This window comes from Cynara cardunculus (assembly GCF_001531365.2).
Source record: "Cynara cardunculus var. scolymus isolate 2C chromosome LG 2, CcrdV1, whole genome shotgun sequence".
In the NCBI taxonomy this organism is placed as follows: Eukaryota; Viridiplantae; Streptophyta; class Magnoliopsida; order Asterales; family Asteraceae; genus Cynara; species Cynara cardunculus.
The window spans coordinates 14,131,695-14,194,657 of record NC_037529.1 but is presented as its reverse complement, the minus strand read 5'-3'; the positions used below and the strand labels follow the sequence as shown (position 1 = coordinate 14,194,657).

The 62,963-nt window shown below is 33.6% G+C and overlaps 1 protein-coding gene across 1 annotated transcript; it reads right to left on the bottom strand.

Annotated features, from left to right (window-relative positions):
* Window positions 1-14,022: 14,022 nt before the first annotated feature.
* LOC112506538 (auxin-responsive protein IAA27-like) lies at window positions 14,023-17,350 on the bottom strand. The gene is made up of 5 exons (XM_025110657.1): window positions 16,777-17,350; window positions 15,902-16,131; window positions 15,145-15,286; window positions 14,805-14,866; window positions 14,023-14,365 (listed from the first exon to the last, which is right to left on the bottom strand). The coding sequence occupies exons 1-5, from the start codon at window positions 17,232-17,234 to the stop codon at window positions 14,328-14,330; spliced, it is 930 nt and encodes a 309-aa protein (XP_024966425.1). The 5' UTR covers window positions 17,235-17,350; the 3' UTR covers window positions 14,023-14,327.
* Window positions 17,351-62,963: the final 45,613 nt, after the last annotated feature.

Here is a 62,963-nt window from a genome sequence, read left to right as displayed (position 1 = left end):
GTCTTTTAAGACTACAATAGATTTGAGTCCTTACTTCTTTGTGATTTGAGAACTCAAAGATATTGTTCTTATTAGAAATAATGGTATTGATGTTATTGAGAAGGGGAAAACTTGGCTTATGGCCATTGGTATTGGTTAAAAGTGTTTTGAAACAGAATGGTTATTTCCGTGAGAAATCAGAGGGGCTCTGGTTGTTCCTTGTAAGGAACTAGAGGGGCTCTGGTTGGTCCTCATCGTTGGACCAGAGGATTCTGGTTGTTGATATACAGGATGAGCAAGTTTGTACTAAAGGTTTTATTTGGATTAAAGGTTTTGTATCTTTTGATAAGAGTTTCTATGTCAAAATCATGCTTTTGAAGTTTTAAGAAAAAGAGTTTTATACTTAGTCTTTTTATGAAAAACAGACCAGAGAGGCTCTGGTTAAGCGTTGAACCAGAGGGGCTCTGGTTGGTCATGTCTTTGGAACCAGAAGCTCTGGTTAGTACAACCAGAGGCTCTGGTCGAACATGAACTTTTTATAATTGCTCGTATTGGTTGAAGGTTTATCTAAAGATCATTTATATGAGTCAGAGGTGCTGGTTAGTACAACCAGAGGCTTTGGTCATGAAGACCATAAGCTCTGGTAGAGAGACCAGAGGGGCTCTGGTCCTATGTTGAAGTATATTCTAAGTATGATTGAAACCAGAGGCTCTAGTGATGAAGACCAGAAGCTCTGGAAGAGAGACCAGAGGGGCTCTGGTCCTGAATGTTGAATTATATTCCAAGTCTGGTTAGTGAAACCAGCGGCTCTGGTTGTGAAGAGCAGAAGCTCTGGTAGAGAGACCAAAGGGGCTCTGGTCCTGTGTCGAAATATTTTCTAAGCGTGGTTTGGAACCAGAGGCCCGATGGACCAAAGCTGTATGTTTTCAGTTTTTCTTCATGCAATGAATGATTTGAAATAAATGTCTTGGTGATCTTCACCCTGCATTTCATAGAAGGGAACCTCACTAGACCCATATGGTCTAACCCTCATTTTCTGTTTTAAATTATGCAATGCAGGAATAGCTGGGTCCGGGGATGTAAAAGGGAAAATGTGATTATTTTCCTAAAGCTATTGTCTGCTTTTGAAGATGCATGTTATATTACATGTAGTAGTACAAGATTTGTTTTGAAAATTTTTATATGTCAATTTTGTACATATAGTAATCCTTGTACTAGTAGGACTTTTGATGTAATCCATGTTTCTATGTAATGAAATATGTGTTGTATGCAAATGTGGTATTTGGGGCGTTACAGGGAACAATGTAGTTTGCATACAGATTCCTTGAGGTCGGATTCAATCTTCTCAACCGTGCTAAATTTCCTTTAATAACAAATAAAAATGTGCAACCAAAATAAAGTAAAACTTCCATATGCAAGAGCTATAATGAAAAAATGGCTCATAACATATATAGACAACCTACTCTACATATTGAATCACCAGAATGTCGATGAAGAATTTTCAGTTGAGGAAACAAAGTTTCATTTAACATATATACATTCTTAGAAATGATGTTCTATTGGCACTTATTGGTAAAACATGAGTGATTGCTTAGTCTGGTATCCCATTTTGTTTTCAGTAGCATACTCTAGTAAATATACCATAAAGATGGTGTCTTATTGCAATTAATCCAAATAGGTCCAAATAAAACAAACTCTAAATAAATAATGCAACTTCATTTGGAGGATTGTAACACCCGGATTTTTAATATCCATAATTTCGAGTCTTGTATGTATTTTAACCCTAAAATTAGTCTTTTGGAAGTATTGTGAGTGTTGGTCGGGTTGGATATCATATTTGGCAAAAAAAAAATCAATTTTTGGTCGAAAATTACACTATTCGCGTCTGCGCAGCTATTTTGCTCGCACCCGCAGGCAAACTCCGAAAACTGGGCAGAAAATTATTTATATCCACTGCTCGTGCCGACGCAGCTATTTTGCTCACGCCCGCAAGCAAACTACAAAAATTGGGTAGAAAATTATTTATATACATTGTTCTTGCCAGTGCAGCTATTTTGCTCGCGCCTGCGAGCATCTAAGTTTTTGGCCCTGCAACCCCTTTAAAACCTAATTTTCTTTCCTTGTTTTTCTTTATTTCTTCTTCACCAACTCACTTCTCTCTTACTCTCATTTTTGGTCCAAGAACACTCTAACCTCCAAATCGATTTCTTCAAGAGCATCTAAGAGCTTGGCAACAAGAGATTTAAGTCTTGTGGTTGAAATCCAAGACTTTCATCTTCTTCATCATCCTTCCACCATTATTGACCAAATTTTGGGGTTTCCTTAAACGCTCATCTGTAAGTTATTCTAACATTTCTAAGTCTTTATACTCGTCAAAATACTTCATTTTAGTCTCCTAGAATATATCTCTTGGTATATTTTACACATCCATGGATTTTGACCTAATTTGGATATTTAGGGAGATTTGGGGATTTTTACCCCTTTTACTAGTAACTGTTGGATCTTCAAGAATATTTTATAAAAACGAGTTTTAAGTAAACAAATGCTACTTTGGGACTTGAATCATAGGATTTAAGTATTTTTTATTGTATTCATCTTTGGGATAGTTTAATGTAAAATGGTCACATTTTGGAAAGAGATGTTACATGTACTTGGGGGGATGAAATGTTTTGAAGATCTTTGTAGATCTAAAGTTTATGCTCGTTTAGTGGTTCATTTCTAGACTTAAGGGAAATGTTGGTTTGGGAACTATAAACTTTCATACTTTTAACATTCATAATATTGAGACTCAAAATCAGGAAAAGATTAACAACTAGATTCATATTCTAAACAGATTTTCATAACAGAAAATACACAAATAACTAATTGTTACTTAAATCTAAAGAACTTTTACAGGAATCACTAACTCAGAAATATGCGCCGAAGATCTGAGACTGATCTTGAAGAACATTAACGACGAACTAGAGAGAGAAATAGCTCTTGAAAGATTCAAAATGAGAGAAAAATGAGTTATGAATGTCTAAACCTAGCTCCTTCTTCTTTTATATATGAATATGACTTTGACATGAATAGTCCTTGAGAATTTAGCAATTAGCTCCGCTACCCTTCATCTTCTGTGTAAAGTGAGGCGCAGTCCTCTTGATTGAAACCCATCAATTACTTCCATTATATTACATTTTCTACCCTTATCTGTTAAGAACATAACAAACAAAGGACATTCAAAGTGAAATTAGTTACCGAGTCAAGATTGGAACTATAGATACTTTTAACACCCGCCCTCAATCTTGACGTTTAAACAAATCTATCATTTTCAACTTTGAACACATGTAATTACGAAGATTAATACTGAGAGCTTTTGTCAAAATATCTGCCGTTTGTTCAGAAGAGTGAATTTTCACAATTTTCAAAATGCCTCTACTAATTTTTTCACGAATAAAATGAACATCAATTTCAATATGTTTTGTTCTTTCATGAAAAACTGGATTATTTGCAATTTGAATGGCAGATTTGTTATCACAGAATAAACTTACAGGAAGAAGATTATTTATATCTAAATCTGACATGATTTTTAATACCCAGCTAATTTCACAGGTTATTGATGCCATGGCCCTGTATTCAGACTCAGCTGAAGAGCGTGAAACAGTGTTCTGCTTCTTACTCTTCCAAGAAATAAGAGAGTTCCCAAGAAATAAACAATAACCTGTTACGGAGCGTCTAGACGATAAACACTTACCCCAGTCAGCGTCTACAAAACCAGTAAGAGTAAAAGTATCTGACCTTGTAATACTGACCCCTTTTCCAGGAGATGATTTAAGATACCTGAGAATTCTTAATGCCATATTTAAATGTGACTGTCTTGTTGCATGCATGAACTGACTCAAACAATGCACTGCAAATGCTATATCAGGGCGAGTTGCTAGAAGATAAATCAGTCTTCCTATTAGTCTTTGATAACTAGAAAAATCAGCAAGCAGAGGATCCTTTTCATTAACAGAACCAGAAATGACCAAATTAACATCCATTGGAGTACTTGAAGGTTTACATCCCAAATAACCAAAATCATTTAAAAGTTCCAAGCAATACTTCCTTTGGGACATACAAACACCATCAAAACAATCTAGAATTTCAATTTCCAAAAAGAATTTTAATTTTCCTAGATCTTTGATTAAAAATGTACTTTTCAAGTAATCTTTAAAAATGTTAATTTCATTTACACTATTTCCTGTGATCACAATATCATCAACATAAACAAGAAGAACAAGAAACACAAAAATTAACATGTTTTGTAAACAAAGAATAGTCGCTAACACTTTGAACAAAACCGTTCTCTGGGAGACAGGAAGATAGCTTTGCATACCACTAACGGGGTGCTTGTTTTAAGCCATACAGAGACTTGACTAACTTACACACCCTTTTATCACTAGGACTATAGTAACCTTCAGGAAGAGTCATATAAACATCTTCCAACAAATCACCATAAAGAAAAGCATTATTAATATCTAACTGAAATAAAGGCCACTTAAATTGAACAACAAGGGCTATAATACACCTAACAGTAACCATTTTGACAACAGGCGCAAAAGTCTCTTCATAATCAAGACCTTCACGTTGACTACACCCCTTAGCTACTAACCTAGCTTTATACCTTTTAATTTCACCATTAGACTTGTATTTGATTTTATAGACCCATTTACAGCCTATAGCTTTTCTATTATTAGGCAAACTAGTGATAAACCATGTTCCATTCCTATGTAACGCCTCCATTTCTTCATTCATAGCATTTAACCAATTTTGATCACAACATGCTTCTTTAAAAGACTTAGGCTCAACCGACTTGTTTAAATTTGACACAAAACAAAGATTCTCAGAGGAAAGACAGGAATAATTAACAACCCTTTCAATACCATATTTAACCTTTCCCTCTATAACAAAATCATCATATTTACGAGGAAAATTACTAGCCCTAGTAAACCTTCTAAGAGATTGAGTTTGGGACTGTGTATCCTCAGAACCATGACCAGTGTCATCACTAGTATTATCAGTAGAAACGATAGCATCATGAGGAGAACTGGCAACCAGTCTAGGGCTGCCCAAGGGCTGCCAACTGGTAACTCTCCCAAGATCCCCTTCTTGAGAAAGATCCTGCCCGCCCTCAATATTAGAGCTGCCTAGCGACTGATTATTATCAGTCCTAGAAGGGCCACCTAGTTCCCTACAGTTGCTACTGCTGTAATTGTCAAGCTCATTAGGGTCACGAGAAGGTCCACTGTTTTCATCATTGGATCCCATAACATCAAACTCATTAGAAGCACCAGGAACAATATCAAAGAAATTCAAATTATCAATGTTCACATCAACAAAATCAGTCTTGTCATTACTCATTTTGAAAGGAAAAATATTTTCATAAAATTTCACGTCTCTAGAAAAAATAATTTTCTTGGTTTCTATACTATACAGTCTATAACCTTTCTTTGAGTTTGCATATCCCAACATAATACATTTTTCAGATTTTTGGGAAAACTTATCAGTAATGTTGGGAATAAGAGCAAAACAGAGACAACCAAAAGTGCGTAAGTGAGTAAGGACAGGCTGAAATCCATAAACGTACTCATAAGGAGTCTTACCATTTAAAAGAGAAGTGGGAGTTCAGTTTATCAAATATGTAGCAGTTAAAATACACTCACTCCACAGACTAAGGGGAACTCCGGCCTGAAACATGAGAGCCCGAGCAACATTAAGTAAGTGTCTATGCTTTCGCTCAACCACCCCATTTTGTTGGGGTGTATAGACACAAGATGTTTGATGGATAATACCCTTAGACTTAAAGAACTCAGATAATTTGTTATTTGTAAATTCGGTTCCATTGTCACTTTTGAAAACCTTAATAATTTTCCCAAATTGAGTAAGTAACAGATATTCACTCACCTCATATTTGACTTTTAAAAGGTAAACCCAAACAACTCGGGTATAATCATCAACAATGGTCAAGAAGAATTTGTATCCTTCTCTACTTTGGATATGGTAAGGTCCCCAAACGTCAAGGTGAACAAGTTCACCAAGACAGTTGGCCTTATGAATACTAGTAACAAACTTCTCACGAGTTTGTTTAGCCTTATGGCATATTTCACAAGGCCCCCTACTATCGTTTCCAATATTCAATATGTCTTTTAAGACGTGAAGAACTTGGTCGGCAGGGTGTCCGAGTCTATTATGCCATAGTTGAGAAGAAACAGAACAAGTCATACCACAGTCATTAGAAGAGAAAGTAACATTTTTGCTAGAGGTTTGATCAAAATAGTATAGCCCTCCATCCTGACTACCAATCCCCACAATGTTCTTGTGCAGACAGTCCTGAACATAACATTTTGTTTCATCAAATTTTATACAAACCTTATTATCTCGGGTAAGTTTATGGACAGACAAAAGGTTGACATTAAATTGAGGAATAAACAGGACATCAAATAGAGTCACATTATTGGATAACTTTAGGTTACCAATTTTATTTATTTTAGCCTTAGTCCCATTTGGGTGGCTAACAGTGAGGTTTAAATCTGTGACATCTATAGCATTTTCTAACTCTAGAGGACTGGAAGTCATGTGTTGATTGGCTCCGGAATCAATTATCTAGCCAGGACAAGAATTTTGGAACGTACCTTCCATATTGGCAGAAGCTCCTTCCGAAGGAATTTTAGGATTGATAAGACTCAAAATTTGAGCAACCTGTTCTTCAGAAAAAACAAAAGATGATTTTGGAGAGGTGGTATCCGAGATAGAAGCATTTCTAGAGGGAGTTTTAAAATTTTGGCTTTGTGGTTTAAAATTTTGGGATTGTAATTGAGGTCGGGGTCGGTTATGAAAATCTTTTGGGAAACCTATAAGCTTAAAGCAACGTTCAATAGTATGCCTAGTGTTACCACAATGTTTACAAGTCAAGCTAGAGGGATTCCTTCCTGTTTTTCTTTTATTTTCAAAAGCTCTACTTACAAAAGCAGAATTTTGCGGTTTGGTACGATTTTGTCCAGAAGTAACTCCCCTGTGAGATTCTTCCCTAGAGACAAGCGAAAAAGCCGTTTTAACAGAGGGAAGAGGGTCTCTAGTTAAGATATTGCTCCTAATAGGCTGGTAGATATCATCAAGTCTCATAAGGAACTGCATCAGTTTAATAAGTTGACTATGCTGTAAAAAATCATGTGATGCGTTGCAAGTACAAGAGGGAAGTTTTACCAGTGCATCAAATTGTTTCCAAAAAGAGTTCAGTTTATGGTAGTATTCGGAAACAGTCATGTTATTCTGGTTTAAAGAATTAATTCTTTGATAAAGATTGAACGTTACAGACCCATCGACCTTATCGTAAGTTTCCTTTAACTCCTCCCAAACTTGAGAGGCAATTTTTGAGAAAACTTGGCCAAGAAACAAGTTCTCTGTCATTGAGGTTAAAATCCAGGAAAGGATAATGGAATTACAACGATCCCACTGTTTTCCAAGAGCAATATCATTTTCAGGACGAGGACAAGAGCCGTCAATAAAACCTATTTTATTTTTAGTCTCTAGAGCTAAGATCATAGCACACGACCACACACGATAATTCTCTGTTCCACTTAGCTTAAACGATAGAATAGAGCCTCCACTAGCATCGCTAGGGTGCAAGTACAGTGGGTCTCCAAAGTCTAATTTTATGACTCTGGATTCCACTGGACTTGGAGAGCTAGCAATGACGAGAGGAGATTCCATAAGCAAAGAGGAACACACACACGAAAACAGAAACTGAAATGCTTAAAGGCAGGATTCCTAAAACATTTAAATGTGCTAGGTCAAGCCAACAAGACAGTTTCTTATACAAAAAAAAAAACAAAAGCACACACAAAAAAAACACGCAGGAACAACCTTACCACATCAAAACCTTTAACAGAATTAAAGGATAACAAAAAGACATATAACAACCACCAGAAGCAGAAATTAAGGTCTTATAAGGAAGGCAGTAAGGCAACTTATCATAGAGAATTCCAGGATACACCTGAACAAAGGAGAAAAGTTAGTGTAACGATTAATGCCAGATCTGAGATGGACCAGATCTTGACTTATAAAGCATACCAAAGTCATAACAGATCTAAAAAAAACACTATGCAATATTATGAAACAATCTGGAAAAATAGACACAGATCATCAATAAAATGGAAATATGAGCATGTATTATAGTTGGATCTGGAAATATGGACACAGATCCTTAACAGATTTAACCAGATCTGGAAAAATGGACTCAGATCCGTAACAATGTCAATATAACAGTAAACATGCATTTATTGAATCTCAAAAAAGGAACACACATTCTCAAGCAACCACATAAAATGGACCAGATCTTGAAAGGGGACCAAGAAAAATGGTACGCACACTATCAATCATCTCTGGAGCAGATCTATAGCAAGAGAAAGAAAGAGACAGATCGCAATTGAATACGTCGAGAAATATCATACACCACAAATACACAGATTCTTAAACTTATGCATAAACCGAGCCAAATCTTGAAAAAAAGACCAGATGTACAGATCTGTAAGCTAATGCATAAACCAATCCAGATTTACAAAGGGGAAACCAGATGAGCAGATCGATAAGCGTAAGCATAAAACTGATCCAAATCTTGAAGATAAATCGACAAGAACCAGATCTGATGATGATAAAACGCAAAAAAAAAAAAACGAACCGACAACAGATCGTAAGAGATCTGTTGAAGGACCAGATCTTGAATAAGGGACCAAAAGCTGGTGCACACCTTATCAATCACCTCTGGAACAAGAAAGGAAAAAAAACTTGAAGATAAGGAAGAACAGAGGTCGTAGATAAATTTGACAGCAATGGCATAAACACGCCAAGCATTACAGACTCATACCAGTCATATATCGAACAAAGTTAAAGCAACAGAAGAGCACAGAGACGAGCGCAAGGCTCTGATACCATGTAAACTTTCATACTTTTAACATTCATAATATTGAGACTCAAAATCAGGAAAAGATTAACAACTAGATTCATATTCTAAACAGATTTTCATAACAGAAAATATACAAAGAACTAATTGTTACTTAAATCTAAAGAACTTTTACAAGAATCACTAACTCAGAAAGATGCGCCGAAGATCTGAGACTGATCTTGAAGAACAGTAACGACGAACTAGAGAGAGAAATAGCTCTTGAGAGATTCAAAATGAGAGAAAAATGAGTTATGAATGTCTAAACCCAGCTCCTTCTTCTTTTATATATGAATATAACTTTGACAGGAATAGTCCTTGAGAATTTAGCATTTAGCTCCGCTACCCTTCATCTTCTGTGTAAAGTGAGGCGCAGTCCTCTTGATTGAAACCCAGCAATTACTTCCATTATATTACATTTTCTACCCTTATATGTTAAGAACATAACAAACAAACGACATTCAAAGTGAAATTAGTTACCGAGTCAAGATTGGAACTATTGATACTTTTAATAGAAACCTTAGGTACTTGTTGAAGATGACTTGAAGATGGTGAAATCTTTATCATTGGAAGCTAAAGTTTGGGCTTTCGAAGCTAGGTTTAACTTAACTTGGCAAAGTGAGTTCAAGTTGTTTTGTGAAAATTATGTACATGCCAAAATGAGTATTTTGAAGTATTAAGGTGTTTTACTTGATGTTTATCAAATGTGTGAGTAATTGATGAAGTTTGCATATTTGGTAAATTTGGATTAGTAGATCTTGTGAAATACCATTATTTGGGTTTTTGGATATTTTGATAAATAAATTTCAAGAATGTGAACCTTTGGTGATTTATTGTATAACTGGAGATTTTTTGATTTAAATGCACTTTGGTGTATTTGGTTTTATAAACCGTTTGAAAAATGTATGTTATTGTGTTATAGGACATTTTGGGAATATAAATGGTATGATTTGATTGAAAAATGATTTGTCCCAACTAATGATGTGTTTTTGAGTTATTCATGCCTTTGAAGCATGCATTTGCATAAACGTTAGTTAAATACGTTTTATTGTTTTTGATGACTTTTATTGAATAGCTAATCGTGTTGTTGAGCCTTTGGCCCTAGTTTAACTCAGATGAGTCTTGAGGACATTTGTCTTGTTTGTTTTGCTCTATGTTGAGCTTTTGGATTTTATATGCGGTTATGGCATATTTATTGAGAATTACATGTTTCGAGTGTGTTGATCATTCAGTTGATGTCATGTAATTTAGATTGTAATGCAATAGATCCATAGGCATAGGAGTCGGTTGGAATGTGATAGTATTCCCCGTATTGTAGCTAGAGACTCGGATCAGAAGAGGACTCGAGGTAAAGACTTTGATAGAGTTGAATTGAATGACCACGTGATCCGTATTGGCGGTGTCAAGGTAAAGACTTGGATAGAGTTGACTTTGATGACAGTGTAGTTCTACTATCATTTCTAATGAATAAGTTTAACTTGGATTTTTGAGATCCCAAGGTAAAGAGTTGGATGGAATGAAACTTGATGACTCCCTAAGCAAAAGACTTGAATAAGGTTGAGCTTGTTAACCCATTTGACTAAAGATCCGAATGCGGTCGATGTCAATGTTTGTTTATCTACAGTGATGCTGATATAACATTGAATTATGCCTTACTTATGTGTTCCGTCACAATAAATGGCAAATCGGGTATCCCCCGTCATCTTATGATGTCTTACACCCTTCCAAGGGTAGATATGATGTAATTATACAAAGTGACTTGATTATAGCTATGTTTTCTGTTTTAACAATTTATGACTTTATTCTTAGTTGTGTACATTTTGGATTTTGGTTGCATTTAAATAGGCATTTGGTTATTGGGTTTTCATCAGGAAATGGTGGGTTTCATAAAGATGTTGCTTTTACGATAAATACATTTCATTTACGAAATTACAACTTAAATCAACAGTCTTTTGGTCTTACCTTTTTATGATTATGACAAAAACTGCTTGAGCTCATTAGACGTTAAGCCTAACCTTTTCTTTGCCAGCATGTGCATCAGGTCAATGGGAAATGGTACTAGCGACCCCGTGATGAGATGAGTGCTAGATAGATGCACGAAAAGGACTTAGCTATTTGTTGATGTCTTCCGCAATTAGAGATAGCTACAGTTATCGGGTTATAGTAACACCCGACCTTAACTTAGTCTTCATCTAAGACTTGATCTATCATTTATTGATGTTGATTTTAGATTTGATATTCGAGGTAATTTAAGTATTGACTAATAGAAAAGGGATTTACCCCTTTTACTTGTTGTCTTAATGGAATTTCTAAATTAGTCGTTCTATCCAGATTTTATGGTGTTACGAGTTGGTATCAAAGCATAAGTTTGAGAGATTTATGTATTAATTAAGATGCCTAGACTCAAACTAGTGTTTTTCTAAGCAAATGAAAATGAGAATATACAATTAGGCACTTTAAGATAGGATATTTTAAGGTCAATAGAGACACTAACATCGAGAGTCATGATGATGGTAGCAAGGATCCTCATGTAAGGTACATTCATATTTCCACTTGGGAGTGTTATTATGAATTTACAGTTACATGTGCATGTTTGAATTATTTTTTCCGTGATGATAGATGGAGGTAGTGAGTGAATTCTCAGCAAATCATCGTTAGAAGATTTGATGTTGTAGCGTTGTCACTTGAGTGACAGTTAAGTTTGGTGATTACGTTAAGCCGACCATTGTGGGTCAGAAATATGGGTTAAGTTTGAACAACATGCTTATTGAATCATCATAAATTTTGGGAAAAAGTTTGTAAGGTTAATTGACTTAGTTGTGGATTATCGCCTTTAGATACTTGAGTTTTCCAATGTCGGTTTTTTAACTAGTAGACTTGGCGAGTGTGTTTTTAAAGCTTCGAGTCACGACCAAATGCATGCACAATATTCATTTTGAAAATGAATTGCAAGGATTATTCCTTATATGTTAAAACTTTGTACCTATCAGGTTAATAATTCTAGGAAATGTTTTGGCACACACCAGAACATAGCCCATGTTTTGAAAATTCCTAAACTGTTTTGGTTGCATAAGAATTACACACATATTTTTACTGAGAATTTTCTTCATACTGCTTTGCTAACATTGCAAAATTATTGAGATGCATATTCTAAGAAGAATTGAAATTGAAACTGACGGGAATTGTTTCATTTATTACCTAAGGGATGTGCAAATACTTTGTTACGAGTTTTGAGAAATTTTAGGAAACACGATTGTTGTACAACATTCGCTTTGAGTCTTGCACGGGCATAAGGTATTGCATGTTTTGGTTTATAATTTGACGCATACGGGAATTTGGGGTCGAGTTTGAAATGCATGAAACTATTGTACCTCCTACGGTTATTTGCAAGTTTTATTGGGATTTTGTTTTTAATGTTTTATAACTCAAGGATGAATTTTTGGAATTTAATGAACTTGCTTGATTAGGTGTGTTGCGTATGAGAATTTTTTATTTCATGCTATGTTCTTAGAGGCGGAGATTTTGATAATGATTCATTTGCACAATTTTTCTTTGGATTTAGTGTGACTGTGTTTTGTAGCACACGGTTAATGCATGAAACAATTTATACTGATGGTGTGTAAGTGTATGATGGGACTAAGATGGTTCGTTCAATATTTCGTTTTATACATTTTTGTTTGTTGTCACCATTATTATTGATCAACAAGCATGCATTGTATTGAGTTGTTTTAGATGTGTGGCATTAATGGCTACTTTGCACGACTACTTAGTAGTGTAGTAATTTTGTGCGTGCCTAAGAATTTTTATAAAGAATTTATGCTCCCTAAATCTTTTGAAGTTATAAATTGGCATAATTGTTAAGCTTTGTACTTGAAAAATCTTGAACTCGAACCACAAGGGTGGTGCCTGATTGGTTTGAGCTTGGCTTCAAAGGTCAAAAGTACCAGGAGGTCACAGGTTCAAATTCAAGGAGAAATAAAAATCCCCTTGTGGCCACGGAGGTTCAAATACGATGACTCCGGGCTATCTGCAAAGCAGGTGGTCGCCCTGGGATTAGTCGGCTCGCATAGCGGGTTGGATATCCAGGTTAATAAAAATAAAATCTTCAACTCGTTAGACCCATAGATTTTAACCTTTTATGAAGAGAGTTGTAATTGGGGACTAGAAGAGGCCTCGAGGTTTGAAGAGTAAGATGACCCAACTTGTGATTGGTTTTGAATTTCAGAATTTCAGCTTGAGAAGTCGATGACCCAACTTGTGGTTGGTTTTGAAATTCCACCTTCAGGTTGGACATACTAGGCTCATTTCGTCTGATTATTTTGTAAAATACTTATGGTTGTATTTAGTAGACTCAAGATTCACAGTTGATTAAATTATTCGATATTTATACGTTGAAAATGAAGTTTCACGTATAGTAGTAGAATTTTGGCACAAAAGGTTACAAACAAGTTAATTTGGAATCTATCTTATTATGTCTCAAAGTTTTTGACATATTTTAATTGATACGTTTTTTATGATTTAATTAGATGACCAGATTTAGATTTTACTAAAAACTTGTAAAGATTTCAGTTTGAAAGTTTATAAAAAGAATTTTATTAATCAAAGCTCATATATGGTAAAATTTTAGGTTTCATCGAACTACTCCGGTTAAGCTGGTGATTGGATGATTTGTTGGGTCATTGACCATCATCTTCCTAAATTAAAACATGGTGTTGACTGCTACGCTATAAGGAAATAAGTTGTGTCTTCTCCACCAGCAATTGCTTTTGGCGTAGTGGTAAGCGCTTGGATCCTAACATGATTGTAGGCTCAAACTATTTTCACTACAAAATTGGTACAATTTGTTTTTTCTGTCTTATTAGGTTTGCTCAATTCTTAGAACGATTTGCCAACTTTATCCTAATAACATATTAAAACAATTACGTAGGACGTCAAGTTGTTGGTAATGTAAACTTAATATCCTATGAACTACTCTATTAGGATCGAATGAAATGTAAGTGATGATTTACATACCAAGTGAGTTTTTCGAATTCACGTTTTACAACCAAACACGTCTCGAAGGTGAATATATAGTCTCTTTTTTCTTGATATCTAGCGTAACGATATTATAATCACATATATTCGAGTCTTACCCTTTTCGCGATATAGCAAAATAAAGCAACATAGCAAGTGTTTTGTAGGAGTCATAGATGCATTACATGTCTTGTGCCTAAATGGCATACTCTTCTAGTTACACTCAACACAAGTATTAATATAAGACACTTTCAAGACTTTGGATTCCAAATGAAAGCTTTTGTTTCCGGCCTTTCTTCATCAAGACCCCTTCAGAATTCTTCCAAGAGACTTGATCTTTCCATTCCACAAACATGTTTTCATTTGTTATCGCATGCTAAGTACGATTCCTACACTTCTCCATGGCTCGAGGGGCTGCAAAAACAGACGTCAAACAAGAACGAGATCGAGTTTTTCGTTTCAAATCTAGACGGGAAACCAAGTTGAGTGATCAAAGATTTATGGGGTTCAATTCTTGAATTTTAGTTGAATAATCAAGATTTATGGGGTTTCTTGAATTTTAGTTGAATAATCAAGATTTTGGGTTCTTGTTTTTTTTCTTCTTCTTATTAACCTGGATATCCAACCCGCTATGCGAACCGACTAATCTCAGGGCGACCACCTGCTTTGCAGATAGCCTGGAGTCACCGCATTTGAACCTCCGTGGCCACAAGGGGATTTTTATTCCTCCTTGGATTTGAACCTGGAACCTCTTGGTACTTTTAACCTTTGAAGCCAAGCTCAAACCAATCAGATACCACCAGTTAGGTTCTTGTTTTTCAGTTAGAATAATAGAAAGAAAAAGAAAACTTACCTAGCCCAATTGCATCTGAACTTTTCATGATCCTCATCCTCTTACAAGAGCGAATGAACATGCTGCAAAATTCATCAAGATTTGCAAAACTGGTGTCAGATCAAATATTACAGTTTGACTTTTCGGTCAAACTTCCTAACTTTCTACTTCAAAATTGATACAGAGAATCTTGATTTTCAGCAAATGCTAAAGAAGAAAACATGAAACTGTAATGTTGGAGCTACAACATGCATCATTAATGGTTGTTTTGCACGCTGCAACCGAATACGATGGTCAAAAAGTCGATCACCCATAAAACCATCAAAGTCAAAGTTTTTTGGATCAAAGAAATGGAACTTACTCCCAAGGAACATCACCAACGAGCATCCAGTCGCCATCTTTATCTTCGTAGGTCAGTACATACTCGGAACCATGGAGAAGATCCATCAGTCGGCTCTCACTTAATCCGTCTCTCGTAGGAGCTCCATGGCTACCATATTGACCTGAAAAACCAAATCACGCTTGTTAAAAACTAGTTGTTGACTAATAAAATAGCTGATAACTTGTTGACAAATAAGTTAGCTGATAAACTAGTCACGTTTAATAAAAACTAACTGATAAACTAGATATCAATGCAAAATGACGTAAAAAGAAAAAAATTGGCACTTATGTAAGAATGTAAGGGGCATTTCGACACAAAAACACAACCCGGTAACTATGGTTTGTAGCTCGTTGTTGTTTTCATCACTGTGGCTAACTCAGCAGTTTACCATTATGTATGAGAGACGAAAACAACAGTGAATTTTAAATCTTATGGACGTAAACAGCAATAAGTGTAAACCAAAGGAATGAAAATCGCAATTTAAAAAATATAAAGACAGAATAGTCATCGTTAACAAATCAGAGGGGCTAAACATGTAGTTTACTCTAGTTTTTGATAACCAAAAGAATTACTCCTTGCATCATCAAGATCAACTTTACTCTCCTATCAAATGTTTTTGGACTTGGAACATATACGAATTCGATGCAAACACCGTTCTTCAAACGTATTAACGTAACGTAAAAGATCACGAAAAAGCTTAAAAGATGCATTTAAGAAGCAACGAGCGATCAATTACCGATTGTAAAGCAACTGAACATCTTTTCAAGAGCCGAAGAAAGATCCAAGTAACTGGAATAGATCTCGAGATCAACTTTCCTTAAATACGGAGCTCCATCCATGCTGACCTTCACATAAAGGCAGCCCGATCCCATCTTGCCATCGGTTTCTTCTTCGTTCTTTGTGTGGCTAACAGCCATCGTGTTCTTACGAAAGGATCGAATTGGAGGCCATCCTACAACTTGTTGCCTGAATTACAAGATGGGTTTTAGTGATGAATGCAAGAATCAGTACAGGATCAAAATGGGTTTTTGATGTAAAGTTCCACCAAGAATGCAAATAAAGATTCAATCAGAAAGAAAAAGCACCAAAAAACCATGCAGAGTTAGTATGTTTGACTTTTGGGGTCAAACAACTTGTTTACTAACTTTGAAGTCCACAAATATTTCGTTCTGTTTCGAGTGAAACTATCGATGCCTACGATTAAATCTAGAATTTCTGTAAGAATGAAGCATTTTGGAGTGGTGAAATTGGGATTAATTGGGTTAATTATGAAGTTTGAGAAGTATTAAGTTGACTTTCTAAAAATCAAACGTGCAGATAGCAATTCTTGGAATCATGGATCATTATCAGCCAAGAAACTCAATCAAACCATGCAGCATACACCCCTGGTTCCTGCCAAATTACATGGTGAATCAGAAGAACAAAAAAGATTACATGATCAGATTCTTGAAGAAAAAGCTGACTTTTGAAAGTCAAACAAACAAGTTTCCAACTTCAATAGCATCTCAATTTTCAAGTTAAACTGTAAGCAGTTCGATATCGAATTCGAATCCGAAAACTGCTCGAAATTGAAGCTTATAATCCAAAAAAATGAGACGTAAAAATCCTTACTTTGGAGCAGGAGCAGAAGTTTGACCATTTGAAGAATTAGCAGAAACCTGAACCTTCTTCTCAAGCAAAACAGGCTTAGGTGAAGCCAAAACAGCACTCTCTTTAACTGAACCAACCCCTAAACCAGAGTTCATATTTTCAACCTTCGAACAAGAAAACAACCCACCACCATTCTTAACCAAATCAACCTCAGATCCACCATTAACAGAAAACACCCATTTCCCAGAACCACCATTAATGGTATCAGAAAACCCCCTTTTCGCTCCAGCCACCAAGTTCTTGATCACACCACCGTTAACCGCCTCTCTTTCCGGCGACTCCGAGCCAGGTAATCCAAGTCTCAATTCAGTGGCTTTCAAGTTCAAATCTTTATTATTATTGGCTACTTCACAGGCTTTTTTCTCCATATTTACCTCTGACAACCCTATGTAATCATGTTCTTCAATCGATATAGACATGAAATCAATCGAAGCTTGTTGTTTTACATGAAAATGAAAATGAAAAGAAAAAAAAGAACAAGTGTGTGGTCGTGTGGGGTTTTTTGATGGGGGAAAAGAGAGGAAAAAAAGCTTACTTTGGCATCTCTGTAGCCCCTCTTAATATTCCTATATACTGTAACAAAGAATGGTGGAACAGGGAACATTTATTTGGGAAAGGTCACTGAGCAATGCTTTGTTAAATCTTGCCATAATGATGCTGATGGGATTTGTACTTTGTGCATTAAAAGTTGTACGGTTCAATTTTACTTTGGAAAATGGCATGGGAATTCTTAAAGATTGCTTGTGGATAAAATCCACATATTAATCTTTATGAAAATAATGTTATCTTCATCTCGGACCGTTGAGTTTCTTAATCGACGGTCAAGATTACGTTTTCGGATTCTTTTAGAAAGTTTAACTTAAATAATTGGTTTTAAGTGTTCATAATGATTAGTTATCGGACATTTTCATCAAGAAAGTTCTTTTACATATTTACTAGAATTTGTGTATTTGAATCAGTATCATTTATTAAGGGTAATATAAATTATATCTGGTTTTTTCTTTATAAACTCCTCGATTTTATAGAGAAACAATATGATGTAGACCATTTATTATGTAAAATATGAATGTAAATATGACTTTAAGATTTTTAGAAATTGACAGTAATATTAATCTATTTTTCAAGTCGATCTAGTCCATCCGTTCGTAGATCTATTTACTCGATTGCAGACATTTCTGGAACACCTCTAGCAGAGGAACAATTGACTTCTCTGTTTAGAAATGTAAAAAATTTATATGTTTGTGAATGTTATCAAAATTAGAATCAGATTTATTATTAGTTTTCCTTTCAAAAACAGATGATATGCATCATCTTTCTCGCACATAACATGTATATATATATAAATATATGTACGTATATATCCTTAAAAATGGATAAATTTAACTGTAGTCGTGGATATACATAAACAAATCTAGAATCTATTCTTATTCAAATTCTCACGAAAAATTATTTGCAAAGAATTAAAGAAAGCATCATATTATATATGTATATATATGTATGTATATTATATGTATATATATATATATGTATATGTGTGTGTGTGCATGGATTGGGAGGTGTTGAAATGGACTGTACAATGATAGAAAGGCAGAAGACAAATCTAAAAAAAAGTGAAGAGTATTTTTAAAAAGCTGATTTGGAGAATCAGAATTTCATTTTATCAAAAATAAAGACGGTTCATTAGTGACATTTGACTATCTTACTATACTTCTAATTTAAATAACTTTTTATTTTAAATTAAATATGGATTAAGAAAATATATACAGTTTTAAAAATATATAAAATTATACTTAAAAAAACAGTTTTACCTTTAATTATAACGAGAGAAGTTGTTTCATTCTCATGATTGAGGATAGATCTGAAAAGTAGATTTTATTTTGAAAAATGGATATTTATTTTGTAACGAATTAAAATAATAATGTAAATACTTATTTTGATTTAGAGAAAGTGTATTATATCTAAAAGAATGTACTATAAGTTTATGAAAACAAATATATATTAGAAGTTTATACATAAAAATTTATTTTTAAAAATATTATTAAACGTTTATTATTATTACTATAAGGAGAAAGGCAAGTCTTCTTGCCTTTCTTGGAAAGAAATTTTGAGAGAAAAATTATGTAAGTTTTGTTGCATATTTTGGAACTGAAGCAAGAAATCTATCGGATTCATATTTCTTTTTCTCATCTTCAAAATCTGAAATTTTGCAAAGATGAATGGTTATCAAAACATCCTTGCATATGATTCTATTACTGATTTCAGTTTTGATATGAGTTTGTACTAAAATTATGGCAATTTTGTTCTTCAATATCTTCTTTGTCCAACTTATGTTTTTCACCGGACACTGTGGTGACTGGATTAGAAGTATCCGGACATAGGTCGTCCGGATTAGAAGTATCCGGACATAGTGTCGTCCGGATTAGAATGGTGGATGATTGTCCGGACATTGTATTGTCTGGAGAAAGCAAGTCCGGTCACTATATCAACCGATGAGAATGTATGTCCGAACACTATCGTTTGGTAAGAGTATATCCGGCTGAAATGTTGACTGGATTGTATTATGTTTTGGACGGATTAACTTGTCCGGAGAGGATACGTGCGGATGTTGTTGTTCGGATAGGCCTTTGCCTTTAATGTTGTGTAGTTCGGATAGAGTGTCCGGTTAAGTCTTGTCCGGACATATGTTGGCCGGATAAGCTTGTCCGCACACAAACTGTCTGTACAAGGTTAATGGTTGTTTTTGGAATATTGGAATTCTTCACAAATAAATTTTGTTTGGGTTTAAATTTGTTATTGTGAAAAAGGGTATTTTATATCTTTTTAAAGTGAAAAAAAATAATGTTTCTATCAAGCGTGGTGACGTAAGTCTGTTTTGGTATGAAACTATATTTTGGGAAATATTTCTACCAAACGTGGTGACGTAAGTCTGTTTTGGTATGAAACTATANTTTCTACCAAACGTGGTGACGTAAGTCTGTTTTGGTATGAAACTATATTTTGGGAAACGTTTCTACCAAGCATGGTGACGTAAGTCTGTTTTGGTATGAAACTGTATTTTGAGAAATGTTTCTTCCAAACGTGGTGACTTTTGTCTGTTCTGGAATGAAACTTGTTTTAAGAGGTAGTTCCCTCAGACGTGGTGACATTTGTCTATTCTGACTTGAAACTGGGTGATGGGTACTTCCAGACGTGGTGACTTTTGTCTGTTCTGGCACGTAACCCTGTTTTAAAGAAGGAATAAGGGTGACATATCAAGGAGAGGTGTACTATGGAATAAGGGTGACAATGTCAGATGTGGATATTATTATAGCTCTTGTTATTATCACTAATTAGATACAATAACTCTAAATCAACATTTCTTTGTGACTTGATGAATTAGAGATTGTTCTTTTCAGAAATAATAATTAGATGTTATTGAGAAAGGGAAAATGGTTTGTGATCAGAGGCTGCCTAAGTTTTCTATCAACTTTTAATACATACAGAGGGGCTCTGGTTGGTTTTATAAAGGACCAGAGGACCTCTGGATTATGTGAAAAAACTTTGAATACTTTGGGAATTTTATAAGCCAGAAGCTCAGTATGTTTCATACAGAAGCTCTGTATCATAGTTTTATTCTTTAAATTTATCTTTTTCTTCAAAAATATTTATAAACAAAATTTAAGAGTCAGAGGAGCTCTAATTCTATTTTATACATCTTTTAAAATTGTGGAAGATTCTTTGAATTAGAGTCACTAATAAACCTGAAGATATCTGGTTGAGTATTGTATCACTTAGATACAAAGGTTCTGGTCAATAGAACCAGAGGCTCTGGTTGGTAAAGGCAGAGGAGTTCTGACCCGTTGAGTTAGAGTTCTATATTGAACTCCGGGTTTTAAAGAGGTGCATTTGGGTTATATGATGTAGTAATTTGATGGCTTATATTTTGATTATCCAATCAAATTACATTCTTTTGCTAAAATACAATTACTTCTGTGTAAAAGATATTTTATCAGATTTTGGTGTTCATCACCCTGCATTTGCAAAGAAGAGATTTACTCACTAGACATTCTGGTCTAACCCTTATTTTGTGTTTCAAAAATGTGCATTGCAGGATCTGCGGGGTTGCAGGATAATAAGGGGAAAGGGAAAATGTAATTATTTTCCTATATATTATCTGCTTATGAAGATCAACTTGATGATTGCATATCTTGAAGATATATGTTGATATACATGTGTTAGTGCATGGATTTTTATTTTGGAAATTTTCATTTGTAAATTTTGTACATATTGAATCGTTGTACTAGTGGGATCTATGTGTTGTAAACTATATTTCTTTGAAATGAATTATGTGTTATATGCAAATGTGGAGTTTGGGCTGTTACACACGCTGCTTGTGTTATGGCCTAAGTTGCATACCAGCCTGTGCTGAGCACTGTTTTTCACCTAATATGTTGTCTTTCTTGTTTTCTCTTGTGTAGATTCATACCAGAACATACCAAGGCTAAATAAGGACATTGAAACACCAAATACTCATAAATATTGATGAAATCTTACGATAAATCACCCAAATTCTATATTCAACTTAATTATAAAAATACGGGTGTTAGACACGATCTATAGCTTGAGATCTTTAAGGACCCTAGCTAAGCTCATTCACTAGAAATTATATTATGTTGGTCAATGGCCAATTCTAATAGTCCACACCATAATTTCTTGTTACACCATCAAATCTGGAAAGAGCGACTATTTCAATTTTTTTTGACAAAAGAACTTTAAATAAAGAATAAAATCTATTATAAATGTCAACACTCGATTACCTATAATGGAAATCTAGGATTTAACATTAACCAATAATAATCCAAACCTACAAAGTCAAGATTATGGACAGATTGTTAATAAAACTCTATTATCCAAAACACCCAAAAACATGGATAGGTTCAATACCCAAAACCACAAATCATGGATAGAAATCCATACTCAAAATGTCACCAAAAACATGGATAATACTCTACACCTAAAACAACACATTTCGGTGACGGGGGAGACATGTTTTCATCGATCGTTTCAAAACACAAAGTAAGCCATTCATCAATAATACTGAGTTTTACCCAAGGTTATTGGGCTCTGTATACGACCCTTTTAAGTACCACCGCAAGATCCAAGCTCCATATACAACTCCAATTAGTACCATCACAAGCCCCGAGGGTACCCAAGATTTCCTCTAGACGAGTTTTACCACAAAAGTCACTGGTCTTCTTATATGGATCCAATGAGCATCACCGTAATACCTAGCCCCATATACGACTCAATAGAGTACCACCATTGGCTAGTAGCTCTGTATATCCAATAAGGTACCACCACAATGTTAGTGTATATGTCCAAAAGCAAATCATTGGATGACTCTATTTGGACATGTGTCATGGTATTAAGTAATGAAAGACATTGCTCAATTATTATGTTTTTGTATTATTTTGTGTAATGTCTAAACATAATAATAACCTTAGAATAATGTATTCTAAAAAGTCTCTAGTCAAGTTTTAATTCGGGTGTTAGTTGAATAAATATTCTATGACTAGTATATGTAGGGATTTTATGGAGATATAGAATCCACATATGGGTATAAGACATGATTATATGTATCGGATGTGACTTGCTATGAGAAATTTTCATTGGATGTCATACGAGTGTATTAGACGTTTCTCATGTGGTCGTTGTACGAATAGTCATTTGACTTGAGATCATGGAGTTTACTTTGTGTGAGTGGTGTAGTTTGATAAATGATTCTAATCATTCCTTAGTTGGGTGACAAATGGTTGTTCGATATACATATATCACTTAGTAGTACTAACATGGATTAAGATAAGATTTGTTCCTCTTGGATGACAAGAATGCAGATTATTCAAGTCATTGTTCAGACTCTTGAAATTCGTATGGCTTGGATGAAGAAAAGATTGATGGGTAATGTTGGTTGAGTTCATGGGTTGTTGCTGGGTTTGGGGAGCTTTTGAGTTTTTTAAGCTCCTTTTCTTTATTTTTAGTTGTTTGTTTGTGTCGGTTGGGCTTTGTTTGTTTTGGCTTCTGGTGGCTTGGTATGGGGTTTTCTCTAAGTCTTTTGCTTTCTTGTTTTGTTGGTAGTGGTCTGTAAGTTGGTTGTTTTGTTGTACTCTTTTTTTATAAAATTTGCCTGGTTTCCGTTCAAAAAAAAAAGAATGATATCCATTCCCCTAGATTGAATAATATTGTAGAAGTGCATGTGTGCTCAGGATAGTTAGTATATGATACTACTATTTGTCTTATCAATATATTCTGAAATCGAGAAACTAAAGATCGGACACAACGAAGATGACACATCCATGCAACGTGTTCAATCTGGATATTTGTACAAAGGGATATAAATGTGTACACTGATGATGATCACACAATTTACTGATTTAGCTACTTTATCATTTAGGTAACCATGATGTATAGCTAGATGTTTCTCATAGGTTATAATTATAAATATAATTTATAATCACTCTAACATGATAAAATCCTAGTGGATCACACACATAAAATGTATATTTGAATAAAGAGAATAAATAATTAAAAAGTTTAATTACTATATCTGATTTTGTGATATTTAATCTAATTAAATATAATAATATTATAGCTAGCTTGTTTGACAAGCATGGAGTATACAAGTACTGGCTTGTCATATATTATATTTGTGTAAAGGATAAGCATGCCTTTAGAAGATATGAGATTTTCTAAAAGCATGAATCACTCTTTCTGACACTAGTACTTATGATACCTGTTTATTACAGTACCGTCATTACATTTATATAAATGTAGACCATTGTGAGATAATGTGTGATGGTTGAAAGAATTATCCATCTGCATCAATTCTTCTCTATATATTCCACAAGCTACTATTCCTTACTTCCAAAAGAGTTGGAGACCATATCTAGCATTCATGGAGGAATACAATTATTTCCAGCTAAGTTTATGGCTCCCGTATTCCAACATGCAAGCTCTCAAAACCATGACTTGGTGACCAATCACTAGAAATTATTGTTAGAACATCACAACTTCTTATTTAAAACAATAAACATCGACCCATTGATCCCAAAGTCCGAATCTAAGCAAGTTCACCTCCGCAATGCCAAATGGCATCGACAACTCATAGGTCCCAGAGTTTAACTCTACATGAGTCGATATCTGTATTACCTGCGGTCCCAGGGTCCAACCCCACAAGGATCCCTCTCTACAATACCGACACGACCACCATGCATACTCCACCAACAGTTTCAGAGTGAGAACATCAAAACTCCTCACTCACCAAATCTAATCAAATATACAGGATGTTGATAACATGAACTCATGAAATAACCAAATATAATCCAATATACAAATTGTTCACAACATGAATAACCAAATCTTAGCCAATGTATATGACCTGGTTGTGTAAATTGTCATAGAGAAGAAAGAGGAGAGAGGGAGAGAGTTAAGAAGAGAGACAAAAGATAATTGCAAAATCCCCAAATAACATTTTCATTTATTTAAATATTTTATTTATATACAATTGCAAAAAAAGCTCTTACTTATTAATAGCAATTGATTTACATTTATTATTGGTGGTTTAGATAGTCCTCATGATTATCCCAAAATATAAGGTTCTCACATGAAAGACACTATATATGTATGTATATATGGTGTCATAATCAAATAAGAACCACAAAAAGGTTGTGAACCATGAGAATCACTAATCATGTGTTGTTTTATATTGTGAAACAATGTTTGTGGCAGTACATTGTTGTTGTACATTATGAAACAAAAGTACAAAAAAATGCACACAAAAAATAATCATATTGTGAAACAATACTGAGTCAACACTAAATTAAAAAAAAATACAACCAATATTTAGAAATCTTCTCCTTCCAGACTCTTGAATACTATTCAACGAAGAACCCTAAATCTATAGGAGCCAAAAGAGCAACAAGATTATTCACATTGGGAAACATTAACTTAGTGATATTAATAGGTGTGTGTCACATTGTGAAGCTTTAAAAGCATATCATTTACAAGGGTGCCTCATTATGTGAAACATTAACAATGTGTTTGTCTTCTATAATGATGTACAAATGGGTATTCATAATGTATTTTTCAACTACAATGATGTACAACTGGATGTTCACATTGTTTGTCACCTACAATGATGTACAAATCCGTATTCACGATGGCTATGCATATTGTGAACACCTTCACATACACACGACTATGAGTAAGTGAAACACATAATCTTAACATGCGTGTTTGAACAAATGGGTATTCATAGCGTGTATTATTAAAAGAAACTTGTTCAGAACTGCATATGCACACTAAATGATGATTATGACGGGATTCTTTTGCCACATGCTTAAAATCTCCAAAACTAGGACTAAGATCAAATTGATGATTCTAATCAGATCAATATTTCTAAGAGATATGATGAAGATAATTAAAGAATATTTATTAGATAATAATGGTATAAAGCAACTGATGTAAAATATGGGGTTTTGTAATACCCTCAAATTTGGAAATAACGACTAATTTAAAATTTTCGATTATACATCAAATAAAGGATAAATCTCTTTCTATAAATCAATATAATATTACCTCATATAAATTCTAGATTTAGCATCGACAAATGATAAGTCAAGTCTTATGTAAAGTCTAAACTAAGGTTAGGTATAACTACAACCCAACAATAGTCACAATCTCCAAAAATACGGTAGACGTCCCCATATAGCTAAAATGTTTCTCGTACATCTAACTAGTACTCAAATCTTCATAGTGGCACTAGTACCATAACCCAACGAGGACATGATGCACTTGCCAACAAATAAAAGGGTCAGGGTTAATGCCTAGTGAGTTCAAGCAGTTTTCATCATAATCATAAGACAGTAAAACTGGACTGCTTATTTAAATCATAATTTCTTAAATGAAATGTCTTTATCATAAAAGCAACATATTTTTTAGAACCTACCTTATTTGTGATGAAAACTCTAAATGAGAACAACCATTCAGATATGAAATCAAAACCAAATACTCACTCAAAAAATGAATAATGCTTGATGTTCGACAACCAGAAATATGGATAGAACTCAAGTATTCAAAGAAACAAAATAACGATAATAGACATCCGAGACATCAAATCATGGTTCTATTCCATACTCAAACAATACCAAAAATACGGATATAGAGCCATATCCAAAACATACATTTTTGTGACGGGAGAGATCCGATTCCATTAACACAAAGATAAGCCACGTCTCTATGTTAAGGGCGTCATTACAGATCAATATTTATTAAGTGCAATCACTCAATGTCTAGAGTTTAATGAGTCATCAAGCTCAACCACTCCAGATCTCTCACTTATGTAGTTACCGAGCTTAACCACTACAGGTCTATTCCTCGTATATGAACCAAACTCAACCATTACAGGTCTATCACTCATATATGAACCAAACTCAACCATTCCAGGTCTATCGCTCGTATAGGCACCACGCTCAACCATTCTAGGTGTATCGCTAGTATAGGCACCAAGCTACAAAACAGGGATACTGATCCCATTTTCAAACCAAAAAATTGACTATCTGCCTATGTATCCGTTGTATTACAGTTTAGATTACATGACTCTTATTGAATGATTAACGCGCTCAAAACGTGTAATTTCCAAATAAATACGCGATAACTGCATATCACATTTCAAAGCTCAATATTAACCAGTCAAACTTGACAAACGTCCCCAAAACTCATCTAACTCAAAATCGAGCCAAATACTCAACAACTCATTTGACCAATCAATAAAAGTCAACATAAACCAATAAGATGCAATACTCAATAATTGTGCAACTTATACACCAAAAAGATTGAAAATCAACACCATGAACTCAAAAGTCAGGCAAAATCCCAAAATGAGTATTTATATCAAATTCAAGCCATTAAACTATTCCACTTGTTGGACTAATCCTAAATGATTCATCATAAACTCCAACACGCATTTAAACGGTTTAATAAATATCATGGCCCGTTATACCACAAAATCCAGCAAAACTAAATCATGCATATTATTTAAATGATATATAGAACCAAGATAACAAAAATGCTTTAATCATCAATTAATCTCGTACAATCATCCAAAATCCACATATTTCATGATTTATTAACAAAATATCCAAAGCTCCAAATTTTGTATTACTCAAGATTTATAACGTCAAACGTACCAAAGATTTAATCTCATCAGAAAATCAATACTTGATAAACAATAAAACCTCTTAAGACTCTAAAATGGACATTTTTGGCATATACAATTTTTCACAAAGCAACTTGAACTCACCTTGTTAGATTTATGTTAAATCTAGGTTTCAAACACAAACTCTAGCTGCTATTGGTGAAGACTTGAGATCCACAAGCAAGAAGCTTTAGAAATCTTTCCAAATCAACAACCCAAGTCCAGAAAGACAACAAATTCAACCACAAGATCAGATCCACACCAAGTCCAATCTAAAACTCAAATTACCAAAAATGCTTACCTCGACCCAAACTTGAGATCAACAGCTATGATTCTTCCATATCCAAGTTCTTTCTTTAATTTGCTCCAAATAGCTTCTAAAACTCGACCCTATAGTAGAAGAGAGGAGAAGAATGGCCAAACCCTAGCCAAAAATGGCTTTTAAAAAATCTCACTAGACATGCGCCACGACCTAGACCACGACTTAGGTCGTGTGGCTAGTCGCTCATGTCCCTGGCCAAATGATCCAGTGAGTCATGCGACTTATCTTGCGACTATAGTTGTGTGGGAGGTCTCGGGACTCTTTTCAGCCAGAAACTCTCGATTTCTGTCCGATTTGATGCTGGAATCAACCAAGATGATTTGACATTAATTTCAACTCATAACTCAACATTTAATGAAGAGAATATGGTATAATCATTCAAAATAATGTAGATAAAACTACAACAGGTGTTACAGGTTTCAAAATAATTTGTTAACTATATTATTAAGAATTTAATCAATCATCTAAAATAAAAAATTACATTTCATCCATTTATTATCAATTAGAGAAATAAAATTAATTCACCTCAAATAAGAGTGTCTTATATGAGATCTCATTGTTCTTACATACTATAATATTCTCATATGATTACACTTATATATATATATATATATATAGAGAGAGAGAGAGAGAGAGAGAGAGAGTTGAAATCATGAGAGACAATTAAGTTTGTTGAGAATACTCCTGAACTTTTGGAAACCTTTATATTATCATATGGCTCACAAAAATATTGCAACATTTTATTATTATAAATAATTGGAATCACATCAGGGATGCTAGAACTTCATCTACCTTCACCGACCCTCACTTTAATCTTCACTAATATTCACCTTCAAATTCAATCTCGTTCACAAACTTTAATTCTATATATCTCCAATCACTTTAAAAACATGAATATGTTAAGATGTTAGTTAGGAAAATACAAGTATCTAGGTATACAAAGGTAAAGGAAGTTTAGGCAAAAAGGATGAAAGGGAGGTTTCTCTTGAAACTTCGTCAAATCAAAAAGAGATCAATAATATTGAAGTTTTCTCACAATTTTTTTACCAAAAAAATAGTTGTTATTATCAAAATTTAAACCTATAGGGGGTAGCACTTCATGCATAAATCTATACTATATTATAAAACATTTGACAAAAACTCTTAAAAACCATTTTTTATGCATTAAGTACTGTTTATTGATGCATATTACTTAAAATCCAAAATTACAAGTAAATTATGTGTAAATACAATTGATTAAAGCTTCATGTTTGAATTCGTGTAATTAACTATATATAAACATAATCAAATACAGGATAAACATCTTATTTTAAATCTAAAACAAATTAGGATAATCATTGAATTCTAACAAAATACTTAATTATTATCTTTATAAAAAGTTATATTATTAAACAAAAAATAAAAAGACGAATTAAAGAAATTACACAAAAAATGAGAAATTTTATATTATTAGTTTTGTATGATATCAATATATATTTCAAAATTTTATGATATCTTCATATTTATATTTTATTTAAAAATAAAAACATTATCGTTTCTTAAACTCACATAAAACCATATTATAACATCGACTGAGACAAAAATAAAAACGAAACATTAAAATCGAGACGTATCTCGCTTCATTACGCTAGTACACTTCTAGTGTGTGTGTGTGTATATATATATATATATATCTATACCTGTGTGTGTATATATATATATATATCTATACCTGCGTATATATGCAAATACATGATGTGTATGCGTGCACGCACACATTGAGACATAAATTAATTAGCTCATATTCCAAACATAAGATAAAAACCATGTTATATCGAAAACGATACGTCTTTTCATAGGTAACCTAACAGTCACTTTTTAAGTCGGTTTTGAGGGTAGCACTCATGCGCGTGCTTGCGCGCACACGCACACAAACATAAGGGAAGGATCAAATACAAACCTCTCTATTTGTATAAACCATGCAAACCTAAATCAACAAATCACAAAATTTCATTTTTTTAATCTAAAGATTTATTTCGTCATTTTGATTTTGGCGGTTAGGTAAGACAATTAACAACTCTAATATTTTGTGCATTTAATTTATATGATAGTTATCCCTTATTTAATATTCCTTTTATTTATGGGATGAAGATGATATTAATTTAGGTAACCGTTTTTTGATCAAATTATATATTTTTTAATTTCGTTTCTAAATAGTTCTTCCTTATCGATCATCTTGTTAGTTTCTTTTGTAGTGTCCATCAATGGCATATTCGATTGACAATTCTGGTGTCAAGTGTCGTTGGTGAAACAAGTCATGAAACAGTTTATGAAATAGTCTAGTGCCATGAATCAATGTTCAGTGATGAAACAGGTCGTGAATGAACGTTCAGTGATGAACGTTCAGTGATGAAACAGGTAATGAAACAAATCATGAATCAATGTCCAGTGATGAAATGTGGTGAATCAATGTCTAGTGATGGATATAGGTGATGAAACAATCATGCAACAGTCATGAAACAAATTGTTTCTCCATGATTCTCTAATGTGTTCTTGAATTTCGAAAAGGATTGTTTCACAATGATTCTCTCACTTCTTTACGATCTTCAGTGATTTACAGAAAAAACCGATTATTGGAATCTCCCATGAGTATTGATTTATTTTCTGTGTTGTTCTTCGATTTTTTGGTAACTGAAATCTCTCATGAATATTGATTGATTTTTTAAAATCTGCCCATGAATATCGGGATTTAATTTGACCTGTCGTGAATAAACCTTGAATTTTTGGACCATATTACCCTTCAACGCCTTTTTCATTAAATAAAAGTATTAATTGGTTATCTTGTTGACATAAATAGCTTCCTTTAATCATGAACAATATCAATGAAATCAACGGATGAGGACAATTTGTACAAATGACTTGGTTTACAAATTAAACCACTATATATATAGAGGAGCAATCAAATGCAAACCATCCCTTTTGTGCAAACCTTACAAACCAATCTCATCCATCTATTTTTTTGATCAATGGTCATAATTAATATTATATTAAAAAAATAAGAGATTTAATATTTAATCAAGAAAGAAAAAAATTGGCAAACCATTGTTCGTCTTATTTTTGGAAATTAGTTTCATCAGTAATAACATTTTGGAAACTGTATCTCATTTTTTTCGTTGGTGAAATTGGTTTAATCAATAAAAACATTTTTGAAATTGTATCTCATTTTTTCATTAGTAAAATTGGTTTCATTGTTCGTCTGCACAATAAAATTTGAGCCAGATCTGGTTCAGTCAATGGAATATTTTCCAAAAATCTGGATAACATGTTTTCGTTAATGAAATTTGTTTCATCATTGAAATTGGTTTCATGGACTCCACAATTCCAAAAACTGAATGACATTGTTTCAGCAGTGAAATTTGTTGAAATGTTTCCTAACCAAAATGGAATCGGTGTCATGGTTTCTAACCAAGATGAACTCGGTTTTACATATGAAGCTAAATATTGTTTAGTCAATGAAATACTTCAAGAACTGAATAATAGTATTTCATTCATTTTTAAATTTGTTTCATGTTTCCTAACCAAAATGGAATCACTTTCATGGTTTATAGTCAAGATGAAATTGGTTTTATTAATATAAACAAATATGGTTCAGTCAATGAAACATTTTAAGACCAAAATACTATTATTTTATTAATAAAACTAGTTTCATGGTTCCTAATCAAAATGAAATTAGTTTCATTTTTAAAACATTTTGAAAATTGTATAACATGGTTTCATTAATGACATTTGTTTTACGAAAGAAAACAAAACAATATACTCAAAATCTGGAAAATATCACAACTATATTATTAATAAATCAGTAACTACTTGTAAATTGAAAAAAAAATACCGATTCATTTGTTATTATGACAATGAAATAAATAATTTCATAAAAAATAAATTATTACAAAATAGACTTTGTAATTGATGTAGTTTTTTTAATTAATAAAAGATTATAAAATATTAATTTACAGCTTCCTTAAAAACAATTACTATATTTAATATTCCATATTTAAAAACAATTAAAACATTACCAAGATTGACCATTATAAAATAAAATGACATTTATACCTTTATTCATTAAAAAAAAACATGAAATTATTCTATTGGTTGATGATGGTTTTTATAGTTTGTATGAGATAGGCGATTTGCAGTTACATTCAAATCCATTGCATTCCAACAAACCAAACATTTGATTTTTCCCGCAAGATTTGGTTTGCCAACCAAGAACCACCTCCTCATACAAGACTATATTTACTCACAATCTTTTTCAACTCAATTTCAATTAAAATATTACTTTATCTCTCATCCACCTATACAATTTTCAATTCTAACCTACTCTCACTTATTTTTTCATTTAACCGTGATCCAATTCAATTTAAAATATAATTTTGTAAACATTATATATATATATATATTTATCATATATAATTATTATATTTTAATTTTAAGTATAAAAAATAAATTAAACGGATTATTACATATTTTAAAACGTAATTACAACTATAAAAAACTTATCATACAATTGAAATTAAATGAGACAAGTCAAAAAAGTAAGTATGTAAATATATCAATAGTGTGCTCTATTTATATGGATGGTCAAAAAAGTTTAGATGGTCTAACACCTCTATATGAAACCCATGGCCCTATTTAATCTAATTAACCAAACTGATTGAATCATCAGTAAAAAAAATACAATATAATCAAACCAATTTCCAGTGGAGGTGGGAGGAGTTTGGTTGTGACAAGAAGGTCGGAGGGGGATGTTGGGCACGGTGGTGTATGTGTGACGAAGGAAATCAATAGAGATTGTAGGTAAAGGTCGATAAAGTGGTGGAACGTGTAGATGGGCGGTGGTGAGGTGGTTTGGTGTTTGCAATACCAAAAATGTGAATCGACAATGACATAGCAATAGCAATAGCAATAGCAATGACGATGCATATTGCTCGATAGAAATAGGGATGTCATCATTCATCAACGATTTTATAATCTTTGCAAAACAACATGGAACTTAAATTTCTATATGAAAAGGCCCTTAAAACTTATTATCTTTATCATGAAGTCACTAACAAACATGTATAACTAACAAAATAAGATTAAGGGGTTGTTTACCTGGTAAGTGCTTAAGGTTACGAGTCAACAATATAATTTATTTTATTGGGTAAGATTGTAGTAAATGAAAACGTATCATATACAACAATTTACCTGGTAAGCGCTTACCCGGGTAAGAGTCGTCACCCTTACTTACCGGGTAAGACTCTCCATCCTTATCATCGCTCTTATCGGATAAGATTCTTGTCCCTTACTATGTTCATCCAATAAAAAAAATTACTCGATAAATATTTACCAGATAAGCATTTAATAAATGGTTACTAACTCTCGTAACAAATACATCCTAAAAGCATCCTTACATGAAGGCATGTACCTAATCAATCCAAAGGAAATGATGGAATCGTTTGATAAGATTTTGGGTCCCAGCCTGCATTGTCACAATCTCTACAATCCAAAACAAGTGGGTCCCACGCCAAGAGCCTAAGTAAAGAGTATCATAGAGCAAGTGTTCGAAAGGTGGTCTACACACTAACTTTTCTCTTCAAAAGGCGCTTTATAACCTCAATTTCCTTTTAACTCTAAATATATACTACATTATAATAAAGTTTCTCAATTTTTTTATTGTTTATATATATATATATATATATCAAATTAAATGAAAATTATAAAAACTTCTAAATATAAGAGAATTGAATTAGAAGTATTTTTATATGATTTTTCTGCTAAATGATAAAATTAAGATACTGTTTCATACATATTTGTTCATAACTTATGAAAAAATAACGTACTTTAACTTGATTCCTATTTTGGGTAATGTAATTTCAAAAATTTCATTTTAATATCTAAAATGTAAAGTTTTAAGCAATTAAGTATCTGAGTAACTGGTTGAAGCATTAACCGGTTAAACATGTTGAAACATTAACCAGTTAGATTGTGATATCTATGTCAGCAAATAATACTGAACTGGATACCACATTACTCGCCACATTAACATGGTAACCGGTTAATATTTCAACCGGTTACCCGGTTATTTAAATGTTTAAAACTTTACATCTTAGATACCAAAATAAAAGTTTTGAAAGTACGTTACCTAAAATAAGAATCAAGTTAAAGTACGTTATTTTTTCATGCAATTGACCCTAATGTAATAGCTTCATTTGTATTTGTTTTACTATGTGAAACTTTTTATTTGTGTTTTTCGTTTCATTAAGTGAACAAAAAAATTCATACGTATTTTTCCACAAAGTGAAAACAATACCTCAAATCATAATTTTTGATAAAAAAATTATGCAGAAAATATTTTTTATATCTTTCTCACGGGTTTATAACATTTTTAGGGTTTTCATTTGATAATCGTTCTATATATATTTTTATATATAAGGCAATTTTTTTTGTTAACCGACTAATTAGCACAAACTTCGCTAATTGGGATATTTTCGTTTTTTCGTATATTAATGTTGCATTCCTTAATTAGCTTATTTATTTAATTATCATAATCTTTAATTATCTCATTCACTTTTTGGTGTCACCTATGAAATTTTGTAAAAAAATTGGAACAACCAATGTTTATACATGAAACAACATTATAAACTTTAAATGAAAATCATTGTTTCATCTATGAACTCTAAACATAATCAATGTTTTACCTATGCATTTTCTGGTTTCATCTGTGAATTTGGGTTAAAAAATATGAATAATCAAAGTTCGTAGATGAAACAACACTATAAACTTTTAAACAAACACCATATAAAACATGGTTATCTTACAAAACTAAAAACATACACCATATTAAACAAAGTTTACCGGAGCAGTTCAAAAGAGAGAGAGAGGAGAGAGTGATTGATGATTATATTTTAAAAATAAAATATGATTATCTTCCAAAATAAAAATAATTTGTTCCAAAATTCCCAACATTTAGATAATATTTCATTTTTCATCATTTTATAACATTCCATTTAAACATAACCATTGATAAAAAAATGAACGACTCAGATAAGTTTGTAGAAAGCTAATACTATTTACTTGTTTAACAAATGATTTTCTTTCTCTCTCTCTCTCTCTCTCTCTCTCTCTATATATATATATATATATATATGTTACAGATTTGTAATCTTTTTGTGGTTCTTATGTGATTATCGTCCTATTATACACACACACATACACACGAGGGATCGTGTGAGAATAACAATTATGGTGAGAATAATGAGAACACTTTTGAGCCTTTAGATGAGTTGACTTTTTAATCTAACTTAATTTTCTTTAACTACCTTCGGTACCTTCTACTACATCCATTTACCTTCAGCTACATTCATCTATCTTTATTTTCAAATTTATCTTCACTTTTAACTTTTAATTCACTTTCACAAATTTTTACATACATTTACTCACTTTAATATACATTAATTTGTTAAAGTTTTGGTCATGATAATAAAAATAAGCAAATAAAAGAAGTTTTGCTCTCACCTTTTCACCATTACTTTATTCTCACGGTTCAAATAACAAGGCTAAATATCGTGAGAAGATATGAAGAGAAAATTATGATATGGTTCATTGATGAATCATTGAAATTTTTTATCCAGATATGCATAATGTGAAACTATTTCAAAGTCTTACATATTATTTATATGAGTTCACATATACATATTCGAGTTGATCTTTTGAATAATTAATAATATATAAACTTTAATTCTTACATTTTCTTAATATTTAGGCTCTGTTTGTTTTTTAAAAATTACCTCTTAATACATCTGAAGTGTGATAACAAGGTTTATCGGTTATAATGTTCGGAGTTGTTTTTAATTAAGGGTGGAAAGTTGAAGGGTTAAATATGATTATGTGCTCAAAGTGTTTCTAAAACCCCACGACCTTATATTTTAAATGCATGTTAATATGAGATATTTTGGTATATCTCATTGGGATGATGATTATATAAAAAAAAGGAAGAGAACTCATGTGTGTGTTTTTAAGCCGAGAAAAAAATCTGAACCGAAGTATGAAAGCTAAGTAGAAACCGATTATGTGATTATTTCATCTGATAAATTGTTGTTGTTGTCTTCATCTATTTGTGATTATAATGTGAGTTTTATTTACAAAACATCATTTTCTTGTTTTTTGGTGAAGAAACCTTAAGGTTTCAAATTTGAGTAATTGATGATTATATGCATAATTTTTTTGGGTTTTGATATGATATTATCGTCTGTTTGTAATAAGCATGACATAATTAGGAGATGAGTATTATTTGATAATAAGGGTGACATAATCAGGAGATGTGTAATTTTTGGTAATAAGAGTGGCATAATCGAGAGTTGGGTATATGTTTATAATATGAGTGGCATAATCAGGGGCTGAGTATATTGGAATAAAGGTGGAATAATCAAATTCTAGAAAAATGATGATCTTTCGATCATGTGTGATTGTTATCGCATCTTTGGGACGAGAGACCTTGAGGTTTTCGCATATTTGGGACGAGAGAACTTGAGGTTTTCGTATCTTTGGGACGAGAGAACTTCAGGTTCTTGCATCTGTAGGACGAGAGGAGTTTGGTTGTCTCATATCATCTTTGGGACGAGAGAAGTTGGGTTGTCTCGTCTGTATTGGTGTGACAATTTGAGGTTTGATACGATATTTGTTTTTCCTATGTTAATTTTCAGAGATTGGTTTTACCAAAAATGTTTTGGTGAATTTCACCCTATAATAGAAATAAAAGGGATTTCTCTTTAGACCTCAAGGTCTAACCCTCATTTTGGTGCTTTTGAAAATATGCATTACAAGTCAAGCACAGTCTGGCAATAAGGGGAAGGGAAAATTGTGAAGAATTTATATTTGCTTGCATGGAATGTTGGGAAAATGTGCTATCTTTTGTGTTTGAATACTTGTTATGTATACAAGTTTTGTACCGAGTTACATGAAAAAAAATTGGTAGCTACTTTTGTATTGTAGCTTTTGTATACATTTGGGACCGAATGTATAAAATTATATTTCTTGATATACGAAAAATATATGTTTATATGCAAATGTGATTCTAGGGTGTTACAATTTTGGTATCAGAGTCTGATGTCTAGACTTAAATTATATTAATTGCATATTAAGGGTCCCTGACAATTGTAGAACATTTGGAATAAATATGATGAGTTAAGAGAACGATATATAAGGTAAATTGAAATTACAACTGGTCTATGTAATCATGGGTTTACAGATACATATATGTGCTTGGATATCTTATTATATTTGGGAATAAGATTAAGTGAATATTAATTTTTGCAAAGTAATAGATGGCAAGCGAATGTAGAAGGTCTGAAAGGATCGCCCTCATCCGCCCAGACAAGAGAGAAAGTTCACCTGAGAATGTTCATGAAAATTACCAGTGGGTCGAGGTAGAGGGAGTGGTTGGGGCAGGGGCCGTGGAAGGGGATGCGAAAGAGGAAGAAGTAGTCATCCTGAAGTTCATCCAGATCAGGGTGAAACTATTCAGGAGAACGTTCATGAAGAACCAATACAACATCCTGAGTATGTTACTCGGGACATGTTAGCTGAAGAAATGAGTAAACTGAGAAATACTTTGACTTTCATTATGGGAATACCGGCCAGGGTGGAAACGAAAAGAATGGAGATCAACCCACATATATAATCTACTAAACACAAGAGGGGGTGACATCAAGATATTTTTAATGTGTAAACCCCCAACTTTCTTCGGGGAAAGAGATTTTGTGAAAGAAATGTGCTAGCTGAAGGAGATAGAATCAATATTCAATAAAAGTAAGTGTTCTTACGAAGCTAGAGTTAAATTTGCTGTGTCGATGCTTAAGTCAAATGCTTTATATTGATGGGATGTCGAATCTTTGGCAAAACCCAATATTTTGCAAACTATGTCTTGGATGGAATTAGTTGACCGATTTAAGGAACAATTCTGCCCCAAAGTGGCAGTAAGACAACTGGAAGAAGAATTCCTGAAGTTAGAGCAGGAGAACTGAATAGTAAAGGAGTACATAGAGAAATTCATTGAACACTCATGTTTTGCCGAACACTACATTTCATCATAATCTCATAAAGTCGAAAGATATATATGGGGATTAAAGCCTTCGATACGAGAATTTGTGATTGTAATGAATCCCTCAACATTCCCATTTGCAGTGGACATAGCGGAAACAACCGAAAGAAACAAGAATCGGTAGGGAAAGATAGAGTAGTTGAGAAGCGGAAATAGGAAGGGTCTTCGATTGAGAATAGAAAACCAAAATTTGTAAAAACAGAGAATATTCCGATTCAAAGATTTAATGAATGACCCTATCAAAGATGTCACCGTTTTCATCAAGGTGATTGCAATATGAATCAAAGAGTTTGTTTTCGATATGAAAAATCAGGGCTATCTACCGAGATTGTCGGATGCCTCAATGCTGCTACCACTGTGATTCTCCTAACCATATAAAATTAGATTGTCCTCTGTTAAAGACTCCAAGATTGTCTTTGAGTGGAAATACTCCAAATACATTTGCGGATTCAACACCAGGAGAGGTGAATCTGATAGGGCAAGGGGATTGTCTTTTCAGATATCAAAGGAAGAGGTAGAGGAAATTCCCGATGTGGTAACAGGTACCTTTATTATAAACTTAGTATAAACAAAGGTGTTATTTGATTCCAGTGAAAATTATTCATTTGTATCGTCTTTAATTGCTAGGTGTTTATACATGAATTTTGTGCTCTTTGACTATCCCTTAGTAGTTGATACTGTTAACAATAGTCAAGTATCTGTTAATGATTGCGTGGAAACCACATACTATAATCAGGACCAAAAGCAAGTATATAAATAGTCCCAATATCGTCTTTCAAGTAATAAAAGTGGTACAAGTACCGGATATCATCCACAGGGATCGTAGTAAAAGTTTAAAAGACAGTAAAGTTAAGGAAATGATTTCAGAAGGCGAATTCGAAGACTTTGATTAGAACAGAGTTAACACAACTAAAAACAGGAGATAACAGAATAATAAAGCAAGCTAGGGTATATGACTTTTCGGGTGAGATGTAAATACTATTTCCAGTCGACCAATGCTGTCAAAATGCTACAGCATGAAACCATGCTGACAGATTGCTACAACAGTCAATCAGTAACAACTATTTTTACCAATTACTTTGAAAGTATTCCTCTCGGACTTCACCAATGCACTGATATTATAGCTTTCAACCAATATCCCTATGAGGTATCCAGACCAGTGAAAGTGACAAATGGTGTCTTCAAAGTATATGGATAAATAAATCTCTTTGTTAAAAAAACACTCTCTCGAGTGGATTTCCATATCATTCAAGTTGACGTGTTCTGAATGGCTCATCTTTGAGTCCATTCCACTTTAACACTTCAGAGTGATCAACCCGTCGAGAATTAACAACTTAGAAAATACGGACAACAAATCTCTTTGGTAGCAACTCTCTCAAGTCTACTTCCCATATCATCCAAGTTGACGTGCAAACAATGGCTCAGTTTAGAGTCCACGACACTTTAACACTTTCAAAGTGATCAACTCGTCAAGAAGTGTCATTGGTTTTATAAAACTTGAAACAAAAAAGTAAAACATTGTTGTTACATGATATGGTAGACTATATTTTGGTTTAAAAACTCACCCTTTTCGTCATACACCCGAGTTAATAAAATTAGCTACTCATGACGAAAAGTAAATGACAAAAAATATAAATTACGGTAAATAAAGACATAAAATAAATGCGAAAAGTAAATGACGGAATATAAAGGATGCGGAAAGCGTAATAAATAAATGACATAAGTAAAATGTGAGTAAGCGTAAATAAATAAAAGACGGAATATAAATAACGGTAATATAAAGAAAGCGATTAAATAAAGCGATTAAAAGGAACTTGAAATGTAACCAAAAGATTAATAATATTTAGAAGACAACTTGTTCTCCAAGTAGTTTGGATAACTACTTGAGAGAAAAGTGTGGAGTAGAAGTGTTGAGGTGTGTTCAATACTCCTTCCAATATCCCTTTTTATACTAGGGATGGAGTCAGGGCAAAAAGGTAATCTCACACCCACTTAGTTCAAAAGGAACCAAAAAGTACACTTAAGCAACTAATATTTAGAAAGTAACTACATTAGTCTTGTAAACACCAGCTAATCTGATTAAACTACAGTTGGTTCAACTTTAGAAGGCTCTCAAATGTCTTCTCAAGTCATGTCAGTCAACTCCAAGTCTCATCCATCTCTTCATCTGCCTTCAGGTCATGCTACCACATTCCCACAGCATCGACCTGCTCCAATCTGTCCAAAATAAGCTTAATTTAGACCAAAATCCACTAAAACAGGTTCATCATTTACTTCAGCATAAAAATAGAGATAAAAGATAAAATGACTCAAAGTTGGGATATGAAAGAAAAATAACCTATCTAAAAGAGAATAAAAAGGTACTTTACGTATTAAATACTTAGTACGTATCAGTTAACCATGTATTTAGTGATTGCCAAATTGAGATTGAGAGATGTGTATTACCGATTTGTTTATTCCCGATGCCGATAAGGGAATTTGATGTTGTGGTGGGTATGGATTGGTTGGCAAAGAATTAGACTAACATTCTATGTAATAAAAATATGATATGAATTGATTTACCGGTGAAAGGACCGATTTTGATTTATGGTGACCGCTGTGATCATCACACCAGCCTGATATCTGTTATGAAAGCCCGAAAGTATGTTCAGAAGAGATGTTAAAGTTTTCTGGCCTATGTGATTGATTTAAAGAAAGAAAAAGGTAAACAAGAGTCTATTTAAGTCATCTGTGAATATTTTGAGGCATTTTTTTGATGATTTAGCTAGTTTACTTCGTGATCGATCCGTCAAGTTTATAATTGATCTGACGCCTAAGGCAGCACCAATGACCAGAGTAGCATACTGTCTGGCACTGTCAGAATTAAAAAGAGTTGATAACCCAGCTGAAAAAGTTGTTTGATAAAGGATTCATCAGACCAAGTACATCTCCATGAGGTGCTCCCGTGTTGATTGTTAAAAAGAAAGACGGGATAATGAGAATGTGTATTGATTATCGAGAACTGAATAAGCTGACTATAAAGAATAAATATCCTCTACCAAGAATCGAGGATTTATTTGATCAATTAGTTGGGGCAAGTTACTTCTCCAAAATCCATTTGCGGTCCGGGTATCGTGAGTTGAAAGTCAGAGATGAAGATGTTACCAAAATAGTGTTCCAAACTTGATACAGACATCATGAGTTTTTGATCACGCCGTTTGGTCTAACAAATGTTCTAGTAGCATTCATGAATTTGATGAATAGGGTATGTAATGAATATCTGGATAAATTTGTTATAGTATTTATCGATGATATTCTTGTATACTCATGATCAGAAGCCGAGCATGGCGAACATCTTTCTCTAATTCTTGAACTTTTGAAGAAGGAGAAATTGTATGCAAAGTTGTCCAAGTATGAATTCTGGTTGAGAGAAGTCCAATTTTTGGGTCATATTGTTTCTAAAGCATGGGTAGAAGTGGATCCTGCAAGGCTATTGAGAGATGGGAAGTACCGATAACCTCCACCGAGATTCGTAATTTTTTGGGTTTGATAGGGTACTATTAGAAATTTATTCAAGACTTCTCACGAATTGCAGCACCTTCGACTAAATTGACGAGAAAGGGCGTTAAGTATGAATGGGGAGAGGATCAAATTAAAACCTTCCAATTGTTAAAAGATCGATTATGCAGTGCTCCAATATTATCGCAACCAAATGAGTTAGAAGATTTTGTGGTTACAATGATGCTTCTAAGTTGGGTCTAGGATGTGTATTAATGCAGCAAGGGAAAGTTATCGCATATGCTTCCAGACAATTAAAAGATCACGAGAAACAATACCCTACGCATGATATGGAGCTTGCAGTCGTTGTTTTTTATTGAAGATTTGGAGGCATTATTTATTGGGGACCAAATGTCAGATTTACACAGATCATAAAAGTATTCGACATCTATTTAACAAGAAAGAGTTGATTATGCGGCAAAGACGATGGATTGAATTGGTGAAGTATTGCGATTGTGAGATTCTCTATCACACTGGAAAGACAAATGTGGTGGCAAACGCGCTTAGTAGAAAAGAAAAGAGTGGAACAATTAAAGCCACTACATTAAGAGCAAACTTAATTCCTGACATTCTTAACGAGATTTTGAGATGTCAAAGTGAAGCAGTTAAAAAAGAAAATTATAAAGCCAAAAGAGTTGGAGAAATATTAACAACCCTGACAAAGAATGATAGAGGAATTATATATTTCCAAGATAGATTTTGGGTACCACGTTTCAGGAACAACCGTGAGGAGTTAATTCTAGACGAAAGTCACAGATCTCAATACTTCATTCATCTAGGTACCAATAAGATGTACAAAGATTTGAGACCATTCTATTGGTGGCCAGGATTGAAGAAAGATACTGCAAAATACGTGGAACGATGTTTCACGTGTTTACAGGTAAAAATTGAACATCAACGACCATATGAGAATTTGCAGTCTTTGGAAATTCCTATGTGAAAGTTAAATCGTATCACGATGGATTTTATCATGAAACTGCCGTGAACTCCAAAGGGATATGACGCCATATGGGTTATTGTAGATCGTCTAACGAAATTTGTGCACTTTCTACCAATTAAAGAGAATTATCCTTTAGAAAGACTTGCGAAGATTTAGATTGAGAAAATAGTGACTCGTCATGATGTTCCCTTGTCAATCATCTCAGTTAGGGACAACAGGTTTACCTCGAAGTTTTGGGAGAGCTTTCATAAAGCCATGAGATCTCAAATCCGATTGAGTATGACATACCACTCCTAGACTGACGGGCAGAGTGAAAGAACAATTCAGACCCTCGAAGATATGTTGAGAGCTTGTATTATTGACTTTGGGGGATCTAGGGAAAATCATTTGCCTTTGATTGAATTAGCTACCATTCCAACATTCAAGTAGCACTATGTAAGGTTTTGTATGGCAGAAAGTGTAGAACGCCATTGTGTTAGAATGAAGAAGGGGAGAAGCAGTTGGATGGTCCGGAGATTGTTCAAATAATAACTGAAAATATAGATCAAATCCGAGAAAAAATAAAAACAGCTCAGGACCGACATAAAATTTATACTGACAAAAGCCGAAAACTGATTGAGTTTCAGATAAGAGATTTCATAATATTGAAGGTTTCTCCGTGGAAGGGTACTATACGATTTGGGAAAAGAGTTAAGCTTAGTCCGAGGTATATTAGGCCGTTCAGAATCTGTAAACAGGTTGGTTTAGTAACGTATCAATTAGAGTTGCTTGAGGAACTCAATGGTATTCACAACACTTTCCGTGTCTCAAACTTACGAAAGTGTTTGGTCGATCCGATTATGGCATTACCATTAACTGAGGTGCAAATTGATAATAAGTTAAACTTCGTGGAAACCCTGAGGCCTTCACTGATCGGAAAACAAAAGTTTTGAGGAATGAAGAAATCAGTCTTGTAAAAGAAGAGTGGCGTTTCATAAGGGTCAAGAAGCTAATTGGGAACTAAAGTCTGAGATAAGATCTAAATATCGTCAGTTGTTGAAATGAATGAATTCCGAGACGAAATTCTTTTGAGGGAGGATAATGTGATAACCGAGTTTATCAGTTATAATGTTCGGGGTTGTTTTAAGTTAAGGGTGGAAAATTGACGGGTTAAATGTGATTATGTGCTTAAAATGTTTTAAAAACCCCATCGCCTTATATTTTAAATGCATGTTAATGTAAGATATTTTGATATATTTTATTGGGATGATAATTATAACAAAAGCAAGAGAGCTCCTATGTGTGTTTTTAAGCGGAGAAAGAAATCTGAACCGAAGAAGGAAAGCTAGTAGAAATCGATTATATGATTATTTCATCTGATAAATTGTTGTTGTTTTCTTCATCTATTTGTGATCGTAAGGTGAGTTTTATTTACAGAACTTCATTTTCTTGTTTTTTTTGGTGAAGAAACTGTAAGGTTTCAAATTTGAGTAATTGATGATTATATGCATAAAATTTTGGGTTTTGATATGATACTATCATTTGTTTGTAATAAGAGTGACATAATCAGGAGCTGAGTATTATTTGGTAATATGAGTGGCATAATCAGGAGATGGATAATTTTTGGTAATAAGGGTGGCATAATCCGGAGTTGGGTATATCTTTGTAATAAAGTTGGCATAATCAGGAGCTGAGTATATTGGAATAAGAGTAAAATAATCAAATTCTATAAAAATGATGATCTTTTGATCATGGGTTATTGTGATCGCATCTTTGGGACGAGAGAACTTGAGGCTCTCGCATCTTTGGGACGAGAGAACTTGAGGTTATTGCATCTTTAGGACGAGAGGAGTTGGGTTGTCTCATCTGTATTGGTATGACAATTTGAGATTTGATGTGATATTTGTTGTTCCTATGTTAATTTTCAGAGATTGGTTTTACCAAAAAAAAAATGTTTTGTTGAATTTTACTATGTAATAGCAATAAAAGGGATTTCTCATTAGACCTCAAAGTCTAACCCTCATATTGACGTTTTTGAAAATATGCATTACAGGTCGGGCACTGTCAGACAATAAGTGGAAGGGAAAATTGTAAAAAATTTATATATGCTTGCATGAGATGTTGGGAAAATGTGTTATCTTTTGTATTTGAATATTTGTTATATATACAAGTTTTGTACTATGTTACATGAAAAAAAAATTTGGTAGCTACTTTTATATTGTAGCTTCTGCATATATTTGGCACCGAATGTGTAAAGTTATATTTCTTGATATATGGAAATATATGTTTATATGCAAACGTGATTCTGGGGTGTTACATGAAGTTTGATTCATTCAGATGTTGGGTATTAAAAAGAGTTTGTTTTATTTCTAAAATAAGAGGTTCAAAACTTTAAATGTCCTCTAAATTTTTAAATGGTAAACGAATATCTTAATACCTCTTAGTCCTAATCCGCCCTCTATCAAATGGTTCATATTTTGGGGGCTGGAAGAGATTAGTTAGAAAAAATTATTTATCTTTTATATTTTGTAAAAAACTCTTTATCTTTTATATTTTTGCATTAGTTTGACGGATTCAGGTTTCAGATTTAAAATGTAACAACAGACAATCTTACTGATCCAAATTTCAGACTTCAAGATCACCTCTTATAAATCAGAAACGAAATCATACTTCAGATTTCAGCAACTATTAAAAAACAAACATCACCTTATTCTTCTTGTTTTAAACTTCCTACTCTCTCTCTCTCTCTCTCTCTCTCTCTCTATATATATATATATATATAAACTTTCACATGTGTTATTATTTAAAATATACAAGTGTTACAAATATCTCCTAAATTAAGTTTTTTGAAGTTGATCACACCTAAAAATTAATTATGAATTGTTATAAGAGAGCAGTTATACTTTAAAAATTCTAAATTAAATACGTAACTTACTTAGAACTTAATTCAAATTGGATATGTATAGTACTAACGTGTTGAGTTTCTTAAACCTAAACTTAAACCTAAACGTCCATAACAAGAAACATTTTGAAACTACTTTGCTTTGTGAGAATTTTAAGGATATGCGTCTAACACTTTCTATATTAGTTTACAACTTATTCGTTCAGCTATATATGATTGTTTAGTATTGACTTAATGATATGGAAAATGACTTATTCAATGCTTTAAAAGGAAACTTTATGCAAAAAACCAAATTTTATTTTTCCAAATCTACCCCTCCTAATTAAAAAAAATATGTTGCTTTCATCTATGAAAATCTCTCGCATACAAAAACCTTCCAATTCATACATACAAATTAAGACAAATTTATTTATACGGACAACTTCAAAAGACCCAAACAACCTTAAGAGATATTTTCAAAGAAATACGTAGAGCACTTTCATGTCGAGTAGTTGTTTCGGCTAAACATTCATAAGAAGAGAAATTTTCAATATGGATACTCAAGAATAAAATAATAGTGGCACGATAAAGTTTCAAAATAAAGACGTGCAATGCTTTGATCCAAAAAGGTTTTGACCTAAAAAATTTCTAGTACCTAGACTAGAATACTCACTTCTTTAATTTTTTTTATTTCTGGCAAAATACTAATACTAAAATGGAATTCAAGATTTGATTGTTGTGATTTAGATTTTTTTCCCCTTCAAACTCGATCATAATTTGTGAGTTTAAGAGTTGCTTAGTATCGATTTTTTTAGGTCTTTTATATTAATTATGTTTTTCTTTGAAATAGTGGCCTTTAAATGGTTAATCTTATAATTTGATATAACAGAGATATCAAAAGTTACAATATAAGTAGGAAAGATAAGTAATGGTGTAACCCTATGTACTAGGACGACACCTAACTGAGAGAGTAAATCAAACACTAAAAAGAAGGTTAGAATAAGAGAAGAAGGTCAAGATCAACATAATTGACCACAGGTTGAGGAAAATTTTGGCTAAAATAATGTTATGTTCCATCAATTAAAAAGATAGGTGTATGTCAAATGTAAATGAAAAAAAGTGTTCCTGCCAATACTAACAACTAACAAACATTCTATTCTAACAATAAACAACTAGGGCCGACAAGAATTTTCACATGATCTACCCGATAGTTGATTCCACGACAAATCTGTGGGATGTGGGATCCCGTATGAAGACTACAAATACCCATCTAAAGTGTGATGTAAAAACCAATTCTTTAGACCAGCTAACTCTCTTACTATTTTGCATTATTTATTCTGTATTTTAACTTGATCGTCAAAACACATTCTTTGGTACACCCCCAAGACAATTGTAATGGTTTTGTCATAAGTGATATTAAATTCATGCACATGATACGAGTGTAGGAACCCAGATTCTCTAATGCACTAGTAATCATAACTTAAGTCAACAAGTGAGCGGAAGCAATACTATGAAACTAGTAGGTTAGGAAAAAATGAACAAGACACAAAATCCTTGAAGTATTGAACAAGTCGGCTGTATTTGAATTGCTAATGAGAATATGTCAAGAACACCAAAAACATGCACAAGTGTGTGTACAAAGTATCTCTCAACTAGCTAATTTCTCACAAGTGCTAAAATACCTCTATAAACTGGGAAGGAGCGCGTCTTCTTCTTTTTTCAAGATTGGTAAAAGATATCCTTAGAGGAATTACCTTTTTATAGACGTTTCCTAGAAAAGGAATCTTCAATAATTTGGGAAATAGAAGAAGTCAAAGCATCCACCAATCATCTGCCTCCACGTGTCTGATTGGAAGAACCATTTTTGGAAATGTGTCGGCCTCAGACAGGAACACTTGCAAGACGCACCGTGGAACCTTTACGCGCAAGGAAGAGTAAGATACCCAAAGGCTCTGTGTCTTGAGTTGGGATCTCTATCGAATCTTAACTTTTTGACGTGCAGTGTTCGATCTTCTTTCCTGTTAGCGACGAGCTCTGTATCCGGATATCATCTCTGTATCCGAGCTCTTGGTTCTAGGAAGCTTTCTAGACTAAGTCCTCTTGATTAGAGCAAGAGGCTTTTTATTTACACTTTTGAAATAAACATTCTAACAATCTCCCCCTAAGTGTAATTATAAGACTTCTTGAAATTAAATTCTAGTCTAGAAAGCAAGAGACCAACATGGTCCTCTGTAGGATACTTTTTATTGGAAATTGATAAATACGAGTACAATACTTAACCAAAACATTTAAAAGGAAAGAGACCTAGAAATGTTGAAGTTTCATGAACCTTCTAAGAAGCTCACGAAACTCAAGTATACCATCAATTGAGTGTATGAGTGGAGGACTTTTCTCTTGCAATAGGGTCTTGGTCTCCCTTTCGATACAAGTGATTCTTGATCCAGTGCATAGTGGTATTTGAATATTTGAAACATTGATATGCTTTGAAGAATACTTTATGTTTGAGTTCATTTCGAAAGACCACCCCAAGCTCTAGCTCTACGATGACTGTCTAATAAGGGATGAACTTGATGCCTTCAAGATCTTTGTTTGGCGCGATGACAGATAGTTGATCCACTCCCATATCCACAGCTATTTGAAAGTCAACCTTGCTTCTAAACTCCAATAGATTCGTCATGGTTTGGCGTATAGCAGAGTTGGCCAACACGAACTTGATCCTCGTTTCCCTCTCATGGTCCCTATGAAAGTACAAAGTGATAAGATCCCAAGGGTTCAGATTTATGAGATCGCAATATGTAAAAACACTTATCTGGCCCTAAGACTATTCCACCATGTATTGATGAAAGATGATCTGGTTGTGAGTGAAGGTCCTCTTCTTGATGTTGAGTACCTATTTTATCCCATACGAAGGAACCTTTGCCTTATATGCTCTTGGGCCATAGGGTGTAGGTTGATCTTGATCCGCGATACTTTTTCCCTGTCTCTGTACAAGAATTGGTAGATTTTCTTGTTAGCTAAAAGGTATTCAATTTATTTGTTTTTGGGAAGAGTCCTCATCATTACGTCCATCTGATCCCTAATTTCGTGGACTCTTTCATACACGGGATTGGAGCTCTGAGGTCTGCTGCTACTGTATCTTTGTTGAGTGAGGTTCTGTTAATGTTGTTTTGGAGTTTGGTGAGGAGTTCGGCTCCGCTCTGGAGCTTGGACAGATGGTGCAGACGCAGACGCATAGGTGAGTCTTGTTGGATTTACTTGTTTTTCAACAAGGGGTTCATCCTCATACTCGTCTTCTATAATATTCACTACAACCTCCTCTTTGTCTTTGTCTAGTTGAGGTAGGCTTCCTTCATAAAGGGTTCAAATGATGATGATGATGTTGATGAAGAGTTACAAGTGTTGGTGAGGAATTTCAAGGAAGAGCTTATTTCTTCACCAAGGAATGCAGAGACAGGCTTTGGTTGCGCAGGCTCTGGTTGCTCTGGTTCTTCTTGTTGAGGTTGTGGTGAAGGAACAGGCTCTGGGTTTGATCTTTGGACATGCACATAGGAGGTGGGGGCAACATGATACATGTTCTGTTAAGGGCTCTCCCTCTTTTGATGGTCTTGAGGACCAGATTCATCTGGATCCTCTGGATCATCAAACCTTCTTCGTTTCCTTGAGCTTTCTGCATATGGAGACTCTTTTTTCTTTAACCTCCTGTTTATCTTCTTCTTCTTTAGATATGTATGTGGCATTTGTTTCACCTTCTCATCGATCATCTCCACGATGTCGGCTGTTGCTTGGGTTGCCTCTGTTATCTCCACATCAGCTCTAAACTTAAAGGCAACCAAAGAGCGATGCATCTCTACAACTATGGTCTTGGATGTAGAGTCGAAGTCAGAGGTAAACATGGATACCTTCTGTAGTAACTTATCTCCAAGTGCCACTATCTCCCTCTTGGTGATAGTAGTCAGCGGGGGCACCAATAGGGATTAAAGCACATTTGTTGAGCTTTACCATGTCTTATGTGAATCTGATAACTCTCAATTTTGAGAGTTATTTGTTGTTCAATACTCTTGTTCTTATGTGTTTTATATACCCACTTTGCTTCTATCGTGTATTTTTGGTCTGAATTGTTTTAAGAGGTGATGAAAGGTCAATGATTTGATTATTTTCTGAAAAATCATCATTGTTGGAAAAATGTTCACTGTCTGCTCACTTTCTGCCCACTTCGGTATTTTCTTCAAAGCGGATTTGAATAAATTTAAATACTTGTTCTTTCGGGTATTTAAAAGAATTAATTCTGCAGTCAAATCCGAAAATCTCAAAATATTTAAAGGAATGAGCCTTGTTGTATAAAAAAATGTCTTAAAGTGTTTTTCCCCTTATTTTAATGAAAACATCATCTCTACCTTTTCTTTATTTTAAGGGAAATGTCTTCTTTACCTTTTTCATCCTTTCAAAAAAGGTGACAAGGCCAGAAAAGCTTACATGAAGTGATATGAAGTCTTTGCCCTCTAGATTAAAGAAGGTTTTCTTCCTTTGGGTAAAAGGGATGTCCATCTTTCCCTTTCTCCTATAAATTGAAGCATTTACTCTCATTTGAAAGATATCATCTTGGAGCATTTACTCTCAACTGAAGATCTGGAATAGTAGAGCAAGTTTAAGTTTCTGTATTTTTTTCTCGTATTTAATTTTCAGTAACGTTTCTGTGCATTGTATGCCCTCTATGGGCAACAGTTTTATGAAATTTCAATTCAAGTATTTCTTATGCATTTCTCTGCTTTTTCTATGTTTTGTAATTTCATTGTGAGCTAATCACCCCTTTGGGTGTGCGTGTGATTCAAACTTAAGAACTTGAAGGCACACTTGGATGTTGCCATTTTTTATTAATTCTTAAGCTTGGTCACTTTAAGTCGGGACTTAAGCTCAACGCAGATAAGCCAATCACTTTGAAGTGTTAATATTAGATCCTTGATCCAGAGATGGACGGATTCGAAATACGGCTTAAGTGATGTACAAAGATTTAAGAAAGTCTTTGATAATCACGTAAAGATACGGATTCTGTATGTTTTTAGCTAATGTTCAAATATTAGTCGAGATCTATACTACAAAGAGATTTGAGTATAAATCTCTAGGCTAGTGGAACCAGATATCCTTTTATCACTTAGCTAATTCGGCAAGCTTAAAACTGATAAAAGTGGACACTTTATGGGCACTTTGTGGGCACTCTGTGGGCACAATATATAAAATTCACTTTCGAGATATTGGAGTTTTTATAGAAGTTCCATGAGTTTCTGACCATACTGTTCCTACAATCTTTTTAAGAGAAACTTACACCCATACCTATCTGTTAATTTTAAGGGTTTATTTCGTATTCTAAGCTTTACACCAACAAAACTCAACTTTTATTCACAAAAAGAAACATGCTCAAGAAGTTCATGAAACTCTCTGATTCTCAGTAGTTCAATCCCTGTGGAAACGATCTTGGTACTATACCACTCTATTACTTGAAAAGATCATAGTGTCGGCGTGCACTTGAACCATCACTGTGGGGACTTTGTGCCCACTCAATTACTTGAAGCGATCATAGTGTTGGTATGCACTTGCACCGCCACTGTGGGGACTTTGTGCCCATTGTGTGAACACTTACGATTCTAAGCCACCAGAATCTTTGAAATTGGTCCACAAAGATAGGTGTGATTGTTGCCTTCAATTCCTCCATCTGGATGTACTCAAGGACCCTTTACAGGGTGGCGTTCATGCTTGCCGTCAATTCGTTTTGTTGTTCGAGTAAGGTAGAATTTGTCTTTGACTCAGGTTTCAAGGTTGCAATGGATGCTCGAACATCATACAAAGCAGATGCAGAAGTTGATGGCTCTGTATGGGCCATTATGAGTTTTAGCTCTTCCAAGGAGCATAGAGTAGAGGTGGCAAACGCATGGAACTCTGCCTTTGTGGCATACTCTGTAGGGGTAACCTCTGGCTCAACAAGTGGGCCGATATTGGTCCCAGCCGAACCTACAAGAGTTTAGAGGTGATCAGTTTGTTGAAGGGGGGATGAATACAAACGTAGTAACTTTCACTTTTAAATATATATATATATATATATATTGATATAGAAAGATCAGTATAGATTTTTATAGATTGTTTGCGGATTAGACAAGGTAAAGAAAGACCTATCTAAAACAATCTAGAAATACACACATATATACTTAGCAAATCTAAGATATTTGCTGATAGAAATAAGAATAGAAGTGTGTTCTTCTTGGGTATGCTTCTTAGAATTAGATAGAGGAATTCTAATATGCTTGTATCGCATGTATGCATGAGTGGAGCACTCAACTATTTATACCCATTGCATTAAATGCAATTCAGAAAAGGCAGAACACACGTCAAGCTTTTAGAGGAAAGCTTGTCTTTTGCCATAGTGAATAGTACTTTTGTCTATTCATGAGCAGACATCCTTTCATAGAGTTGGTGAAAACTAGTGTCGACTAATCGGCTTCGTACTGTACTATACTCCAGAGAGGGTATGGGTTAGTCCTTTGTGTGTAGAAGGACAAGACAAAAACAATCGTGCATGACAAGCTTCATTTGATCGCTGAATGCTGGAATGACGTTGGAGGTCTTTTCAGCATTCACTAAGGGTTGTGCAGTCTTCACACATATGCGACCCTTGGATGGGTAGGCTGGTTTGGGTTCGAAGTGTGCATCTCCGTTTCAATAATCCTTGTTGCTCAACCAACAGGACTAGTAGATGTGCTTGCACTAAGGGTTGGGGTTTGGAAATAAATGTGCTTGTTTGGCACATGTCTCTATAGCTCTGGCTCCCCCTCTGCCTGAGTTCCCTCTTCTTCCTCACTTGATTCTTTTTCCCTTTCACTCTCTTGTTCTTCCTCACTTTCACTCTCATTTTATTCTCCCTTAAGTAGTAGGCCAACTTGTTTTTCCTTTCTTTCTCTCTATTCTCTCTCTTCCCTTTTTTCTTCTCCCTTTCTATCCTCGCTCTCTTATCATCCTCTTGCTTCCTCTTCTCCTCTATCTTTATTTTATTGCTCTTCTTCTCTTTCTTTCTTTTCTCCTTCTCCCTTTTCTCTCTCTCGATTCTCTCCACATCCACTTGTACCTGTGGGTCCCTCTCCACCTCTATGCCAATGGCCTCTTGTTCTCCCTTATTGTTTGCTTCTTTCCCTATGCATGTGGGGGGTTCGAATCACTAAATCTAGTGATTTACGCACGCATGTGTATTACCTCCGCACCTCCTTAGTCTTGATATAAGCCATTAGCTTCTTCGACAATGGCCTCTTTGCAGGGTACTCGTCCTTCTGCATCATTGTACGGTATCACATTGGCCAAGGGTAGGCCTTAGGAGTAGGCTCAGAAACTGTGGAAAAAGCAAGGCAAGTAGATCCTTGCCCTTGGAAATGTCCAAGTTCTTCTTTGCGACAACACCTTTGAACTCTGTGTACAAAATTAGCAAGTAGTCCAACGGTAGGTTGAAGTAGACTCCATACAGCAACTGGAGCATGTTAGTGCTACACGTGTCTATACTCCCTATTTTGCCAGTTAGGGCTCTGTTAACCAATGCGAACAAGATGTTTCACATTGGGGATAGGAATTGGCGCCTAAACTGAGATGGATAATTGATTTGCTTGTTGTAGTTAAGTAGTCTTATAAATCCTACGATTTTTTCACTGGTGGGTAGGGGGCATGTCCATAAAGGCCAAAGTCTGTTTTCGTTGGGATTTGTAGAACAAGGGAAAACAGGGATCTAGAAATCCTTATTTGGCAGTATTATGTTGTTTCAGGCACTTAAATTTCTCTTAAGATTCCTCTTTCCTACTCCACGAATTCATAGTTTTGCCAAAATTCTTGGAGGGATCTTTTAAGGACCCCATCGTCAACATTGGTTAGGGGAGGGTTAAGGAAATAGTTTTGGAGAATATCCACAACAGGGTGGAATTTCGCATCAAAGTTTGAGAGGATTAGGTTAAGTGCGTGATTGTTAGGTTTTAGTGGGAGTGGGATTACATGAAGGCTTGTTCCTTCAATCAATTTCATGTTGGAGGTTTTGGTTTTAAGAGTTGTTGGATTCAGAATCAATCGACATTGTTTCAAAGAAGACAAAAAGATGTAGAATGAAAGATTAGGGTTTTAGAGGGGTTGCAGGTTCTTACTTGGAGAATATGAAGTTCTTGAGGTTCTTGAAGCGAGTCCTGGCAGGGAAAGTTTGGAAGATCTTGAAGCGTAAAAGAGAAAATAGGATTTCGTTCTTCTTTAAATAGGCGAAAAATCAAAGCACTCGAGTGTAATTATAACCCAAACGTCGGTTATGGAAGGGTTTCTTATCAAAACCTATGGAGGGATGATGCATGGCCTAATAGTTGCAGATGACAGCACGCATCCGCGCCTCCCACATTTGAAAAATTAGGGTTACAGGACTGTCATCTTCCAAAGATAACCCACTTTCCATTTTTATTTAAAAGAAAGAAAAAAATACAAGTGTTTTGTCATCCAGAGCTTTTGATAAGAATGAAATCCCTCTTGGTCAAACACAATACTTAGTATTTCGAAGAGTTTTCAAAAGAAAATTTCTACACTCTAGTTAAGAAAGATACAGAGTTACCAAATCTTAGAGACAAAGGCTCTATATGTGCTATACATAGGCTCTGATCCTTGGAATTAGGTAAGCTATAGAAGTAAGGTTTTGAAACCAGAGTAGGTTTTAAGTTCAAAATACTTGAAGATTAGGATAGATAACATACCTCTTGAGTGACACAGAGTCCCTTGGTTGGATTATTTAGAGTCTACGCCATCATGGATAAATTTGATGGGGCAGAGGCTCTGTATAGTACATACAGAGGCTCTGTATCTTGGAAGTCCAGCTCTCCCCCTTGGATAGTGCATTCTGTTCTCCTCCCTCTTAAACTATGCTTGGATCACAAGATGATAATATATGCACGAGCAATAGTCCAAAGTACAGAGGCTCTGTATGACAAAACTTGAAGTTTCACAAAAATCAGACTAAGAGGCTCTGCATAGTACATGCAGAGGCTCTGTATGATGGACTTGGTAAAATAAAACAGATATATGCTAATCTTGAGTGCAGAAGCTCTGTATAATGCATACAAAGGCTCTGGCCAATCATTGCAAATTGAGCATACCCAACTTGCTGATCAAGAAGTTGAATCTCTTTTTATCAAGAGCCTTAGTGAATATATCAGCAAGCTGGAAATCTGTAGAAACAAAGAACATCTCAATCTTACCTTTTTCCACATGGTCTTTGACGAATTAGTAACGAACACCAATGTGCTTCGTCTTTGAATGTTTCCAACTCATCAACTTGTTTTTGGATATCCAACTCATCAACTTGTTTCCAAGTAATTGATAGCTCCTAGATGTGCTCTTCCTATCGAGCTTACACCCTGCATGGTCAGAGCCTGTATTTGCATTTAAATCAAGGCCAGAATGATTAGGATACTAGAGACCCGAGAATTGAGTCCTTTTGTTATATTTAAAGATTCTTTTCACTACAGAAAGGTAAGATTTCTTAGGATTAGCTTGGAATCTAGCACACAAGCACGTGGCAAACATGTATTTGGTCTACTAGCCATGAGATACAGAAGTGACCCAATCATTCCATGATAAGTCTTGACATCCACCGATTTTCCAGATGGATCTGTGTCAAGCTTGGTACCCGTGGCAATTGATGTCCTCATTGTCGATGAATTATGAAGTTGGTACTTCTTCAAGATGTCAGAGACATATTTAGCTTGATTGATGAAGATACCTTCCTCTGTTTTTTTTTATTTGGAGACCGAGGAAGAATGTTAATTCTTCCATCATGCTCATTTCAAACTCACTCTTCATCAATGCAGAGAACTTGTCACAATATCTCTGGTTCATTGAACCGAATATAATATCGTCCACGTAAATTTACACTAGGAGCATCTCAACTTTATGCCTCTTAATGAACAAGGTTGTGTCGATCTTACCCTTCTCGAAACCATTGGATATATAGAAAGGACGAGAGTCGTTCGTACCAGGATCTGGGTGTTTGTTTGAGCCCATACAGAGTTTTGTCTATATAATAGACATACTCTGGGTGTGTGGAGCTCTCGAGCCCAGGAGGTTGCAGCATGTAGACTTCCTCTTTCAGCTTACCATTTAGAAAGGCTGACTTAACGTCCATTTGATAGACTCGGAATCCTTTATGTGCATAAAAGGCCATGAATAAGCGTATAGCTTCTAGCCTTGCTACTGGTGCAAAATTCATGTCATAGTCTATGCCTTCTTCTTGGCAGAAGCCTTTGGCAACTAACCTGGCCTTGTTTCTAATAACAATGTCATCCTCATCTTTTTTGTTTCTGAAAATCCACTTAATGGCAATAACAAGTTTATATTTTGGTAAGGGAACAAGAGTCCATACCTTATTTCTTTCAAACAGTTGAAGCTCTTCTTGCATGACATCGACCCAATGTGATAATTGGGTCCAGGTTATTACCCAAGGTATTTGTTATGTGAATTAATTGTTTATGTGGATACATGCTTACGTAAAATTAATATGTGAGTATGTGTATTTTATGCATAGGGATACATGCTTAATATGTGGGTATATATATATATATATGAGTATGTGTGTGTTATGTATATATGTATATGTATGCATCAATATGCATGTATGTGTAGGCATATGTGTGTATGTATGTATGAAATGATATATATATATATACACACATGCATGCATGTGGGGGAAGGGAAAGTAACCGACTTTCCTATTCTGGAAAGTAATCGACTTTCCTATTCTGGAAAGTATATATATGGTGGAAGTTGGGTGAAGGCATGGTTTTTGCTTGCCTCTTTGAAATCAGGAGAATTAAAGTGAAAGGTTGTCCGGTTAAGCATTTTGACTTGCATTCATCTTCTTATTCGAAATCTGAATTTGTGTTTTAAAGGTGAGTGATTTCTAAAAAAAATACTCTTTTAGAAACTTTGATTATTACTATAGAAAGAACTGCGTACTATTCTTAAATACTGTTTTGTGCGATTTGAGTTTATTCGGACAAAGGGTGACCGGACTAAGTATAAATCGGGCAAGGCTTGTCCGGATTACTCCTAAACCGGATAAGAGGTATCCGATTTATTTATAAATCGCTTAAGTGTTATGCGATTTAGGGTGTTAGTGAAAATTTGAACTATATAAATCGGACAAAGGTGTTTGAACGGAGAAGTATGAATACGACAAAGTATTGTGCGATTTAGCCTTAAATCGCTTAAGGGTCGTGCGGATTAGTCATAAACCAATCACGTATTGAGCGGTTTAGTTTTAAATCGATAATATGTTGTCCGAATTGCCTTAAATCGGACGAGTCATGTGGTTTAGTTTTAAATCGATCATGTGTTGTCCGGATTGTCTTAAACCGGACATGAGTCATGCGATTTAGTCTTAAATCGACCAAGTGTTGTCCGGATTAGTATATCGACAAGAAGGGACAGTGTTATCCGGATTGTATATCCGGATAACTTATCCGGGTGATTTATATTTGATAATTTTCAAATGTTGAATATTTTAGATATTTATATAATTTAAAAATGTCTATTATTGAGGTTAATTATGGATTCACAAAAGGGGTATTTTATATATTTTTAAATAAAAAGATATGTTTCTACCAAGCGTGGTGACGTAAGTCTGTTTTGGTATGGAATTGGCTTTGGGAAAATGTTTCTACCAAGCGTGATGACGTAAGTCAGTTTTGGTATGAAACTATATTTTGGGAAACCTTCCTACCAAACGTGGTGACGTAAGTCTGTTTTGGTATGGAATTGGATTTTTGTAAACTGTTTCTACTAAGCGTGGTGACGTAAGTCTGTTTTGGTATGAAACTTGTTTTAAGAGGTAGTTCCTCCAGACGTGGTGACTTTTGTCTGTTCTTGCTTGGAACTGGGAATGGGTACTTTCAGACGTGATGACTTTTGTCTATTATGATAAGTAGCCTTGTTTTGGTGGAGGAATAAGGGTGACATATCAAGGAGAGGTGTACTTGGAATAAGGGAGGCATTGTCATATATGAATATTATTATAACTCTTATTATTATTACTAATTGGATTTAATAGCTTTGAGTCATCATTTCTTTGTGACCTGATGAATTAGAGATATTATTTCTATTAGAAATAATAATTTAGACGTTATTGAGAAGAGAAAAATGGTTTGTCATAAAGGGCAAGTATTGCCTTAAATCTTTTCAGACGAATTCTGGTCTTTTTAGTCTGATGATTCAAAGAAGCTTTGGTTACAATATTTGTTTTATATTGGGAATATTGGATCTTTAAGCAGATGTATTTTATAAATAGAACTGAGATTCTTGAGTTTATTCTATTATACATATCATTGAGGAATGCATTATTTGATTGTATTGCAAATATTTCTGAGCAAAGTTACTTTATTATATGTTGGTGTTCATTACCCTGCATTGGCAAAATAAGGGATTTACTCACTAGACCCTTCTGGTCTAACCCTCATTTTCTGTTTTAAAAATATGCAATGCAGGAACGGCTGGGGCCAGGGATAATAAGGGGAAAGAAAAAATGTGATTATTTTCCTAATTCTGATATCTGCTTTTGAAGATCTACATAAGATTGCTTATTTTTGAAGATACATGTTGTATTACATATGATAGTACAAGATTTGTTTTGGAATTTTTCATATGTAAATTTTGTACATATAAGAATCCTTGTACTAGTGGGACTTTGTGATGTAAACTATGTTTCTATATGAAATATGTGCTATATGCAAATGTGGTGTTTGGGGGTGTTACACCCAACTTGGATCTTGTAGGGATTCGTGGATTTTCTTTGGCTCTACCATGCTTAGAAAGTTCACGAACAAACATTCATTACAGTGGCAACTCTTGTATTTACACCTTGTGAAGGATCGCCAATAGTATTATCGCATCCTTATGATGCAAGCAAGATGTTTATCACATCATAGTGATGTGAGGAGTAATTTTATCGCATCAATGTGATGCGACAAAGTGGGGTTATCGCATCAGTGTGATGTGACAAAGAGAGGTAATCACACTTGTATGATGGGAGAAAATATGTTACCGCATCTGAATGATGCGACAAATTGATGTAATATGAGTATGATGTGACAAAAGGTGTGATAGCATCGATGATATGCGACAAGTTGGTATGTTGTATGTTTGATGCCATAAGTTTGATATTTCATGGGTTTGATGCGATGAAAAGAGGTTGTCTCATCTATATGATGCGACAAAAAGAGGTTTGATTTCAATAAATGATATTTGCTTATTGTTGTTTCAAAGATGTGATTTTCTAAAAATTGTTTTGGTGATTTTCACACTGTAATAGCAATTAAAGGGATTACTCACTACACCTTGTGATCTAACCCTCATTTTCTGTTTAAAAATATACATTACAGGACGGGCACCGATGGAAGGTAAAAGGAAAGGAAAAATGTGAAGGGGATTATTATTGCCTTACATCTATGGAAATTTTTGGAAGCCGAATATGTCCATGTACTTGAGAATGTGTTATATACAAGTCATGCATTGTATGTGAACAAAAAGTTTGTAGCTACTTTTATATGTAGCAATTTTTATATTTAGAACCAATGTGTAATTATTGTATTTCATGTTATATGAAATATTTTGATTATATGCAAATATGGAATGGGGTGTTACATAAAAATCTCTTATCTCAAAATCCCATGTTTCATTCATGTCCAATAATCACATACATACACCATTCAGAGAGAGAATGTGAACATTCATTAATAAATTTATAATAAATTAAAATCTAATGTATCTTAATTTTATTCATGGAACATGAATGAGACATGAGATTTTAAGACAAAATCTTTTATCCCTAACACATGTTACTCCACAAAAGACTGGGCACGAGAATAAAAGGTTGGTTCGTACTTCTACAAGCCCTAAAACTTCGAAGACAATATGCATTCATGAGTATTATAGGGTTTAAAACCCTCATAAATATTACGTCAAAAAAAACCTCGATAAACATTTAGTAGCATTTAAGAAAAGACTTAACAAGTCAGCACATTATTTGTTCAAATAACAAATAGATCTTTATTTGAGTCGAATTTGAGCTTGTTGGTCTATAAATTCATGTATGAAAACATCGATTTAGAGCAATTTTGATTTTATTAAACTTTGAAAACTGTTAATGAGATTGTGATCAACTATATAAACAAATAACCTATATCTCTATACTATTGAATTTGCTCTCATTATTAAATTACTAGAAATGAATTAACATCAAACAATGAAAAATGCCATTTCTGTTTTACACTAAACAAGTACCATGTTAGAGTTTATTACACCAAAATTATTGAAAATACTAGGTAGGTAAGTAGAATATATGTCACAAGGAGGCAAGTACAATAAGGCACATAGGCCATGTGCACTTTCACACTAAAATTGGCCTTAAATATATTACACTTTTACATAATATATATATATATATATATATATATATATAGAGGTTGGTTATTATACAACCCTTGACATTTGTACAACCAATACAACCTAATCTCAACCGTCCATTTCATTAGATTAATATGTGATTTCATAGAAGTTTTTATTGTTTCCTAATATAAAGTATTGATCATAATTAATAAATCATATTCATTTTCCATAAATATTCAAATCATAACAAATGAATTTTCATAATTTTCATAAATATCTCAATATATTATGTTGTATTGGTTGTACAAATGCGATGAGTTGTATTTGAAGCAAACTCTCTCTCTCACTCTCTCTCTCTCTCTCTCTCTCTCTATATATATATATATAGGGTTGAGTTCACGTGAGACCAGATTGTTTTCGTGAGACCCGTGAGACCACATTTTTATACTTGAAACTTCACAGCAAAAACACTGTAAATGTTTAAAAAGTCGAACCTTCACAGCAAAAACACTGTGAATGTTACTTTCACAGCATTTTGCTGTGAAGTTTCAAATGTAAAAAGCTGGTCTCACGGGTCTCACGAAAACAGGCTGGTCTCACGTGATCCCAAGTCTATATATATTTCTTTATTTCTAAAAATTAGAAAAAAGAAAATTATTCAAGTTATTATAATTATTGAATAAATATTGATCGGTGGTCATTTGTATCATGTTGCAATTAAACCATATTAAACAATGTTAAAAGGAAGATTAGTTTTGTTTAAAGAATTTGATAAAAGATTTAAAATTGAATTTTATTCTAATTTATGTTTAATTTAAATAAAATTTTGGAATTTAAAATATTGGGATTTATAAGAAATCTTAAAAATATTGTACTTAGTAATCTAATGAAATAGTTGGTATTTCATGTAATTAAAAAATATTTTTAATAATTTTTCTAAAATAGAGAAAATCAGTTTTTTTTTGTTCTGTATATTGCATCAACAGATTGCTCGTCTTGTTTTTCTAAAATATAGTTCTCTAAAACTTAAAAGAAAGTAGAGAGAAATGTGTTTTATTTATTTATTCCACCAATGACGTTGAATTACTATTATTCTATATAATGCACTAAAGTCTATTGGAATTATAGAATATTTAAATAATATAATTAATGATTAAGTATCTAAAATATAGAATCTATTGAAGTTAAATGTAATTTATTTTAGAGATTTTTGACTTTTGATTCCCTGTTTCAAAAAACTATAGAAAATTTGTTAAAGATGCTTTAATAAGGTTTGTTTGAAATAATGTTTAAAAATTTCATTTTCTAATAATAAATTAACAAAATGTAATTTAATTAATTTTACTATAAATTATTTATAGAAAATTGAATTCAACACTATAACAAAATTGGATTTATAGGATATCAAAACTGTATAAGTGTCTTAATAGACTGTTTTATAGTATTTAAGTTTATCGAACCAAATATTAAATTGTCTTATCTAAAGGTGTTGTAAAAGGTTTATAGGACACATTTAAGTGTTTTAAAATGTTTTGTAAACACTTTTAATATAAAGCGTCGTATTAGCGATATTATAAGACATTATTTATAGAAACAATTGTCCTATAAAAAGATGTGTTTACAGGACATTTCTCAAAATGATCCTATAAAATAGCTAATACATAGCTTTTATTTTAAAAGTGTTCTACGAAACTTGTTAAAACGTCCAAAAACTTCCTAAACATATTGCAATATTGTCAGATATGATTCTTTAACATTTGGTCCTACGAACTTGTGTCATATAAAACAGTATATTGGGACACTTAAACAATATTGTCTAGAGGTAAACATGGTATGGTACCATGTTTTTTTTCCCAAATAAAACGCATACCAACCAATTATAATTAGTACACAAAATTTTATACCATGTACCAACCAACTATACCTGGTAGTCTGGTACCAATATATCAATCATCAATATATATATATATATATATATATAATAATAATAATAATAATAATAATAATAAAGGAAAACTTTAAGATGATGACATGCACAATTAGAATCAAGTAATTATTAAATTGTGAATTGTGGTGAATTCTTGATTGTCCCACATTGATAACAAAAGCGAAAAACCTTAAAATGATGACATGACATAATAAAAATCAAATATTTACTAAACGGTGAATTATGATAAATTTTTTATTGTCTCACATTTGTGACAAAAGTGAAAAGTTGAAAGTACAAGTGACTATATAAAGGATAAGATATAGCTTGAATATATTTCTAAATTTTGATTTAATTTTAAGTTAAGTAGTTATTTTTTATTTACATAACAAAACATTTCATGTAATAGTTAAATATTAGGAGTTTTTAGTTGTCCAAAATTGATGAAGAGTTGAAAGATTTGAACAAAGTGAAGTGCATAAAAGATGAATCCGAATACCTTTATCTTAAATTATGGGGTTTGACTTATAATATTGTTTTATTAAAAATGACCCTCTTTGAAATCTATAACAATGGTTAGAATCAAAACCAACCAAATGGTAAAAGTTACGGTTCAAATATAAAAGTGAAATCAAGGATGATGACTTGACAATATGAAGTTTGAGTGTTCCTCAAATCTGAAATGAGGTTGACTTTCACCATCTCACAGTGGTAGAAAGATGATAGTTTAGAAGAAAATGATGGATGTATAAAAGCGTGATGGAGCTTTGAAATCTATAACCATGGTTGAAATCAAAACCAACCATTTAGTAAAAATATTTGTGCAAAACAAATGCAAATGATATATTTTTTTCCTTAACACAAGTTGTGATTACTGCAGTACTTATAGTAACAAATGTAGTTTAAGTGTCTACTATATCACTTATATATACATACAATGAAAGTTTTGACTTAATGACGTACTTCCATCTGATGTTGGACGGGATGTTATAAATATAAATACAATCCCGAGATTTCAGACACATCATACTTCCGCTCAGGTCGAAGCTTTTACATTTTTTTCTTAAATTGAGTTTTGATCACGGCGCAACGCACTGTGTCGAACACTAGTTCATTAATAATCTAATACAAACGACCATTAAGAAGCGACGACGAACCGTAGTTGTATGGACGAATTGTTAAGGTTATTGGGGTTGGACAAATGAATTCAGTCAAGTTCTATCTACCCATCCATGTCATAATATAGCAAAAAGGAAAATAAGAACATTTAAAAACTAAAATCAAAATATGTTGTGTTATACTAAACTTTAATTCATAAATACATAGTAAACGACTTATAATACCATGTACTAACCAAGTTTAGATAGTTGGTACGGTACTACCAACCAATTAAGTTTGTACCAACTGAATTGATATGGTTAAAATGTGAATTGGTTGGTTTATCATGATACAAAATTGACACCCCTAAATCATAAATCCTACAAACCCAACACATCAAAGATTTCAGATCATTCAAATTTCAAATCTTTCTGCAAAAGATAAATCTCTCAAAAAAATTTCATCAAAAAATGATTGCTAAAAGTTAGAAATTAAAGTTCTAATTTAATCCATATAAATTTGTATTTCCAAAAAATTTGCTACACAAACATAGTTAAGAGTACAAATTTTAAAGGTCAAATATTTTAGATATTTAGGGTACCCATATCTCATTGCAGATTCGAATATATATATATATATATATATATATATATATATATATATATATATATATATATATATAT

Coding starts and splice junctions, on each gene's coding strand:
- LOC112506538 (XM_025110657.1), bottom strand. CDS start 17,234: ATGTCTATATCGATTGAAGAACATGATTACATAGGGTTGTCAGAGGTA. Junction 15,287..15,901: donor GTTCAGTTGCTTTACAATCG/GTAATTGATCGC, acceptor TTGGTTTTTCAG/GTCAATATGGTAGCCATGGA. Junction 14,867..15,144: donor GTTGGTGATGTTCCTTGGGA/GTAAGTTCCATT, acceptor TGAATTTTGCAG/CATGTTCATTCGCTCTTGTA.